Source organism: Trachypithecus francoisi, unplaced genomic scaffold (assembly GCF_009764315.1).
Source record: "Trachypithecus francoisi isolate TF-2019V2 unplaced genomic scaffold, Tfra_2.0 Lachesis_group10, whole genome shotgun sequence".
Classification (NCBI taxonomy): Eukaryota; Metazoa; Chordata; class Mammalia; order Primates; family Cercopithecidae; genus Trachypithecus; species Trachypithecus francoisi.
This window is the reverse complement of record NW_022681455.1, coordinates 41,472,696-41,544,208: the sequence shown is the minus strand read 5'-3', so window position 1 is coordinate 41,544,208 and position 71,513 is coordinate 41,472,696. Positions and strand designations below refer to the sequence as shown.

General features: G+C 46.1%; 1 protein-coding gene and 1 long non-coding RNA gene across 2 annotated transcripts; one reads left to right on the top strand and one right to left on the bottom strand.

The window, feature by feature from the left end:
- The first annotated feature begins 27,710 nt into the window (after positions 1 to 27,710).
- On the top strand, positions 27,711 to 41,280 carry LOC117088691. The gene is made up of 3 exons (XR_004439280.1): positions 27,711 to 27,722; positions 33,364 to 33,365; positions 41,114 to 41,280. It is a non-coding gene; the product is annotated as an uncharacterized LOC117088691 (long non-coding RNA).
- A 9,547-nt stretch (positions 41,281 to 50,827) lies between these two features.
- On the bottom strand, positions 50,828 to 66,452 carry NCR2 (natural cytotoxicity triggering receptor 2). Its single transcript, XM_033219888.1, is given in 7 exon segments — positions 50,828 to 50,853; positions 58,537 to 58,634; positions 59,375 to 59,497; positions 59,605 to 59,729; positions 60,751 to 60,761; positions 65,735 to 66,076; positions 66,227 to 66,452. Coding segments are annotated over 7 exon segments (801 nt in total). The 5' UTR covers positions 66,303 to 66,452.
- Positions 66,453 to 71,513: the final 5,061 nt, after the last annotated feature.

Sequence of the window (71,513 nt, the reverse complement as noted above, 5' to 3'; positions counted from 1 at the left end):
GCCGAGATCGCACCATTGCACTCCAGCCTGGGCGATACAGCAAGACTCCGTCTCAAAAAAAAAAAAAAAAAAATTGGGGGGTGAAATCTGCAGTTCTTATTCTTGTTGAAGTTGGAGATGGAGGTTGTGTATGCCCTAGGTGGATGGTGGTGTCATTCTCTGAGGCATGGAGGCTTTTGGGGGAAAATCTGGGCTGAGAATTGGATGGATTAAGGTTGCAGTGATATTAGACCATCTGAGTTAAGGTGTCCACCAGAAAGACTGAATTAGGTGGATCTGAGTTATGATTTTGAATATATATAGCTCAGCACCTAGTTTCTAACAATGAATTTACTTATTATAATTTCAATGTTGGTTTGTTGCAAATTATAAAGCCAGCAAAGCTTATCTCCAGCCCATGTAACAACTACCTCCTTCCCAGTTTCTCCTAACTTTCGGTGCCCACTTGAGATCTTTTTCTTTCCCTGGGGAATGTGGATTTAAGTCTTATCTGTTATTGTGGAATGGGAATTTTGTTTCTTAATGTATTTATTATCTATTGCTGTGTAACAAATTACTCCCAAATTTAGCAGCTTAAAATAACAAATAGTTATTATATCACAGTTTCAGTGGGTCAGGAATTTGAAAGTGACTTAGCTGGGTCATTCTGGTTGAGAGTTTCTCGCTAGGTTGCCAGCAAGATGTCGGTTAGGGCTATGGGCTTGGTAGAGGCTGGAGGATCCATTTCCAAGATGGCTCCCTCACAGTGAATGTTGGCAGAAGGCCTCAGTTTCTTCCATGTGGGCCTTTCCACAGGGTTACTTTAAGTCCTCACCTCATGGCAGCTGGTTTCTGTGAGCGAGCGAGAGAGTGAGAAAGAGAGAAAGAGAGAGGAGGAAGAGGAGGAGGAGGAGAAGGAGGCGGAGGCAGCCACAATGCCTTTTATGACTTGGTCTTACAAGTCACATACTATCACTTCCAACACAATTCATCTGTTAAAGGCAAGTCACTAAGTCCAACCTACACACAAGGGGAGGGGAATCAGGTCTTACGTTCTGAAGAAAGGAGCACTGAATAATTCCTGGACATATATGAACACCACAACACCTTTTAAAGACATTTCAGATAGCAAATCAGGCATATGTTAGGGGCTGGGCGTGGGGTGGACAAGAGACCTATGTCTTGAATTCACACCATGTCTACTCAAAGTACTTTAAAGATGGGCCCCGTTCACATAAATGATTATATTGTAGAACGCGACAATGGAAAGGGACCTCAGAGGGCTTTCCAGAGGCCACAAACTGGTGATCATGGGTTTAATTTGTCCAGCAGATCTATTTTGTTTGGTGAAAACTTAATTTAAAAAATCTGATTGCTTTCAGTTTGGACACGTACGCTCCAATTTCCCTATCACTCCCCATTGTCTTATACTAGCCAATTTGCTCATTTGAGTGATCCACCTGACCCCTGGGGGTTCCTGAGTCCTCGAACCCCTGGTTCTTACCCTTGCTCTCATTTCAGACATAGGGAAACTGAGGCCCACAGAAGAGAAGTTGACTTGCCCAAGGTCAAAAGTTGAGTGAGTGACAGAGTTAGGTCCCGAACCCAGGTCTCCTGATCCTAGTTCAAAAGCTCCTTTCACCTCATCTGCTTGCCTTCCGACCTCTTGTCAAAAGTGGCATCACAGTCTTCCCCCTTGTCCTGGAGAGCATTCCCTCAGCTCAGCTCACCGTTAATACCGTTAATGACATCCCCCTCTAGCATCAGACACGAGTAAGGAGAGAGATATATTTTATCCATATATAAAGATCTAAAGATGGAAAAAGTTTAAGTACCACAGCCCTAGAGAAAAAGAGTCAGAGAGTGAATGCTGGGAAAACATGGGGGGAAGCAGCGTGGTGTGAGAGGGAGACCCTGGAGGATATTTCAGTAGGTTAATAACCTAAGCTGTTGCCAAGTTGAAATTAGAAAGAGGAAGGCTCTGCCTGCTGAATGTGGAGGAGGGGGCTAATCCTGTCCTTTGATAAATGGATGACATTCTAGCAAAATGAGACGCTCCGCCCCAGTGGCTGCAGGGGGACGTTGGGCTGGGAGGCGGGGTGGGTAGGGGGCCTCTGGAGCCCCAGCAATGAGGTTAAGATGCAGAACTGCGAGGCATCAGTACATTAGCAATGAAATTGCAGTCACTTTGGCAGCTCTTTATTAAATAATCTGCGATAGATACAAATGGCCAGCAGTGTCTTAGTTTGGAGTGCTGTCCTGACCCAGCCTTTCCTGAGACCTGTCCCTCCTCCTGCCTTTGGGGTCTTTGCTAACCGATTCCCCAGCCCTACTATTTATTCCCCTTGTTGCTCCTTCTCCTTGGTTCTAACCCAGACTTCTATGGTCCTTAGCAGCTGCAGCTTTTATCACCCCACATGTGGGTAAAGCTTTCCAGGCTGACCATGGTGGGTGCAGGGACTCTCTCCTCCCCACCTCTCCCATCCTGGTGTCCTTCATCTCTGAGGAAGACCTGGAGTGAAGAAGCCACCAGTTTTTGTATATTTTGTGGGGAGAGCAGTCCTCCCTGAGTCTCCCCAAAGAGGGTTACACAGCTTGGCCTTCCGAGAGCTCCTGGGTGTGCCACGACTCCCAGCCCTCCAGAGATGTCTTTTTTCGATCTCTTAAATTCATAGATTTTTTATGCCTGTAGAGGTTTCAGAGCTAAGGACTTGGCCTGAGCAAGCTTAAAACAAGCTCTGTCCCCTACCCCCCAGTGCAGTCCCTTTCAGCTCTACCCTCAAGTCTTCTAAATGTTGAGCAGGCCAGATATGACTTGATGGAGTGACATTCTGAAAGGGAAGACAGTCTAGGAGGCTGGGCAGAGCTCTTAAAGCATGACTCATAGGATGCAATGCAGGCTTCTCCCAGTTCTCTCCTTCTTTCCACTAGGGAAAAAGTGGAGATTTTTGTTTTCCATGCTGGACAAAGTCCTAGGCACTGTGGGTTTAGAGAGAAAGGGGCTATGACCTTGTTCCTCCAATTGCTCAGTTTGGCAGTGTAGAATAATGATAATAATAAGAGCTTATTAGAGCTACTACAAGCACTTCATATGCATCACAACATATGTGTATATATCACTTAATTCTCACAATAATCTTATGAGACAATGACCATTACGATTTCCCATTAAGCCGGGCGCGGTGGCTCAAGCCTGTAATCCCAGCACTTTGGGAGGCCGAGACGGGCGGATCACGAGGTCAGGAGATCGAGACCATCCTGGCTAACATGGTGAAACCCCGTCTCTACTAAAAAATACAAAAAAAACTAGCCGGGCGAGGTGGCGGGCGCCTGTAGTCCCAGCTACTCCGGAGGCTGAGGCAGGAGAATAGCGTGAACCCGGGAGGCGGAGCTTGCAGTGAGCTGAGATCCGGCCACTGCACTCCAGCCTGGGCGACAGAGCAAGACTCCGTCTCAAAAAAAAAAAAGATTTCCCATTAAATAGGGAGGCTTAGTAACTTGCTCAAGGTCAGGTAGCTAGTAAGTGGTATAGCTGGGATTTGAACCCAGGCAATTTGGCTCTAGCTTCAGAGTCTGTGCTCTTAAAAATTAAATTCCAGCAGGGTGTAGTGGCTCACACCTGTAATCCCAGCACTTTGGGAGGCTGAGGTGAGTGGATCACTTGAGCCCAGGAGTTCAAGACCAGCTTGGGCAATACTGTGAAACCCCGTCTCTACAAAAAAATACAAAAATTAGCTGGGTGTGGTGGTGCATGCCTGTAGTCCCAGCTACTTGGGAGGCTGACATGGGAGGATTGATTGAGCCCAGGAGGTTGGGGCTGCAATGAGCCATGATTGCACCACTGGACTCCAGCCTGGGTGACAGAGTAAGTCCCTGTCACAAACAAACAAACATCCATTGCAATTCAGTGTAATTTTTGCAGGGGTGGGGGTGGTGGGAGGGAGCAGTATTAGACCTGAAAGAGATGTTAAAGATAATTCAGACCAATCCTAACGCATCAGCTGAAAAACTGAGGTTCTGAGAAGCTGAGTAAGTTTCCCAGTGTTAGAATCGCTAAGAGAGTGTTGAACTCACCGTCCATTTTAATGGACCCCTTTCCCTTACCCTGCAGCTTCTGGGAGTCTGGGGAGGCTTCTGGATCTGAGAGAGGCACCCAGCAGGGAGAGGACAGGCATTCCAGGCAGGGACCCCTGCAGGAGCCAAAATGGAGGCCCGAGATTCCTGGTGGCTGGAGCACAGGGAGCCTGGGGCAGGCAGCCAGGTGGGTGGAAAGTGGGTAGGGACAGGTTGTAAAGGGCCTACCTTATTTTGCTAAGGAGACAAAAGAGAGTTATCAAGGACACCATGATGACAGGCACATCACTGAAACTCTCTCTGGCCATTGTGTGTGGAAGAGGGGCAGGAGGAAGACTGGCATAGCAAGATTCCTGGAATGCTGTGATGTTCAAAGGACATTTATAAACCTTGGTAAGAAGAGTGCGTAATAAGGACACAAAGGAGGAAATAGAGTGCCCACAGGTCAGATCCCTAGCATAACTAAAGTTTTCAAAAAAAAAAGTTAAAGAGAAGAAACTGTTAGAAAAAGTTGAAAAGCCTCGGACCGATGGGGTTTTACGAATAGTTAATAGGGAGAATGGAAGTTTTCAACTGGTGTTTTGCATTTGTCTTCACAAGGAGAAGACTCTTTAGATTGAGGCATGTAAAGTAAACATTAGTACAATTCTGAGAGATTTGAGAAGGGTAAGAGGCTGCAAGACAGCGCCTAGTTGCTCTAAGCAAATTCAAGTATCTGGAATCATGAGCAGTGAGAGACCCTGGGAAGGAGCTTGACCAAGCAGCCAAGGGAGGGTGGGAATTCTGCAAACTGCTGACTGGTCATCTAAGGTCGACCTCAATTATGATCCCAGATGGGATTACTGGGGGTATGTTTGTGATAGTCTTCCTACTTCCAGTTTTTATTTTTCAAGTAACTTAAAAAATAAGTTACTTAAAACTTAATAAAAACAACACATGCAGATAGTTTCAAAAGTGAAATAATGCTAAAAAAGCTTACAGCAAAATCCAGTGGTCTCCTGTTCCCTGGCCTGCTTCATTCCCCGTGCTGGTTACTTGCCAGGCTCACCAGAAACATTTTTAACCTTTTTTTTCTTTTAGCTTTTCAACATGTTCTGGTTCTTACTTCCATATTTTAAAAGAATGTGTATATAACACTGTCTCTTGATTTATTCATTTTAGGTGATTTTGTAAACTTCCCTTGGCAAATATTACCAGTCTTTCTCCCCTTCAGAGCACATGGAAGACTGTATCGTCAAGCCCCCGCCTGTTCAACAGGAACATATGACTGTTCTTGGCAAATGAAATTATAAGGGGAGAGATGGTAAAAACTCATGCACCCTTCTCCTTTCTCTGTGCCCTGCCATGGGACCAAGGATGCCATGTGTTCCAGAGGGTATTGCTACAAGCTGGTGGAGCTGCTGACTGAATCCCTGAATGATCACATGGAGCAAAGCCCCTGAGCATCCATGTGAGCAGTGTTGTGTAAAATAGCATATTTTGCTATTTAGATTTTGGGGTTCTTACTATTGAATAACTTAGCCCATCCTGACTAATACATATCTTATTATGATGAGTTTAGTTATTTACACTCCTTATCTAAACCTCTTTTAATTACATCTCAATTTTTGGTTAAGCCCATCATCACTGTTTTCAATTTAATGATTATATAAAGATTGTTCACTGCTGAGCTACATAGTATTTTATGATTAAATCTCTTGTATTATAAAATTGTTTATTTTGCTAGATTTAGTAATTATCTCATTTTATGACTGAGTTTTCTTTGATATTCTAACTAAAATCTCCTCATTCTTTAACAACTTTATACAAAATGTACCTTATTACAATTTTCCACTCTGTCACACTGTCATGTAAGTTACTAGTTCTACTTTTCTTTTTTTCCTGGAGAAAGCTCCAAACTTCTCTCCAAACTTCTGCCCTAATATGGACTGAAGGCTCTCTGGACCTATACAATTGTTGTTCCCTGTTTTCTGTTCTGCATGTTGTCTTCTTTTTTTTTTTTTTGCCTTAATTCCTCTTTTTGGTGTAGCACATCCTCTGATAGCTTTCTGAGAAAAGGTTAATGGAAGATATATTTTTTAGATTTTACATGTCTGAAAATGTCTTTAGATCATCCTTATATGTGATTGATAAATTGGCTGGGCATAAAAGTCTAGGCTGAAAATAACCATGCAGATGGTACCAGCTGTCCACTAAAATCTTGGACACACAGTTAGATTATACTTCCCAGCTTCCCTTGCAATACAACTGAGCCATGTGATCAAGTTTCCTTTAATGTAAATTTTAAAACTCCAGACTTAGCCCATTCAAAACTTCCTGAGTTTTTTCCTCCATGCTTTCCCCCTTCTGGCAATACAAATGGAGACAATAAAAATGAAGTTCTAGGGATTTGTAGAGCCACGAGATGCAAGGAGCATCAGTTCTTGAATGACCACACATAGAACAGCCCACCCAGTAATATATGTGGGCTAAAAATAAACAACTATTGTTTTAAGCCACTGAAATTTTGAGGTCTATTTGTTAGCAGCCTAACTGTATTCTAGCACAGAAATTGATTCTAAAAGTAGGGTGATGCCATTACAAAAATTAAAATAAATGTCATTGGCTGGGAAAAGGTGGTGAGAAAACAGATATAAACAGATATGCCTATTGAGCTAGGAGGAAAGCGTTTAGATACTTGAGAACATTTAATCTCCTACTGGGTCTCTACCTATAGTGAAATAGGTTGGAGAAAGGTGGGTGGGATTTGTTGTCAGTTATTTAATTCACTTAGCAGGTTGTCACCAGGAAAAGATGAGCTCAAGAAAGAACTGGGCTATTTGTAAGCAGAAATCAAGGGGTGAAGAAACAGTTTCTAGACCCCACAGAGGAGGTGATAATACTGAATAAGTATTTGAGCCACAAAGACCGATGAAGTCTTCTCAGTTAAACCAAAGGACTTATTCGTGCAGCAAAGATCAGATTAAGGATATTGTCTCTCTAATAATCCTCTTGCTACAGATGGCCTTACAGTAGCTGATATTTGACAAATGGAGATTGGCATGGAGCTGAAAAAGCAAAAAAGAACTCAAACAGATTTAAGAATCATGTATAGGGAATTTTGGAAGTGGTAAGCGGTGCATGTAACCAATGGGAAGCAAATAGATCAGAAATCTTTTTGCAGGAAGAAATTGAATTTCTCAAGAAGTCACAAAGATGGTCTTTAAAAAGTTCAGACAAACACATGGACCCCCAAGATTCCATGAACCAAAAGTGCTGTGAAAGCAGTGGGAACCCCCAAAAGGAGGATACTATTAACAACCCCTTCAGATCTGGCCACAGGAAATAATGGACAAGGGAGAATTTCCCAGAGGGCAGAGCAGGGGCCACAGAAGACAAGGAGACTCCTCCCACAGAAAGGATACAGGGTCTAATGCAGTAACCCCCTCCATTGCCAGGACAGAGGGTCTTCACAATGCTTGTCTGGCAGGGTTCTATCATTGTTACAGACCAGGCACTGCCCGTGTCTCCCAATCTTAATTGCAATTATCCTATATATTGGATGTGTGCAGGGGTGGGGAGTAGAGCACAGTTCATAAGTCTGTGGACCAAGAGAAATTCTATCAGACTTGTTGGAAAGGACTGTACGTCAAGTCACCTAGAAGTTCCAGATACTGAGCTGAATGCAGAAGCTACATGGGGTTTTGCTTTGACTCCCTTGGAAAGGGATTGGATGTGTTCTAGGTGTGGCAAGAAGGCTACCCACACTACTGACTATGGAAGAGACTGCTGGCTGAGCATCCAAATCTGTTATTTCTTCTTCCTGTGCATGAAAGTAAGGTTATATTTCTCAGCTTTCCTTGTAGGGAGGTGTAGCCACAGGACTAAACTTTCCCCAGTGGAACATGAGTGGAAATGATATGTGTCAATTTCAGAACAGGTCCATAAAGACTTCATCTGTGCAGTTTTCTGTGCTCTTTACTGTTTTACTGGCTGGCTGCAGATATGACAACAAGACTCCAGAGGAAGCATTCTAACCTGTGGTCCACAGACCCAAAATTCAGGGAAATCTATGAACTTGGATGGGAAAAGTATGTCTTTATTTTTCCTAACCTTAAACTAGTTGAGCATTTCTTTCTGTTATAAATGTAGACAATAAACCACAGTGGTGTTAGCAGTATCTGTGACTTTGTCACCAGTAGAAATCACAGATATTTTCATATCACATTACAGTTGTTGCAGATAGCTCAAAATATCGTTACATTCATCACTACTTAGAAACCGCGGCAGTTATTAGACCTGCCACTAGACTGCACATAATTGCAGTCTTCCTGTTGATAGACAGCTGTGCCACACACCTGGCCGACACTGAGCAGGGGAGGCATTCCACCACCAAATGTGGAAGTCACATGTGCTCACAATCTATGTTGCTTTCCAGTAGTCCTTGCCTCCAATTGTTGGTCAATTAATATGTGGAGGTAGATGCATTGTTTGTTAAAGGTTTGCAAAACTGGATGATTCAGATAAGAATTATTTATTTATTTTCTGAAATGGAGTCTTGCTCTGTTGCCCAGGCTGGAGGGCAGTGGTGCGATCTTGGCTCACTGCAACCTCTGCCTCCAGGGTTCAAGCAATTCTCCTGCCTCAGCCTCCCGAGTAGCTGGGATTACAGGCATGCACCACCATGCTCAGCTAATTTTTGTATTTTTAGTAGAGATGGAATTTCGCCATGTTGGCAAGGCTGGTCTCGAACTCTTGACATCATGATCCGCCCACCTCGGCCTCCCACAGTACTGGGATTACAGGCCTGAGCCACCGTACCCAGCCCTCAGATAAGAACTCTTAGCCCTCTTCAATACTGAGAGGTGTGCAGGCCACAAGTGCAGTCAGTCTTCACAAGGATATGTCTTTAAAAAATAAATGTAGCTTAAACGCACCTATGTTTTAAATGTATTGTCTTACTATTTATTTAATTAATGCAGAAACACATTTATTACTATATCATAATAGTCTTTATTTATTTTGATAGTTATATCTCCATATAATTGTTTTGCTTTGTATTACTATGTGTTTTATTTTATTGATTTAAAAATATTATCAGAAGGGGTCTGCCAGATAGTTAATGGGGTCCAGGACCCCAAAAACATTAGGAGGGGGCCTGTGGTATGGCTGAGCCTCAAGGTGGAAGAAGCTTGGGTCTCACAGAGGAGTGCCTGCCTATTACATGAACATCCATCCAGGACTATTATGTGAGCAGAAATAAACTTCTGTTGTGTTAACTTGGGAGCATATCCTCCCTAATGTAAAGATTGCTCCATTGAATCTTTCTTTCCTTCTCCTTCCTTCCTTCCTTCCTTCGTTCCTTCCTTCCTTCCTTCCTTCTTTCCTTCCTTTCTCTCTCTCTCTCTTTCTTTCTTTCTTCTTTCTCTCTCTCTCTTTCCTTCTTTCTTTCTCTCTCTTTCTTTCTTTCTTTCTTTCTTTCTTTCTTTCTTTCTTTCTTTCGTTTGACAGTGTTTCACTATGTTGCCCACACTGATTTTGAACTCCTGGCCGCCAGTGATCCTCCTGCCTCAACTTCCCAAAGCGCTGGGATTGCAGGCATGAGCCACTGTGCCCAGCCCCTGCTGTTACTTTTGAGAAGTCCAGTGCCATACTAATTATTAATCTTCTGTATAATTTCCCTGCTTTCTGTAATTCTCACCCTCTCACCAATTTCCCTTGCCTTCCCTTCCTCCCTTCCTCCCTTTCTCTTTCTCTCTCTCTTTCTTTCTTTCTTTCTTTCTTTCTTTCTTTCTTTCTCCTTCCTTCCTTCCTTCCTTCCTTCCTTTCTTTCTCTCTCTCTCTTTCTTTCTTTCTTTCTCTCTCTCTTTCTTTCTTTCTTTCTCTCTCTCTTCTTTCTTTCTTTCTTTCGTTTGACAGTGTTTCACTATGTTGCCCACACTGATTTTGAACTCCTGGCCGCCAGTGATCCTCCTGCCTCAACTTCCCAAAGCGCTGGGATTGCAGGCATGAGCCACTGTGCCCAGCCCCTGCTGTTACTTTTGAGAAGTCCAGTGCCATACTAATTATTAATCTTCTGTATAATTTCCCTGCTTTCTGTAATTCTCACCCTCTCACCAATTTCCCTTGCCTTCCCTTCCTCCCTTCCTCCCTTTCTCTTTCTCTCTCTCTTTCTTTCTTTCTTTTCTTTCTTTCTTTCTTTCTTTCTCCTTCCTTCCTTCCTTCCTTCCTTCCTTCTTTCTTTCTCTCTTTCTTCCTTCCTTCCTTTTTTTCTTTCCTTCCTTTCTTCCTTCCTTCCTTCCTTCCTTCCTCCTTCCTTCTTTCTTTTTTTTTTTGGATTTTTACTTTCTACCTTTGTTCTGAAATTTCACATGTGCTCTAGAGTAGGTCTTTTCTCCATGAATCATGCCAGGTTCTCTCAGTAGGCCTTTTTAGTCTGGGGAATTATATCTTTCAATCTGGGAAGTTCTATTATCTCTAACACAATATTCTGGTTAGCTGTTGCTAACATTGTAGCAAATCGTCCCCAACTTAAGTGACTTAAAACTATAACCATCACTTTATGACCTCTCATGGATGTTGGAAAATCTTCACTAGGTGGTTCTCTGTCATAAGATCATAGTGAGATGACGTTTGGATCTGGAACTGTGGGGACTGGAGCAGCTGGGGGCTTTTTGGACATCTTTCTCTTCTCAGGGCATCCTATGTGATCTCTCCACAAGGCCTCTTTTGGGCTTCCTCACAGTATGGCGGCCTTCTTCCATTGTGACAGCCAGCTTCCATAGTGGCTCAGGACTCTTAGGGCAATTCTTCCAGCAAGCACAGCAGAAAGAATGTTGCCTTTGATGACCTAGCTCCTATCATACAATCTCCCTTCTACCATACTGGTGAATATACAGTCACGAAAGCCTCTGAGGATTCAAGGGCAAAGGAATTGCAAAACTGGATGATTCAGATAAGAATTCTATATTAAGAGGTGTACAGGCCACAAATGTAGTCCGTCTTTATACTGATATGACTTTAAAAAATAAATGTAGCTTTAACTCACCTATTTTTTTTTTTTGAGATGGAGTTTCGCTCTTGTTGCCCAGGCAGGAGTGCAATGGTGCAATCTCGGCTCACTGCAACCTCTGCCTCCCAGGTTCAAGCGATTCTCCTGCCTCAGCCTCCCGAGTAGCTGGGATTATAGACATGTGCCACCACTTCTGGCTAATTTTGTATTTTTAGTAGAATCTGGGTTTCTCCGTGTTGGTCAGGCTGGTCTCAAACTCCTGACCTCAGGTGATCTGCCCGCCTTGGCCTCCCAAAGTGCTGCGATTACAGGCATGAGCCACTGCGCCCTGCAACTCACCTATGTTTTAAATGTATTGTCCTACTATCCATTATAACCACCTCTTGATGGGGCCATGGCAAGATTCTAGAAAAGTTTGTGGGATAGGGGATATTGTGACAGCCATCTTTGGAAAATACAATTTGCTACATTTTCCTCTTCCTTTCAGTTCTTTCTTTATATTTCTCCTAACAGTCAGTTTTGATCCTCTGGACTAATCCTCTAATTTTCCTATCTAGTCTCTGTTATTATCTCTCACTTTATCCTTTTGTTTTACTTTCTAGGAGATTTCATTGACTTCAGCATCCAATTCTACTACTGACTTTTACATTTGGACTATCATATACAATTTGTTCTTTGTTCCTCTTTATTTTTAAAGTATTGCATTTTTTTTTAATTTCATGGATGTAATATCTTCCATTATCTTTCTGAAGCTATTCGTTGTAATTTCTTTGAATTGTTTTGCTTTCTACAATTGCTACTTTTCTCCACGAGTTTTTTTTCTCTCCCTTTGTTCATTTTTTTCCCTATTATGTTTAAGGCTTTTCTTGAATACTTGCTTTTTCTTGGTGTTTCTCATTGGAAGTGCATGGGTGGGCTTCTGGGCTAGGGTGTCTTGAAAAAGTGGCCAGCCAGCTACTTTTATTGGGATTTCCAAATGCCAGTATTTGTTGGTCTTTTCTCTGAGGGTCGTTTGGTCTCTCCTGAGATGGCTTCTCCCATCTCCTGTGGGGAACCCAGCTGCTGGTGTCTGGGGCTGAGTGGGGAAAGGTTAGGGTGCTCTTCAGCAATTCTGCTTTGATTTTCCTGGGCCATTTGATGGTCCCATTTTGGAGCTTCCCTGGTTTACTTATTTCATAACTCTGTAACTCCAGAACAAACTCTGGGGTCCCTGCAAGATTGGGGAGGTATGATGGCCTTACTGAGGAAGGAGAAGGTGGGTCCCTAGAGTGGTCTCACTACTCCTCACACAGCGATAATCTCAGCACAAGACCCTCTGCCTTACTTCTGCTTTCTGCAGTATCTGGTGTCTCCCATTAATGATTTTTTCCTAGGTTTTCTGTAGCCAATAGGTTTTCCTTTCCTTGATACCTCCTGCAGCCACAGAGATTTGACTTTACTCCTCCTCGCTAGCTCATATGCCATGTGTCATCTGCTTTCTGTTTCTTATTATGCTTCAGGGGTTTAGGCATCTCCTACCTCCATTGAAGATGGAGTCGCATTTTTGTTTTTTTCTTTCTCTGATACGTTGGGTGATATTCAAGAGGGGAAGGGGGCAAAATCTGGAAGAGCTTTCTTCTTGAGCCCCAGTAAAGGTGACACCTCAACCAGATCCCTAGGCTTCCTGTGCAGGGTTAGAGGTATCTTCTGAATATCCTATGGGGCTGATTTAGGTGTCCCCTTATCTGGGGCTCAAGATGAAAGTCCCCTGTGCATAGAGCACACACTGTTTACCTGACCATTTTTCTACTAGATTAGGAATGCCTGCAGAGTAGAGACTACTTTTTATTTAATCTTATTTTCCTAGAGCCCAGGAGGGTGTTTGGCACACAGAAAGTGCTCAGTACATGTGAATTGATAATGAATGAATAAAAGAAAGCATTCCAAAAACATGAACAGTGTCAAGAGAAGAAATCTCTGAGAGAAGTTATTTGGTTATTTAGAATTCTCTTAAGGCTGGGGCTGAATGACATAACTCTTAGCAAGTCCCTAAATGTGTCAGCAGAAGAAGTCCTGGCCTTTGCAATTATAAATTCAGATTCTAAGTTGGCAGAAGACAGTGCAATGAGGAGAATGGTAGAAGATTAGGTCAGAGGCTCTGTAGTTGGTAACAGTGGATGGTGGCTTGGATTAGAAAGGTGGGGATGGACGTGGTTCAAAGTAGCTAGATTTTGAATATAGTTGGAAAGTAGAGCCAGTGTGATGTGCTGATAAATCATATTTGGGATGTAGAAAAATAGAGAAATCAAGGATACCTCCAGAATTTTTGGTCTGAGCAACTGGTTACAAAGTGCTGCCATTTACGGAGAAAGGGAAGGACCAAGGTTTCAGAACAAGAATTCATTCTTAACATGGTAGATCTAGGACATGTGAATGGAGGTGTAGAGAAGGCATGAGACAACAGTCAGGAAGACAGAAGCCATGTCTGGCTTGGAGGTATGCATTTGAAAGTCAATAATATAGGGACAGTTTTTAAAACCAGGAGACTAGATAACATCACTGTATGGGGTTGAATAGTGTCTCCTCCAAAATTTATGTCTTGTTTGGAAATAGGGTTTTGCAGATGTAATCAAGTTGAGGTCATGCTAGATTGGAATGTGCCCCAATCCAGTGACTGTTGTTCTTATAAAAGGAAAGAAATCTAGACTGGACAGGGTGATTCACACCTGTAATCCCAGCATTTTGGGAGGCAGGGCGGAAGGATTGCCTGAGCCCAGGAGTTGAAGACCAGCCTGGGCAACATAGCAATACCCTGCCTCTACAAAAATTTTTTTTAAAAAAATTAGTCAGTCCTGGTGGTATATCCCCATAGTCCCAGGTACTCAAGAGGCTGATGGGGAGGATCATTTGAGCTCAGGATTTTGAAGTTACAGTGAGCTATGACTGTGTCACTGCACTCCAGCCTGGATTACAGAAAATAGGAAGGAGATGGAGAAAAAGAAGGAGGAGAAGGACTAGGAGGAGAAGAAGAAGGAGGAGAAGAATAAGAAAAAGGAGAAATAATTTGGACACAGACACATACAGAAGGAAGATGTAAAAATAGAGGCAAAGGTTGGAGTTATGCTACCACAGACACAAGTGCTAAAGATTACCAGCAACCACCAGCAGCTAGAAGAGCTAAGAGGAAATTCTTCCCTAGGGCCTTTGGAGGGAGTATGGTGACTTGATTTCAGACTTCTGGCTTCTGGAACTGTGAGAGAATATATTTCTGTTATTTTAAGCCACTCAGTGTGGTACTTCATTACAGTAGTCCTAGGAAACTACTATAGTCACCAAGCCCATGCTATAGATGGTGGGCAGACGAGTGCCAAGCATGCAGCCCTGGTAAACCCCATCCTTTTGAGGTCAGGAACAAGAGGCAGGTCCTGCAAAAGAGACAGAAAATGCACAGCCAAGGAGGTAGAAAGAAAACCAAGAGAATCAGATGCTCTGGAGCCAACATGGACAAAGTATTTCGAGAAGAAAGAAAGCTTTAGGCACTTCAGGTAAGTTGGTTACAATGAGGACTGAGAACTGGTCCTTGAACTTGGCCACGTGGAGGTCACTGGTGACTTTAGCCCAGTTTCAGTGGAATGATTGGCATGTATTAGAGAATGGGAGGTGAGGAGGTGTGAAGAGCAAGTAGACAATAACTACTATTGTCCTTGATTTTATAGTTGGCAAAGAGCAAAAATGACTTTTCTTGTATAGCAACTTTGTAAGACAGCCATTATTATTTACAGAAAGATAAACTGAGGCTCACAAGCATTAAAGGATCTGTCCAAGGCCCCTGGCAGACAGGAACTATAGAAACCTAGATCTTCAGAAACAAAAGTCCATGCTTTTTCCATGTTTCCAAATGGCAGTTGGGATCTGATCAATAAACCTTGGAGAGGGTTGGCACAAAACTTGTTTTTGCCTGCACTCAAATAGCATCAGGGCCTTCCTAGGAAACAACTCCATTTAAAGAAGTATCTCCCCAGCCCTTCCCCCAGGCCAGTCACTCACCCCACCTTGCCCAGTGGGTAGAGGTGCCTCCCTCCTCCTCCCAGGTGTTTCTGCTCTATTGGGAGTGAGGGGGTGCACAGGGGTGGGGAACCACATGCTAAGTGGCTAGCAAGTTGCCTTTCTCTTCTCCATTCTATATGCTCAAGTAGGGGTTGAAAACTCAAATGTCTACTGGGGCTGGGAAGATAATATATGTGAATAAAATGGGCCTGGGATGGGTCAATGGGAAATGAGTGAGCCTCTGGGTGAACTGGGCATGAAGGCCCCATCTAGGGTGTGGTGGCTCACACCTGTAATCCCAGCACCTTAAGGAGCTGAGGCAGGAGGATCACTTGAGGCCATGAGTTCAAGACCAGCCTGGTCAACAGAGTGGGATCCTGTCTCTGCAAAAAAATTTGAAAAGAAAAAAAATTAGCCAGGTGTGGTGGTGTGTGCCTGTAGTCCCAGCTACGCAGGAGGCTAAGACAGGAAGATTCCTTGAATCCAGGAGTTGAGAATGTAGTGAGCTATGATGGCATCACTGTACCCTATTCTAGGTGATAGAGCGAGACCCTGTCTAAAAAAAAAAAAAGAAAAATAAAGGAAGTCCCCACCTAAAGGTGTCAAATTCATGTTTTAAAAACTGAATGTGACACCAAATGCTGGCAAAGGTATGGAACTACATGAACCCACATCCACTGCTGGTAGGAATACAAAATGGTATAGTCACTTTGGAAGAGCTTGGTAGTTTCTTACAACACTAAACATGCTCTTACCATACCATCAAGTAATCATGCTTCTTGATATTAATATAAATGAGTTGAAAACTGATGTCCATACAAAAACCTGCACTCACATGTTTATAGTAGCTTTATTCATAATCGCCAAAACTTGGAAGCAACCAAGATGTCTTTCAGTAGGCAAATGGATAAACTGTGATGCATCCAGACAATGGGATATTATGCAGTGCTAAAAATAAATGAACTATTGAGCCATGAAGAACCACAGAAGAACCTTGAATGCATATTGCTAAGTGAAAGAAGCCAGTCTGGAAAAGCTAGATACTATATGATTCCAACTATACGACATTCTGGAAAAGGCAAAAACATGGAGACAATAAAAAGATCAGTGGTTGCCAGGGGTTGGGGTGGAGGGATGAATAGACAGAGTATGGAGGATTTTTAGGGCAGTGAAGCTACTCCGTATGATACTACAATGGTGGGTACATGGCATTATACATTTGTCTAAACCCATAGAATATTCACTCCCAAGAATGAACTCTAATGTAAACTATGGACTCTGGGTGATAATGATGTGTCATGTAGGTTAGCTGATTGCAACAAATGTGCTACTCCAGTGCAGGATGTTGATAGTGGGGAGGCCGTGTGTATGTGGGGAAGGGGGTACATGGGAACTCATTGTACTTTTACTACGAACCTAAAACTGCTCTAAAAAATAAAGTCCATAAAAATAAAATACCCCAAACCCCACAAAGCTGCATATCTGCCAACGAATGTGACCATGATTAAATTTGGTCCTGGCCAAATGTGTGTGAACTCAGATGCCTTGAGCAACCCCCCCAGGCCTCCTTTCCAAGGAGATGGGGCTCATCCTGTTACTTTCAGAATGCCCTGACCTGGCACAGATGGACCCCTGGAGCCTCCACATGACTGAGGTCTAAAAAAGAGCAGGCCCGAGAGCAGAGAAGACACTGTCACCCTACAACCCTGTCCAGATGTCTGCCCTACCCAAGATCTCCACCTGGATCCTCTTGGCACGTCTTGCCGTCAGCCCCTCCTGTCATTGTGTCATTATCATCCACTTGCCTCTCCAGAAGCCTTTTTTGGCTACCTCAGGAGGGTGATCTGTGTGGGCTGCACCAGTGGCCTCTCTGCACTCTGGCTGAAGGCGTAAGAGTGGAGGAGAGTGAGGGAAGGGGGCTTGATGCTCTCATTCCTTCCCCACAGGGTTGATTTGGGCATCACCAAAGATCACAGCTCTCTAAAGGTGGGCTTCTGTACCTCCTTCTGCTTCCTTCTCCACACCCTGAAGATAAAGGGGTGGCTCTGGTTCTCTGCTTTTATAGCCCCAGACACCACAGTATCCCTTGGAGTTTCCCTACACCTGTCCACACCTTTGTAAATAGTCCCTTTGAATATCATTCCCCCCCCAAAATTTCATGTCCATCCAGAACCTTGGAATGACACCTTATTTAGAAAGAGCGTCTTTGCAGATGTAGTTAGTTACGATGAGGTCATATTGACTTAGGGTGGGCCCTAAATCCAATGACTGTGTCATTAGAAGAAGGCTACCTGAAGACACAGGGACATATGACAATGGAGGCAGAGGTTGGAGTGATGCGGCTACAAGCCAAGGAAGGGCAAGTGTTGTTGGCAGCCACGAGGTGCGAGGAGGGAGGCGTGGGATGGTTTCAGAAGGAACCAACCCTGCTGACACCTTGATTGTGGATTGCTGGCCTCCTGAACTCAGAGAGGAATAAATTGCTGTTGTTTTAAGCACATGGTTTATGGTATCTGTTACAGCAGCTCCAGGAAACAAATACTCCCTTTATCAAGCTTTCTTCCAGTTCTCCAAACTCTAGTGTGGACACACCATCTGTTTCCTGTGGGGACCCTGACTACTATAGTTCTCAAGTTTCTCTCAGCTCCCAGGGCTTTCAATTACCCCCTGTAAGCCCTGAATCCCTGGTGCTGATGACCCTCCCTCCTCTGGTCCACACTGCCCTTCCAGCCCTCACACTGCCTGGTTCCCACAAACGTGAACCCATGGCCTTAGCCCTCGTTTCTGGTCCTGCTTTGCATTTTTCCCAGTAACCTTCATCTGGTCCCTCCACCAAAATCTCCCTTCCTAAGCTCACCTCTATCTACCCTTTCTCCTCCATCAGGAAGCTTCTGGAATTTCCAGACTGCAGGGAAGGGCCTTGTTAGCACTTGGTGTCAACACACTCCAGACACCATGTGGGGAGGCGCCCCAGTGGTATTCAATTCACACTGGTGTTGGGTGTATGCTTCTCCCTAGCTAGAATGCAAGCCCTGTGAGGACAGGGAGGGTGCCATATTCTTTATTTCAGTTCTCACCATGCTGGGCACACAGGATTCAGTACAAAGAAACAGACTGACATGTTTCTGGAACTCATGCTCTTAGTAGACCACTGGGGAAGAAAGAAGCAAGACCTTCTAGGCTCCAGGGAGAACCTGGAGTCCTCAACTCTGTGACTCAACACAGGGGCCCATGGGGCTCATTAGCACCCACCCATCTGTGACATCATAGTAGGGACAGGAGCCCTTGACAATATGTACTAAGTAGACTTTCATGAACTCAACGAGATACTATAAGAGGTGGGAAAACTGTCCTCTCTCTCTCCAGTTACATCTGTCCTCTCTTCCCTCCCCTCACATGTCAGTTGCCAGCACAGACTGTGTAGAAGAGTGAGTCTGACTAGCTCGCCTACTTGAGGTGTGTGCTGAAAAAAAAAGGAAGTTGGAGAGTTCTGTTCTCCAACCTGTGGAAATCAGACATCTCTTTACTCTTCAACCTCCCCTGCCTTCCCTGTAGACTCCTCTGGCTCCCTGATATTCCCAGCCATCATCTGCTCTTCTCTAGCTCTCAGTTTCCCCCCTCTCTTCTCTTTTTATTTTATTTATTTATTTTTTGAGACAGACTCTCACTCTGTCCAGCCCAGGCTGGAGTGCAATGGCACGATCTCAGCTCACTGCAACCTCTACCTCCTGGGTTCAAGCAATTCTCCTGCCTCAGCCTCTTGAGTAGCTGGGATTACAGGCATGCTAATTTTTGAATTTTAGTAGAGACAGGGTTTCACCATGTTGACCAGGCTGGTCTTGATCTCTTGACCTCGTGATCCACCCGCCTTGGCCTCCCAAAGTGCTGGGATTACAGGTGTGAGCCACTGCACCTGGCCTCTTCTCTTTTTAGATAAAATAAAGATATGCTGTGTTGTAGGGTCTGTCTCTGACACCACATTGTGGGAGAAGAGACCATTCTTCGGAAAGATGCAGAGTGAGTGTGATATTGGGGTGGAAAGTGCTTCCCCTGCATCTCTTGGTTTCTCTTCTTCTGAATCTCTTGTCATCTGATCTGAATTTTCTCCCTTTTTAGGGAAGCTCTGCACCTCAAGGGATCGAGATGGGAGACTGAGGGAATCCTGGGGTCTCTGCTCTCTCCCTCACTGGGAAACAAGCTCTGTTTCTTCACGTGCCAGAGCACTGCCTCTGTGGGTGCAGCCTGAGGACAAAGACAGTGTTACATTCCCCGATCCCTTGCCCCCTACAACCTCCTGCCCAGCCTATCGGGTGCTCCTCAGCTTATAGTCAGGGAGGAAGCAGCCATCTCCTCTGATGACTGACTTCAAGCCTCAACTCTCCCATAGCTCCTCAAAAGCCAAGGCTGAGGCCAAGTCCCAGCTGCTGCCTTGGGACAGGTGAAGAGCCTCCTGCAATCTCATGCACAAGCTGGTACCCATGAGCATGTGGCCTAAGAGATTTATTGACCCACTCCAAGTCCTTGCCAGAGGAATCCCTGCACACATACATCCACAATGAAGGATCCCTAATGATATCACTTATGAAAGGTGACGAGTCCTTTCTACCACTCTTAAGTGAAAGTATATTTAGTCAATTATGGTCTTTCTCTTGAGTCTACTGAAAGCATGGCAAGAGTCTGTTTTAACTGAGAATATTTTTTATCTCCTCATTCTACTCCCAAATGAGTTTTTCAGGGTCCTGTGGTCTTGATGGTCTTTCAACTATAGCTGCCTATAAACCCTGTACATAGGGGACACTGTGACCCTTGGATCTTTTTCTATAGTGTCCACGTTCCAGTGGGCCATAGAGCCAGATTCACTTGAATTCAATTTCCAAAAACAAACCTGCTGGGATTTTGATTGGAATTGTATTGAATCTATGCATTCTTTTTGAGAACCGACATCATTACAATATGATGTTCCCATTTGTGAACATGGTATAACATTTCTTTAGGTCTTTAAGTTCCCTCAATAATGCTTTGTAGTTCAGTGTGGAGGTCTTGCACATTTTTCATTTGATTTATTCCTAGGCATTTGATGGGCTTTGCTGCTATTGTAAATTGTGTTTTTAGAAGGGATTTTCGTAAGCACTAGTGATTGGTAGTGTAAGAAGGAGAGCCCCAGCAATACCTGCCCTTCATCTTTAAAGAAATCCCAGCTTTGTGGAGATATAATTCATATTCCATACAATTCACCCATTTAAAGTATACAATTGAATGGTTTTCAGAATATTCGTAGGTATGTGTAACCATCATCACCGTCAATTATAAAACATTTTCATCACCTTAAAAAGTAACCTCATGACTTTTATTACCCACCTATTGCATCTGTTGCACTCTGAATGTCTCCTCTCTACCGTCATATGTTGAAATCCCAACCCTCAAGGTGATGGCATTAGGAGGTGGGGCCTTTTAGGAGGTGGTTAGGCCATGATAGCAGAGTTCTTGTGAATGGGATTAGTGCTCTTATAAAAGAGACCCAGAGAGTTGCTTTACCTCTTCTAGCAAGTGAGGACACAGTGAGAAGGCTCCACCTGTGAGAAAGTCAGCCCTCACCAGACACCAAATCTGCTGCTGCCTTGATGCTGGACTTCCCAGCCTCCAGAACTGTGAGAAATAAATTTCTGCTGCCTACAAGCCACCCAGTCTGTGGTATTTTGTTACAGCAGCCCAAATGAACTAAGGCAGCATTTAAAAAGAATAATTTCATTTTCTAATTTTTGTTACTGTTATAGATAAATATAATTTATCTTAATGCATCCATCTTGTATTTTAAAAATCTTGTATTTAGGCTGGGCATGGTGGCTCACGCCTGTAATCCCAGCACTTTGGGAGGCCGAGGTGGGCAGACCACCTGAGGTCAGGAGTTCAAGGCCAGCCTGGCCAACATGGTGAAACCCCATCTCTACAAAAATACAAAAATTAGCCAGGCATGATGGCGGATGCATGTAATCCCAGCTACTCAGGAGACTGAGGTGGGAGAATTGCTTGAACTCAGGAGGCAGAGGTTGAAATGGGCTGAGATCATGCCATTGCACTCCAGCCTGGGCAACAGAGCAAGACTCTGTCTCAAAAACAAAAGCAAACAAACAACAACAACAAAAATCTTGTATTTAGTGACCTGGCTAAATTCGCCATTGATTCTAGTAGTTTGCAGATTATTTTGAATTTTCTATGTATACAATCATATCATCTATGAATAATATTTCTCCTTTCCCTCTACCAATCCTTAAATCTTTTATTTCATTTTCTTGTCTTATTGTCTTGGCTAGGATATCTAATACACTATTAAATAGAAGTGTTGATACTGGATATTGTATCTTGTCCTGATAGAAAGGAGGAAACTTTCACTATTTCATCATTAAGCATAATTATTGCTGTAGGAGTTTGCAGATAGTCTTTATCAGATTAAGGAAGTTCCCTCTAAGTGTACTATGTTTATCATGAATGGCCTACTAAGTTCAAATCCTGAATCTGACACTTATTAGTCATTCTACTTTAAGGAAGTCACCTGCCTTCTCTGAACTTCAGTTTCTCCATCTTAAACTGGGGATTTTTCTATCTTAAAAATTCTTGGCCGGGCGCGGTGGCTCAAGCCTGTAATCCCAGCACTTTGGGAGGCCGAGACGGGCGGATCACGAGGTCAGGAGATCGAGACCATCCTGGCTAACACGGTGAAACCCCGTCTCTACTAAAAAAAAATACAAAAAAATTAGCCGGGCGAGATGGCGGGCGCCTGTAGTCCCAGCTACTCGGGAGGCTGAGGCGAGAGAATGGCGTAAACCCGGGAGGCGGAGCTTGCAGTGAGCTGAGATCCGGCCACTGCACTCCAGCCTGGGCGACAGAGCGAGACTCCGTCTCAAAAAAAAAAAAAAAAAAAAAAAAAAAATTCTTGTGAAATCGAGGACATTTATAAGGGGCACCCAACTCATAGTAGGCACTCAGTTAAATGCCTGGCATTGTCTTATTTATCATCCTTCTCCCCCAGTATATATGCCCCATGAGGGTTTGCTTTGCCTCTGTTGTTCATTACTGTATCCCTAGTATTTAGAACAGTGCCTGACATATAGAAATTGCTTCTGGAAAAAAAAATGTGATTAACCAATGTAAATTTCCTTCTTTCTGGAATGCTATGGCTATTAGGCATGGTTTTAGAACCAAGAATTATACTTACCCCTAGACAATTACATTGTTTTATTGAACACTTCCAAAGTTCGGTGCTGACTTTCCTTTTTGACTATTAACATGTGTCATATTTTCCCCTTCTAGATCATTTAATCCAGATTTTCAACCCCTTCTCCCCTAACTTTCTGTACGCCAAAACAGAGCTCGAGAGTAGAGTCTAGAGTCTCAGCATTCCCAGCTGCACTGCATGACAGTAGACAAGTCCCTTCCCCTTCTGAGCCTCTGGGAGAGGGTCAGATGCCTCCAACTTAGGGGTTTCCTCCAATCGTGGTTCCAAGACACATGTGATGCTGTGGCCTTGTAAAAATTCTGAAATCAGGGAGGTGAATGAGGAGCTTGCAGCCTGAGGGATGAAGACTAGAACAGAGACTCCTCTGGTCACTTCCAATGCTACCTACCCTCAGTTCACATCAGAAATTCCAGAGTACATCTTTCTCCCCTCCTGGGGAATGTTCTCCCTTTGCCACCACATCCCTTCTGTCCTCCATATCAAGGGTTCTTAACCTTGGCATCACTGGCATTTTGGCCTGGAAAATTTCTTTGTTGTAGGAGCTGCTCTGTGTGTTATAGGATACAGACTCACCCCAACTCATACTCACCATCCTCTTATCTGAACTCTGAGCAGCCCAAATCAGACCTATCACCATACCAGGTGAGAATAGTGGCTAATGTTTATGGGCACTACTCCTGTGAGAAAGTTCCATCTGTGAGAAAGTGGGTCCTCACTAGACACCAAATCTGCTGGTGTCTTGAGGCTGGACTTTTCAGGCTCTAGAACTGTGAGAAATAAATTTCTGCTGCCTACAAGCCATCCAGTCTATGGTATTTTGTTACAGCAACCCAAATGAACTAAGACAGCATTTAAAAGGAATAATTTCATTTTCTAGTTTTTGTTGCTGTTATAGAGCAATATATTTATCTGGTGTAATCCTTACAACATTCCCATGAGTAAATACTAGCGTTTTCCTCTCCGTACTCCAGATAAGGATACTGAGGTTCAGAGATGTGAAGTCACTTGTCCGAGATTACATAGTAAGTGGTGGAGCTGAGATTTGGCCCCGGCTGTCAGGCTCACATGACACAGGCATAAACCACTCATTCTATCCCATTAGATATCTCCTCCATGATTCCCTGGGTGTCTATCTGCCTCCCAAACTTGACTGCAAACCTTCAAAGGCAGGAACTAAAATATATTCATGGACACTTTACAGTGTTGAACATAGGACAAGAGGGCCAAACATGATTTCATTGATTGATTTCCTGCCACTGTGGAGTTCGGGGCATTAGAATATGTGAGCGTATGATTGAGATTGAGGACTAGGGAGAAAAAATTTCCAATTTCAGGCTTTAATAAATATAAATTCACAAAACGCACTTAATATAGGTACCCATCTCAATGAATTTACATAATCTGAACACACTTGTGTAACTGCATCAAGAACCAGAAGACCACCATTGGCCCAGAAATCTCCTTCATAATCCCTTCTAGCCATGCCTTCTCTAAGTAACCATGATGCTGCTTTCTAATAGCATACATAGATTTATTTTGCCTGTTTTTGTACTTTAAATAAATGGAACCATGGAGAATGTACTTTTGGGTCTGATTTCTTTTTCTTTCATTTCTTCTTTTTCATTTTCTTTTCTTTCTTTCTTTTTTTTTTTTTTTTTTTGAGACGGAGTCTCACTCTGTCGCCCAGGCTGGAGTGAAGTGGCACGATCTCAGCTCACTGCAATCTCCGCCTCCTGGGTTCACGCCATTCTCCTGCCTCAGCCTCCCAAGGAGCTGGAACTATAGGCGCCAGCCACCACGCCCGGCTAATCTTTTCTATTTTTAGTAGAGACAGGGTTTCACCGTGTTAACCAGGATGGTCTCCATCTCCTGACCTCGTGATCCGCCCTCCTTGGCCTCCCAAAGAGCTGGGATTACAGGCGTGAGCCACCGCGCCCGGCCTCTTTCTTTCTTTTTCTTAAAGACAAGGTCTTACTCTGGTGCTCAGGCTGGAATGCAGTGGTGCCATGACAGTTCACTGTACCCTCCACCTCCTGGGCTCAAGTGATCCTCCCATCTCAGCCTCCCCAGTAGCTGGGACTACAGGTGCGCTAATTGTTGTACTTTTTGTAGAGACAGGGTTTCACCATGTTGTCTAGGCTGGTCTCAAATTCCTGGACTCAAGCGATCTGCCCACCTCTGCCTCCCAAAGTGCTAGGATTATAGTTGTGAGCCACAGAGCCAGGCCAGGTCTAGTTTCTTTAGCTCAGCGTGAGAGTCATCTATATTGTTACATGTAGTATAGCTCATTCTTTTTCTTTTCTATATAGTATTCCAGTGTGTAACTATATCACATCTAATTTCATAGCTAATGGACATTTGGTAGTTTGCAGTTTGGGGCTATTGTGAAGAGTATGGTGTGAACATGTTTTTGCACATGTCTTTTGGTGAACATAGGTAAGCATTTGTGTTGGGGCAATGCCCGCCAGTGGAACTGCTGGGTCATAGAGTATGCATGCTTCAGTTTTAGTAGACACCATCAAAGTTTCTCAGTTTTTATATTTGGAGGCTTTTAAAGCCAACATTGATTACTACCCCTCCTCAGGCTGCTTTTCTGAAGAACAGTGGTATGGCCTCTCTGGAATCTTCCAGATGACCACATCTGGCAAGAACCTTCTTGACAGAAAAAATGATGTGCGATTAAAGGGAATGCATATATCTCAAGTCCAATGCTTTCAATATGCACAAGGAGAAACAGAGGCTCAGAGACAAGAGCTGACTGGTCCAAGGTGGTGTGGTTCTACCTGGCCTAAAAGCCAAGCTTCTGGACTCCGGATCTTCATAGTGCTTTTTTGAGTACCTGAAGAGAGATACTCATCACGAAGACGATGAGTCTTTGCAAAAGTTGACCAGTCTAGAGGCTGGTCGGACCCACCAGGATTGTAAGTGAAATATGAGGGCCTGGGGTGGGGGAAGTGGGGCTGGTGGCTGTCTTGTTCCCTATATTTTCCTTGAGTCTGGGCTAAAGCCAAGAAAAACACAAGCCTGGCTCCTCCTCCCACTAGGGGAAGTCAAAGTGAGGGGCTTTAAAATTAGAGTCTGGAAAATCTTCCACCTCACATCCTTCCCCCAATCCAGGGAGAGGAGGGGGTGGTCTGTTGGCAGTAGGGACAAGGGTTCCAGGGTCTGGAAACAAGATGGGCTCCCACTCAAGGGGCTCACAATCTTTGGTAAAACCAGACAAGGCCTTGGACGTAGAGAAAAACCCCATTTATTGCGTACTGAAATTCCATCCGCCAGGAACCTGGCGCGAGCCTTAAGCCAACCTCCAGCGGAAGAAGCTAATCCCGCGCCACTCCCTGCTCCCGCCTCGGTCCTTACCTAGTACCCTAGACCCAACCCTATTATGTAGCCCTCTGATTTATCCAGCCTGGCCTCCGCCTCAGCGTCCACGTTCGCCTTGCCTGAAAATCGCATTCCATTGTCAAAGAAGCGGTTTAAGCCGCGGGTTCCCGAGGGGTTAAAAGAGATCTCACCACTCCATCCCAACTTCTCTCATCTCACACCCCCTTCCCCAGGCCTGGAGGCCCTCGCCAGGTAAATGAGACCTAGGAGCGAGATAAAAGAGGGGTTGCTTTTCTTTGCAAACTCTTCTAGCTTCCCCCCCAGCCCCCACCTCGTCCCTCCCAACCAGCTGCCTTCCCGCCCCAGCTCCCGCTCCCGGCTGGGGCGCCAACTAAATCTGATCAAAATGCAATTGCCAAGTCGTTAAGGTATTTGAATTAAAAAAAAAAAAAAAAAAACTCCCGAGAAAGAAAGTATTTGATGGCTAATAATCTCATTTCAATATAATGGGACCTTCTTCTGCAGAGAGCAAGACAGGTTAAGAGATATAATTATGACTTTGCAAACTCTCTCCCAAGCGCGTGAGACGCGCTGACAGGTCTGCGCGCGGCTGCGCCTGGCTCCGCTCGCTCCAAGGGGAGACGCTTTGTCTGCAGGGCCCGTTAAAGAGACACGGTCCCTTTTCCCCCCCTCGGCCTACACTGCAATTTAACTGTCAGCCACATTCTCGCCCCGGGATCGGTGTCTGAGTCCCACGCGAGGGTGGGGGTTGGGGTGGAAGAGGGGGACCGGACTTGGAGGAGGGGGATAGGAGGACAGCGAGGGGCTGACTTGCCAAACACTGTCCAGGGAACCTGGAACTGGGCTTTCAAATCTGTTCCCTTGGGAACTCTTCGAGGTCCTGTCTACATAGCAGGGTCCAGGAGGAGCAGTGATGGGGAGCGAGGGGTTGGGAGTGGTGGGGAACGACTCAGGCAGCGCAAATTTATCACTCGTCTCCAAAGTGGCGCTTTTTGAAGGACTCAAGAGGAAAGGATTCCTTCCTGCCATAATTGCTGGGTTTCAGCTGGCAAAAAGGGACGGATTTAGGAAGCTGGGAGGAGATGGTGGCGGTGGTGTTCATGTTTACTTTTTTTCTACTTTTAAAGAAGACTTCTTTTTAAAAGAACTACAATGGGGAAAAAAATCCCCCATATGATGCCCGGGTAGTGAATCTTTGAGGAATGTGCTTACATCTTGCCCCTTCACGAAAGTGCGATAAAGGAATCTCTAATACGGTGTATACGTATGTGCAGCGTATGTGCAGCGGGAGGAGTGGAGGTCAGCGAGCAGCCCGGCACACTGAACTGGTATTGATTGCAGCTCGGGTCGACAGACTGCGGGAAAGTCAGGACCTGGAGCTCCAGAGGTGTTGGAGCCCTGGCAGCAGAAGAGCTGCGCAGCGCCGCGGCGCAGAGGGACCCGGAAAGCGGACTGGGAAGTCTAGGCGAGTACGCACGTGTGTGAGCATCGCTCCAGGGAGAGCGCTTGGCTCCCAATCCTGCGAAATAATTGGGAGCTGGAAAGCTCAAGTAGGGACGCAGGGAGACTGCACTTAAGCCGTCAGACACGCTTATCTGGCGAAAAGGAGCTGGGGATAAAGAGGGCAGGAAGCCCGCGGGGTCTGCGTCTTCGCCTGTCCCCGACTCTCTCGAAACCAACCGGAGCTTTCCGCCTGGCACATTCTACCACCTTCGGTGCGGCCCAGTGTTGCGATGCAGGAATTCGGAGGAAGCGAGTGCACCGCCGCTCCTCCCAACACTCTGGGCACCGAGGCTCTAGCACCCTCATCCCCAGTGGTGGCCTGGAGGACGCTGGCCACGTGGCCTAGAAGAGGGGTGAGGCCATGGAAAATCCCGAGGCCTCTGCAACTGGCTAGGCGCCCCCTACCACCCCTCCCCCTGCCACACGGTGTAGCTACCCCTTCTCCAGTGGTGAGGTCCCAGGATTTCTTCGCCCTGCACCCGGGACTGTTCCTGACTCCTTCCCGCTTTGCGCACCCACGTGCAGCCACCGCAACTCTCTCGAGTCATTCGCGCAGCCGTACAAACGAGGGTGGCGCTGTCGCGTCCTGCGTGGACCGCGCGCCGGGCTGCGTTTCCTCAAAGTGAAGTTTGGACGCGAATGGGGTCAACTGTACTCTCCGATCGGCTCCCTCTGCTGGTCCGGGACGCAGGCTTCTCTGCTGCGGAAGATCCAGGGAAAACTAACTCCCGCAAGGGGAGCGGGGCTCGCCTGGTCTGCCAGGTGGACACCCCCACTCAACATAAGCTACCCCTTCACGCTCTGTGGACCCACAGTGGCCACACCGTGCCAGGTCAGGTCAGGCCTTCCGCAGTGGCTCCCGTTGTTGCCCCGGCCGCTTCCTGCAGGGTGAGCAGGGGTCGTATCTAGAAGCAGCCCCCTACACCCGATCCACTAGGGAATAGTTCACTAAGGCAGATTTCTGTCGTTCCCAAAGCATTTTTTTTCTTCGTGTTGAGAGATCCCAGCGCGTGGTCGCCGCAGGGAAGCGTTGCTCGCAGGAGCCCGGCAACTGCGAGGGCGCAGGAGGGCTGGGGATCCCAGGGTGGCGGTTCGGGATGGGGCCGAGAGCGCTGTGGGGAGGGAGCAGAGAAGGGCGCCGAGGACCGCTGGCCAGGGTCCCGGCCCGGTGGGGGGCGCTGGGGGATGGCGGGCGCAGGCAGGCGAGCCGCCGGCGGGGTCAGGGGCGAAGGGGCAGGCGGAGGGCAGCGCGCAGGGAGTCGGCGCGGCGGCTCGGGTTACCGCGGCCCGACCCTGCCACCCGCAGCTCCCGCGCGGGGGCTGGGGCGGTCTCTGGCCGTACCCCGCTGTTTGCATTTCTCTGGCAGGCGGCGGAGCTTGGGTTGAAAGGAATTGCCTTCATTTAGAACGTTGTTTATTTTTCTTAAATAGCCAGCGCCGACGGACGACCCCGCGAGCACGGCGGCCGGACCTGGCCGAGCCAGCGCTAGGAAGGGGTCAGGACTGCGGGCGGCCGGGCGAGGTGGTGCCGCGAGTGCCTGCACTAGGAATGTGCCCAGGTCCCCCCGCGGCCGGGATGGGGGAAGGGTCGTGGGGGCCCGAGGACTTTCTACCACGTAGGAAAATAGACTTTCTCCTGCCAGAATTATCATACCTTAGCTTTGACCTTGCCTGAGCCGGGGCAGCGAAGTGGTTAAGCTCTTTGGGTTTGGTGTTTAGTCGCCTTTGGGTTTCAGTTTCTCCTCCTCGGTTTTTAGCTCCACTACCTTGGTCAAGTCACCTTTGTGACTCAGTTTCCTCGACTCTCAAATAGGTATAGTATGGTGCTTTGCTCCTTGGGTTGCTGTCAGGATTAGATGAGACAATGCACCCTAGCGCAAGAGATGGAACTTGCAAGAGCTTAGGAGACGTCAACTCATTTTGTGGGGGCTGTGGCGCAGGGTAGGTGGGGTGGGGGGTAGCCAGCAAGCGTGGGGACCACAGAGAAGGGGCTTGAGCTGGAAACCTATGACTCCCAAGCTCTGGGGAAGGTGCGGGCTGGGAGAGTTCTGAGCGTTTTGACATGAAATGAATAAAATGCAAATGATATTCAAAGCAAGATGCTAATGAGGATCTATTCTTTGAGCGTCCACAACCCTGGCAGTGCCCATAATAGTGGCGGGGCTGGTGTGAACTCGAGGATGGCCAGGGACCTGCAGTGTCTCGAGAGAGAGTGTGTGTGTGTGTGTGTGTGTGTGCGTGTCAGCGCGCGCCTCCTCCGGAATGTGCGTAGCCGGCTCCGGGTGTGCTCGCGCCAAAATGAAAATGAGGTCAGAGAAGGTCGTTCCACTCTGCAGCATAAATCAAGGAGGAAAGGAGAATGGATGTGAGAGACAGTCCCCGGAGACCGCCCCGAGAGAGGCAGAGCGAGGGAAGAAGGAGGAGAGAAAAGTTCTGCGTAGAATAGGCGAGAAGCGGGCCCAGGCGCTCTCCCTCCCAAGCGCTTCCCGCCCCATGGCTGAGCCGCGGCAACACCGCGTCCTTAAGCCCTATGCTCCTTCCCCATCTCTTAAACCTTTAACACTATTTTCTTTCTTTGCCCCCAAACTTAAATATTCCTCCTCTAAGCGCTCTTTGTGTGGACAGTGAAGCTCCTGCCCCCAGCCTCCCCGGGAACGTGTAAGTGCCCACGCGCACACGCCAGTCGCACGCGTAATCGCACACTTGTTACACGCGTGCTCGAGCCGGGGCTCGCGGGGGCGTCCTGTGGGGATCAAAATAAAATGTTCCAGAGAGGGCTGCTTTCCGCTGTCCACCTGCCCGGTTACTGCGGCCCCGCCGCGTGCTTTCTCCACGCAGTCCGCATCTGTGGCCTCCCCAACACTCTGCTACCGTCGTCCCCGGGGCCCTTCCTGCTCTTCACCCTCCGCCGGCCGCCCAGGGAACGCGCAGCTCCAAGACAGTACTTCCCTGTGCGCTGTCCTGAGACTCGGCTGGGGATATCCGGAGGCTCAGGCTGCACTAGGCCGGAACACAGGCACAAGTCCGGGGCGATCGCGCTCTGGGGAAGCAGGGCCAGCGTCCCAGAGCCCAGGGTGAGAGAGGGAGAGGGATGTCGCTCTACCTCCCCAGCATCTTCAAGACTCCAGGATACTAGGACCAGAGGGAAGGATGCGGGGAACAGGGCTGGGGAAGAGGGAGCAGTGCACAGAGGAGGCTGTCCCATCTGTGTGGGGGGGGTGGGGAGGAGAGGGTCCTGCTGCCACTCCAACAATTGGGGGAAAGCAATGAAGAGATGAGCTACGCCTACAGTCCGTGCTCTGGGCCCAGATCAGGCTTACCTGCTGCCTTATTCTCTTCACCACAATGAATAACAGCAACAAGATGATGCCGAATGCCACACAGTAGGCACAAAATAAGCGCACAAGACATATTGAATTAAATTTACCAACAGCTGTCACTATCACGATCCTTCCAGAGCCTTCACAGTTTGTAGATTAATATAGTCATTCACTCATTCCACAAATATTTAGCAAGTGCCTATTAAATGACTGAGCAACAGGAAGACAAGATCCCATCCCTAAGGGCGCTTATACATTCCTGGGTCAGAAACACAGGAAACAGATAAACAAAGTCAGGCAACATGGTGTCAGGCAGGGCAGCCCTTTGTGCTGTGAAGGAAAGATGAAGTGGGTCAGAGAGGAACTTGGGGAGAGACAGAGACCCAGAAGAGAATGAGTCATGCAGACTTCTGAAAGGGCAGGGTCCCCGTGGAGGGAACTGCAAATGCAGTGGCCCAAGATAGAGAAAGTGCCTGGAATGGAGCTCAAAAAGGAGGAGAGAGGGTGGAGGTGAAAGGGAGGGTCAGTGGAAAGTCAGGAAGGTGAGAGTTTGTAGTGTTTTGTAGGCCATGATGGGGGAGAGAGTGTCTTGGATTATATACTAGGTGTGATGGGAAGTCAATGTATTTTTTTTTTTTTTTTTTTTTTTTTTGATGGAGTCTCACTCTGTCGCCCAGGCTGGAGTGCAGTGGTGCAATCTCGGCTCACTACAGCCTCCACCTCCTGAGTTCAAGCGATTATCCTGCCTCAGCTTTCTGAGTAGTTGGGATTACAGGCACCTGCCACCACACCTGGTTTTTTTTTTTTTTTTTTTTTTTTTTTTAATTTTAGTAAAGATGGGTTTCACCATCTTGGCCAAGCTGGTCTCAAACCCCTGACCTCAAGTGATTCTCCCGTCTCAGCCTACCAAAGTGCTGGTATTACAGGCATAAGCCATCGTGCCAGGCTGGAATATATACATATATATATATTTTTAAAGAGAATGATTTGGGGCAGGTGTGGTGGTTCATGCCTGTGAACCCAGCACTTTGGGAGGCTGAGGTGGGAGGATCAGCAGCCTGGGCAATCTAAGGAAATGTCATCTTTACAAAAGCTAAAAAGTTAGCAGGCATTGTGGTGTGCACCTGTAGTCCTAGCTATACTGAGGAGGCTCAGGTGGGAGGATCGCTTGAGCTCAGGAGGTCAAGGCTGCAGTGAGTTGTGATCGTACCACTGCATTCAGCCTGGGCAACGGTGAAACTCTGTCAAAAAAAAAAATGCAATTTATGTTTTAAAAATGATAAAGACTAGAGAATTTAATTTATCCATGGGTTTCAGGTTTGAGTATATATATATTTTTTATTTTTGAGACGGAGTCTTGCTCTGTCGTCCAGGCTGGAGTGCAGTGGCACAATCTCGGCTTCCTGCAACTTCCACCTCCTAGCTTCAAGCGCATCTCCTGCCTCAGCCTCTCGAGTAGCTGGGACTACAGGCACCCACCATCACGCTCGACTAATTTTTGCATTTTTAGTAGACAGTGTTTCACCATGTTGTCCAGGCTGGTCTTTAACTCCTGACCTCAGGTGATCCGCCCGCCTCGGCCTCCCAAAGTGTTGGCATTACAGGCGTGAGCCACCGCGCCCGGCTCAGGTCTGAGTGTTTCTTAATCAATGATCTCCAAATGTTTCCCAGTCCAATGCGTTAAATATGAACGCTTAGGCAAGATTGCTCCGGAAGGCCTGGGAAATACTTGACCGGTTTATGCCCCTCCCACCCCTACTTTTGAGGAAGGTGCCCGGAATGGGATATGGATAGGGTCCCGGAATTGGCCACCTCCGAATTCGGAATCTGAGCAAGGATTCCGGGACCCCCAGCCTGAGGACCTCCGGCGTTTCCACTCCCTGGCTTCCGGCCCCACCTGTTGCCTTTGCTATGCCTACCCTGGTTCTTTTTCGGGTTGCAGAGACAGCATGGACAACTCCAGAGCAAGAAGGTAAGATCCGTTGTCTCTCCGACGCTCCAATTCTGCTGTTCTCAGGATGAGGAATTCTCTTCTTTCACGCAGTGTGAGTCTTGCTGTGGGCAAAGCAGGCGCCGTGGTCCCACACCGCCCCCTGGTGGCTATGAAGGATACTGCATCCGGGGTTGATACAAGATGTAGAACTGTTTCAGAACCGAAAGGGGGCGCAGGAAAAGGCTTACGGATCGCCTGGCAGGTGCCAGGTGTTTTGCACGGCGTCTCGCTTACTTTATCAGTAGAGTAACTCCAGAAGAGAGAACTGTCATTTCCCATACTATCCAGATAAGGAAACTGGGGCCAAGAGAGGCAATGCACTTCGAGGAAGAACATACAGCTAGTAAAATTGCAGAGTCATTCTCTCACATTCACACCATTTCTTAGTGCACAGAGTGTGAGAAGAGTAAAATATTGGCCTCCATCCTAGGCCAGGAGCTCTTTCTCTCCTTGGCCCTGAAGAATCATCTAGAAAATACTTTTAGCTGATGCACTGAGCTCCCAAATTAGTCTCTGGGAATGTTCCAAGGTTCTTTTACATTCTCCCTTTGAGCTCATTTCAGATGGATTCATGGGCCTGCAGGTTGAGACCGGTTCAGGGACAGCTGGGCAACTCTATCATGCATGTTGCATGGACAGGGAGTTAGGGGTCTCTGTCCTTTCTCTGCGATTCAGGCTCCATGAGCAATCTCATCTGTGAAGGTGAAGAACAAGGTACTTTGTTCTGATGGGGCACTCCTGCGACCTCAGATACTCAGACAGCAGGAAAGTAAAACAGAGTGGGTGGCCACACTGAGTCGACCTCAGTTCTTACCTATCTTTAATCCCAAGGTCCGGAGACCTCTGCTTGGCATAGGGCTGTTTCTTTTGTATTTCATTTTAATTAATTAATTTAGAGGAGTGCAGTGACACAATCATGGCTCATTGAAGTCTCGAACTCCTGGGCTCAAGTGATGGTCCCACCTCATCCTTCTAAGCAGGGCTACAGGTGTGCACCACCATACCCAGCTAATATTCAAAATCTTTGTAGAGATAGAATCTCACTGTGTTGCTTGGGCTGGTCTCGAATCCTAATTCCTGACCTCAAGTAATTCTCCAGTCTCAGCCTCCCGAAGTGCTAGGATTAGAGGCATGAGCCACTGAGCCCAGCCGGGCTCCCTCTTTATCAGTCATTGGAAATGCTCAAGCTGATTTTGCACCTGCAGTGGTCAGACTGGGGAAAGGCCTCTGGGCAGAGCCCCTCCCCTTCTCCTGCCTGAGATTTCACCCGCGCCAGTGCAGAGGTAAGAACTATTCTCCATCCTCTGCTGCTCCCTAGTGGACTGGGATGCAGCTGTCGCTGGGCTCCTTCCCGCTAGGCTTCAGTCACTTTCTGCCTTTGCTCCTTCCTTCTGCAGAGGGAGGCTCCTTCTAGAGACAAACAGGTGTCCTGGAAGAGAGATGTGAAACTTCTGAAAAGATTTGGTTGCAGAACATCCTGGAGTTGTGTCCACATAACCCCAGGGTCATTGCCTCCACCAAACCCTGAGTGCCTGTGAGGAGGTAGAGGAGCCCCCATTTAGCACGATGGGCTCACATTGTAAAAGTGAAAAAGAGGGACGCAAAATGACTTCAACGATCATTTTTTAAAGCTGTTAACTTTTAAATAATTATAGATTCATAGTGTCCCAATCCATTTTGTGTTGCTGTAAAGGAATACCTGAGACTGGATACTTTATAAAGAAAAAAGATTTATTTGGCTCACAATTCTGCTGGCTGGAAGATTGGGCATCTGGTGAAAGCCTTAGGCTGCTTCCATTCACGGCAGAAGGCAAAGGGGAGCCAGTGTTTCCAGAGATCACATGGTGAGAGGGGAAGCAAGACAAGGGGGAGGTTCTGGACTCTTTTTAACAATCGGTGCTCTCAGGGACTAATAGAGTAAATACTCACTCCTCCAAGGGCATTCATGTATTCATGAAGACTCCGTGAACCAATGGACCCCCGTGACCCAGATGCCTTCCAATAGGTTCCAACTCCCAACATGATCACACTGGGGATTAAATTTCAACATGAGCTTTGAAGGAAACAAACATTGAAGCTATAGCACATAGGAAGTTCAAAGGTAGTACAGAGAGGTCCCAGGTACCTTTCACCCACGTGTGGAATCTTGTAGCGCCCACAGTAATCAAGACACAGAACCATTCCATCACCCCAAAGATCTCTTCCTTGCCATCCCTTGGTGGTCATGCCCAGTCCTCCCTCTGTCAACATTCTTAGCCCCAGGACACCATTAATGTGTTTGCCATCTCTGTGATTTTGTCATTTTGAGGATGTGATATAGATGAAATCACACCGTATGTGATTTTTTTTTTTTTTTTTTGAGATGGAGTTTTGCTCTTGTCACCCAGGCTGGAGTGCAATGGCTTGATCTCGGCTCACTGCCACCTCTGCCTCCTGGGTTCAAGCGATTCTCCTGTCTCAGCCTCCCGAGTAACTGGGATTACAGGCACATGCCACCAAGCCCAGCTAATTTTTGTATGTTTAGTAGAAATGGGGTTCACCATGTTGGCCATGCTGGTCTCAATCTCTTGACCTCATGATCCGCTCCCTTCGGTCTCCCAAAGTGCTGGGATTACAGGCGTGAGCCACCGCGCCCGGCCTCGTATGTCATCTTTTGAGACTTTTTCATGCAGCACGAATTCCTTAAGATCCATTCAGGTTATTGCCTATATCAATAGTTCATTCCTTTTTATTGCCATGTAGTGGTCTATGGATGTACTGCAGTTTAACTGTTCATCTGTTGAGAGACATCTGGGTTGTTTCCAGATTTTGGCTGTTATAAATAAAGCTGCTATGAACACTCATTTACAGGTTTTTACGTGTACGTAAGTTTTTATTTCTCTGGGATAAATGCCCAGGAGAGCAATAGCTGTTTCTTATGGTAAACGTAAGTTTAGTTTGTTTTTTTAAAGTAACTGCCAAACTCACGGATGTAAAGAAAAGGAAACTCTTATACACTGTTGGTGGGAATGTAAATTGGTATAGCCATTAAGGAAAGCAGTATGGAGGTGCCTCAAAGAGTTAAAGATAGAATTACCGTGTGATCCAGCAATATCTCTTTGTAGTATATACCCACAGGAAATGAAATCAGTGTGTTGAGGAGGTATCTACATCTCGATGTTCATTACAACACTGTCATAGCCAAGATATGGAATCAACCTAGGTATCCACCGACAGATGACTGGATAAAGAAAATGTACATATACACAATGGAATCATAGTTACCCTTTAAAAAGAAGGAAATCCTGTTATTTGCAACAACATGAATAAACCTGGAGGACGTTATTTTAAATGAAGTAAGCCAGGCACAGAAAGACAAATACTGCATGATCTCACTTATATGTCAAATGTAAAAAAGCCAAATTCATAGAAGCAGAAGAGAATGGTGGTTATCAGGGGTGGGGAGTGGGGAGAAATGGGAAGATGTTGGTCAAAGGATACAAAGTTTGTTAGGTAGGATGAATAAATTCCAGAAATCTAATGTACAGAAGGGGAACTATAGTTAAAAATACTCTATTTTATACTTGAAATTTGCCAAGAGAGTAGCTTTTAAGCATTCTCATCACACACATATGAAAATGGTAACTATGTAAGGTAATGAAAATGTTCATTAACTAGATCATAGTAATCAGTTTTACTACGTATATCAAACTAACATGTTATACACCTTTTTTATTTAAAAAATTTTATTAATAAAAATAATTTTTATTAAAAATAAATTCTTTTTTTTTTTTTTGAGACAGAGTCTCTCTCTGTCTCCCAGGCTGGAGTGCAGTGGCTGGATCTCAGCTCACTGCAAGCTCCGCCTCCCGGGTTTAAGCCATTCTTCTGCCTCAGCCTCCCGAGCAGCTGGGACTACAGGCGCCCGCCACCTCACCTGGCTAGTTTTTTGTATTTTTAGTAGAGGCGCGGTTTCACCGTGTTAGCCAGGATGGTCTCAATCTCCTGACCTCGTGATCCGCCCGTCTCGGCCTCCCAAAGTGTTGGGATTACAGGCTTGAGCCACTGCGCCCAGCCTAAAAATAAATTCTTAAGCTATTTTCCAGAGTGGCTTACTATGTACTCTCACATAGTGTGTGAGTGATCCAGTTGCTCTTCATCCACCAGCATTTGGTCTCATCACTATTTTTTATTTTAGCCATTCTGACAGATATGTACTGACATCTCATCATGGTCCTACTTTGCATTTCCCTAATGGCTAGTAGTATGGAATATCTTTCCATGTACTTATTTGCCATTGGTGAAATGTCTTTTCATGTCTTTTGTCTATTTTCTAACTGGATTATTTTTTTTTTTCACTGTTGGGTTTTGAGAGTCCTTTATATGTAGGGAAGATGGGTCCTTTGTAAGATGTGCATTGTGCAAATATTTTCTCCCAGTCTATAGCTCCTCCTTTCATCCTCTTAATGGGACTTTTGCAGAGTAAAAGTTTTAAATTTTGATTAAGTCCAATTTATTGATTTTTTTCCTTTGATGGATCTGCCTTTGGTGTTGTGTCTAAGAGCTTGTCACTAAGCACTAGGACCCAAAGATTTTCTCCTATGTCACCTTCTAACCTTTAATAGTTTTATGTTTTACATTTAAATCTATATTCCATTTCGAGTTAATTTTATATAAGGTGTGAGGTTTAAATCATATTTTTTTTTTCTTATGGATATCCAATTGCTCCAACATTGTTGAAAAGGTTATCCTTCCTCCATTGAATTGCTTTTGCATGTTTGCCAAAAATGAGTTGGCCACACTTGTGTGGGTCTATTTCTGGGTTCTCTACTCTGTTCCATTTCCCTCCATCAATACCACCCAGCTTTGATTCCTGCTGCTATGTGTTATAGGTCTTGAAACTGGGTAGATTGATACCTCTCACTCTAATTCTCCTTCTTCAGAATTGTTTTATCTTTTATTTGATCTTTTTCCTTTGCCTTTCCATGTAAGTTAAAGAATAATCTTGTCTACGTCTGCAAACAAATCTTGCAGGGATTTGATAGGAATTTCATCAAACCTGGCCAGGCACAGTGGCTCACGCCTGTAATCCCAGCACTTTGGGAGCTGAGGCGGGTGGATCACTCGAGGTCAGGAGTTCAAGACCAGCCTGACCAATGAGATGAAACCCTGTCTCTACTAAAAATACAAAAAAATTACTCGGGCATGGTGGTGCATGCCTGTAGTCCCAGCTACTCAGAAGGCTGAGGCAGGAGAATCACTTGAATCCGGGAGGTGGAGGTTGCAATGAGTCACGATCATGCCACTGTACCCCAGCCTGGGCCACAGAGTGAGACTCCATCTCAAAAAAAAAAAAAAAAAAAAAAAAAAAGGAAATTGCATCAAACCTGTGTATCAATTTGGGGAGAACTGACATCTTTACTATGTTGTCTTCCAATCCATGAGCGCTCCATTTATTTAAATCTTCTTTCTTTCATTAGCATTCTGTAATTTTCACATGCTATATATGTTTTGTCAGATTTATACCTAAGTAGTTCATCTTTTGTGAGTGATTGTAAATAGGATTGTATTTTAAATTTTGGTTTCAAGTGCTTATTGCTAGTATGTAGAAATATAATTGATTTTTGTATGCTCATCTTACAGTCTACGGCCTTGCTGAATGCACTTATTAGTTTTAGAAGGTCTTGTTTTGTAGGTTCCTTGAGATTTTTTACATCAAACATCATGTCGCCTGCAAATAGGGACATTTAATTTCTTCTTTTCTGATGTGTATGCCTTTTATTTCCTTTTCTTGCTTAATTGCACTGGCTAGAACTTCCAGTGTTATGGTTGAATAATAGTGATAAGAATGACCAACGTTGGCCAGGTGTGGTGGGTCATGCCTGTAATCCCAGCACTGTGGGAGGCTGAGGCGGGCAGATCACTTGAGGCCAAGAGTTCAAGACCAGCCTGGCCAACATGGTGAAACCCCGCCTGTACTAAAAATACAAAAATTAGCTGGATGTGGTGGCAGGTGCCCATAATCCCAGCTACTTGGGAGGCTGAGGCAGGAGAATTGCTTGAACCCAGGACGCAGAGGTTGCAGTGAGCTGAGATGGCACCACTGCACTCCAGTCTGGGCAACAGAGTGAGACTCCATCTAAAAAGAAAGAATGGTCAGCCTTGCCTTGTTCCTGATCTTAGTGAGAAACATTCAGTTTTTCACTAAGTATGTTAGTTATAGGTTTTTTTTTTATGGATGTTCTATGTCAAGTTGAGGAAATTCCCCTTTATTTCTAGTTTTCTGAGGGTATCATAAATGGGTATTGAATTTGTCAAATGCTTTTTTCTGTACCAATTGATATGATCATGTGATTTTTCTTCTTTAGTCTGTTAATATGGTGGATTACACTGGTAGCTTTTCAAATATTGAATCAGCTTTGAATCCAGAATTAACTGTACTTGGTCATAGTATATAACTATTTATATGTATTGTCGAATTATTTTTGTTAATATTCAATTAAGAGTGCTTGCATCCATATTTAGGAATATCAGTCTGTAGTTTTCTTTTGTTATACTGTCTTTGGTCTTGGTATCAAGGCACTGCTGACTTTATTCTTCTATTTTCTGGAAAAGACTGTGTAGAATTGGTGTTTTATTTATTTATTTATTTATTTATTTATTTATTTATTGCTTTGAGACAGGGTCTCGCTCTGTCACCCAGGCTGGAGTGCAATTGAGCAATCATGGCTAACTGCAGACTTGACTTCCCAGGCTCAAGCCATCTTCCTACATCAGCTTTCTGAGTACTGGGACTACAGGCACGTGCCACCATGCTTGGCTAATTTTTGTAATTTTTGTAGAAACAGGATTTCGCCATGTTGCCCAGGCTGGTCTCAAACTCGTGATCTCAAGGGATCCTCCTGCCTTGGCCTCCCAAGGTGTATTACAGGCACGAGCCACTGCACCTGGCCTGTTTTTAATTCTTTTTGAAAAGTTTGGTACAATTTTCAAGTAAAACCACCAGGGCCTGGAGATTTCTTTTTAATAACATATTTAATTTTTCAAGTAGTTGTAGGAGTATTCAAAGTATCTATTTCATATTGGGTGAGTTGTAGTTGATTATGCTCTTTGAGGGATTAGTGTATTTTCTCTAAATTTTCAAATTTAGGGTTAGGTTGTTCATAGTATTCCCTTATTATCCTTTTGATGTCTGTAGGGACTGTCATGATATCCCTGCCTTTGTTCCTGATATTAAGAAGTTGTATATTTTCTCTTTTTTACTGTGAGAGGCTTGTCAATTTTATCATCTTTTTAAAGAACCAGCTTCTCATTTCATTTATTTTCTGTATTGTTTTTCCTATTTTCAATTTCATTGATTTCTGTTTTTATCTTTATTATTTTCTTCTTTCTGCTTACTCTGGGTTTATTTTGCTTTTCTTTTTCTATGTTTGACTTAGACTGGGATACAAGCCTATATTATTGACTTGAAAGTTTTATTTTTGGAAAATGAAAGCGGTGGCTTATGCTTGTAATCCCAGCACTTTGGGAGGCCGAGGTGGGCGGATCACGAGGTCAGGAGATAGAGACCATCCTGGCTAACATGGTGAAACCCCATCTCTACTAAAAAGGCAAAAAAATTAGCCAGGCGAGGTGGCAGGCGCCTGTAGTCCCAGCTACTAGGGAGGCTGAGGCAGGAGAATGGCGTGAACCCAGGAGGCGGAGCTTGCAGTGAGCCAAGAACGCACCACTGCACTCCAGCCTGGGCGACTGAGTGAGACGCGTCTCAAAAAAAAAAAAAAAAGAAAAGAAAATTAAAGTATCTTGGTGCTATAAATTTCCCACACATTTTGACATGTTATGTTTTAACTTTCATTTGCTTCAGAGTATTTTTAAATTTCCCTTGGAACTTTCTCTTTCACCCATGGCTTATTTAAAGTGTGTAGTTTAGTTTCCAAATATTTGAAGATTTTATGGTCACATTTATGTTATTGCTTTTTAATTTAATTCCACTGTGGTCAGAAAACATACATTATATGATTGCAATTTTTAAAAATTTGTTAGAGTTTTACTTTATGGCCCAGGGTATGGTCAATCTTGGTATATGTTCTGCAAATGCTTGAAAAGTTGTGTATTCTGCTCTTATTGGGTGGAGTGTTCTATAAAGATTAATTGATGTTGTTCTTGAATTCTTCTATAGCCTCGATCGTTTTCTGTCTAGTTGTTCTATCAATTTTTGACAGAGAGTATTGAGGTTTCCAGCTGTAATTACTGATTTATTGTTTTCTGTTGTCAGTTCTATCAATTTTTGCTTCATGTATTTTTCAGTTCTGTGTTTTTGGTGCATACACATTATGAATTGCTATGTCTTCTTGGTAGACTGACCCTTTTATTATTATGTAAATGTATTAGTCCATTCTTGCACTGCTATAAAGAAATACCTGAGACCAGGCAATTTATAAAGAAAAAAGATTTAATTGGCTCACAGTTCTGCAGGCTGTACAGGAAGCATGGCAGCATCTGCTTCTGGGGAGGCTTTGGGGAGCTTTGACTCATTACAGAAGGCAAAGCAGGAGCAGGCCTCTTACGTGGCAGGAGCAGGACCAAAGGAGAGCAAAGTGGGAGGTGCTGCCCACTTTTAAACAACCAGGTCTTGTGAGAACTCTATCATGAGAGCACCACCAAGATAGTGGTGCTAAACCACTCATGAGAACTCCTCCCCCATGATCCAGTCACCTCCCACCAGGCCCCATCTTCAACACTAGGGATTGCAATTTGATTTAAGATTAGGTGGGGACATAGATTCAAACTATATCATTCCACCCCTGGCCCTTCCAAATTTCATGTCCTTCTCACATTGCAAAATACAATCATCCCTCTCAACAGTCCCCCAAAGTCTTAACTCATTCCTGCATTAACTCAAAAGTACAAAGTACAAAGTCTCATCTGAGACAAGGCAAGTCCCTTTCATTTGTAAGCCTGTAAAATAAAAAACATGTTAGTTACTCCCAAGATATAATGGAATATAGGCATTGGGTAATCATTGCCATCCCTCCCCCCAAAAAAGAAAGAAATTGGCCAAAAGAAAGGGGCTACAGGTTCCATATAAGTCTGAAACCCAGCAGGGTAGTCATTAAATCTTAAAGCTCCAAAATAATCTCATTTGACTCCATGTCTCACATCCAGGCCACAATGATGAAAAGGGTGGGATCCAAAGGCCTTGGGCAACTCTACCTCTGTGGTTCTGCAGGGTTTAGCCCCCTTGGCTGCTCCCAAGGGCCGACACTGAGTGCCTGTGGCTTTTCCAGGTGCAAGGTGTAAGCTGTCGGTGAATCTACCATTCTGGGGTCTGGAGAACGGTGGCCCTCTTCTCACAGCTCCATAAGGCAGTGTCTTAGTGGGGACTCTGTGTAGGGGTTCCAACCCCATATTTGCCCTCCACACTGACCTGGAAGAGTTCTCCATGAGGGCTCCACTCCTGCATCAGGCTTTATGCCTGCACATCCAGGCTTTTCCACACATCCTTTGAAATCTAGGCAGAGGCTCCCAAGCCTAAACTCTTGCACCATGTGCACCCACAGGATTAACACCAAGTGGAAGCCATCAAGACTTATGGCTTGCACCCTCTGAAGCAGCAGCCCAAGCTTTCCAAGGGCCCCTTTGAGCCAAGGCTGGAACTGGAGTGGCCAGGTTGCAGGGAGTAGTGTCTTGAGGCTGTGCAGGGCAGCAGGGTCCTGGGTCTGGCCCATGAAACCATTCTGTCTTTTTAGGCCTCTGGGCCTGTGATGGGAGGGACTGTGGTGAAGATCTCTGAAATGCCTTCAAGGTCTTTTCCCCACTGTCTTGGCTATTAGCAATTGGCTCTTATTTACTTATGCAAATTTCTGCATCCTGTTTGAATTTCTTCCCTGAAAATGAGCTTTTCTTTTCTACCACATGGCTGGGCTGCAGATTTTTCAAACTTTTACACTCCACTTTCCCTTTAAATGTAAGTTCCAGTTTTATGTCATTTCTTTGCTCACGTATATGAGCATAGGTTGTTAGAAGCAGCCAGGCCACATGTTGAACACTTTGCTGCTTAGAAATTTCTCTTGCCTGATACCCTAAATTGTCACTCTCAAGTTCAAAGTTCCACAGATTCCTATGGCAGGGGCATAGTACCTCCAACCTCTTTGGTGATGCATAAGAAATGTGACCTTTGCTCCAATGCCCAGTAAGTTTTTTTAAAAAGTGGGTCTGCTGATAACAAATTAGTTTTTCTCTTCCTCTGAAGATGTCTTTATTTTCCCCTCATTCCTGGAGGAATTTTTAAAACTAAATTTTGGGTTGATAGTTCTTTTCTTTTAGCACTTGAAAAGTGTTGTGTTTTTGATATAGCTTAAGATGGATTTTTGTTTGTTTGTTTTATCCTGTTTGGGATTCATACACCTTCTAGAATCTGAAGGTTTGTGTCTTTCACCCAATGTTTCTCTGAATACTTTTTCGGCTCCACCCTCTTCTCCCTCTCCTGTGTCTTTAGTGACATAAATATTGGATTTTTTGTTATAGTCCCATATGGTTCTGTTCATGATTTTTTTTCCATTTATTTTCTCTCTGTGGTTCAGGTTAGGTAACTTCTATTGCACCACATTCAAGTTTACTGATTATTTTATCTGTTTTCTCCATTCTGCTGATAAACCCATCCATTGAATTCATCTCAACTATTGTACACTTTAGAGTTTCCATTTTGTTCTGTTTTGTATCTTTTATTTCTTTTCTGAGAACTTCTCTTTTTTTTTTGGTTGAGACTTTCTATTTTTTAAATTTGTTTCTAATGTGTTTCTAATTATTTGTTGAAGTGTTATAATATGTATGCATCCCAGCATTGGTGTCTGTTGAGCACCTTTCCTCATTCATTTTGAGATCTTTCTGGGTTTTGGTATGATAAGTAATTTTCGTATTGAAGCCTGGACATTTCAGTATTGTGTTATAACTGTGAATCTTATATAAATCATGTGTGGTAGCAAGCCTTCTCTGGCACAGATCTTGTGGGTAAAAGTGGGATGCCACCTTGTTATTGCCAGGCAGGGGTCCAGGTTGTCCTCCTGGTCTCTGTTGAGGCCTATGGGGGTGGGCGAGGGTGGGGATTGCTGAGAAGGTGCTCCTTGTAACTGCTGAATGGAAGTGGCGGTCAGGCCTTCACTGATTCCACCCTGGCTGGAAGGGGAGGGGGTGCTTCTACTGCAACTGCTGGGTGGGGTGGCCTTGTTAAAACTGAACAGTGATGAAAGTTCTGATGCTCTACCAGTCCTCCTTTGACACCACCCCAGTGGGGATGGCGAGGGGGCACCCTATGACTGCTGGTGGGGGTAGAGTCCAGGCTCCGTGTGGTCTCTGTTGACCCTGGGTGGATAAAAGTCCTGGCCTCTCACTTAGCTTTCTCCGGCTCCACCCCAGGGTGGGAGTGGAAATGCCTTATTACAGCCTGGTAGGTAGAAATCTGGGCTCTCTACTCAGCCTTTGCTGGTGTAGGTGAGGTGAGGCTGCAGCTGTTTCTGTTGTGTTGGCTAGAGTAGAGCAATTGTGTCTAAAAGTTTTCTGTCTTGCCCTGCCTGCTTCTTTCCTGGTCTTTTGGCTAGAGAAAGCAGGCATTTCGTAGGGCTTTTTTTTTTTTTTGGTGTCAGTTGGTGTTTCTGGGTTGCAGTTTTTCCAGTGTCCAGTCTGGGATATACAAGGTAAAAAGAAAACCCAGGGAACTCACTGCAGTGCTGTTCCTTGTTGGTCGTCTTTCTTCTCTCCACCTTTTAGAGTTGCCTCATGTTTAATATATATATAGTACATAGTAAGAAGAATAGGAAAAAGGACATCTACTCCATCTTCCCAGAAGTGGAAGCCCTCCTACAATTATTTCTTTCTAATTTAATTTTGAATAACTTTACTATTTTCAAAATAAAAAGATATCCAAAAAGTGAAAATGTCTATCCCATTTTTCCCCATCTACATTCTGCTTATCCCAGCAACCATTGTTATTAGTTTACTGTTTTCTCCAGAATTTAAAAAAAATGCATATCAGTGTTAATCCACAATTTTCATATTTCTTAAAGCACAAAAATTAGCATATTATAGACAGAAATTTGTATCTTACAAAATACAAGATGTCTTGCTGATCGGCCCATATCGGTACATAGGGAGCTTCTTCATCCTGTGAAAATGCAGAGTATCCCCTTGAATGGATGTTCAACAGCTTGGACATTTAGGTTGTTTTCATTCTTACGAAATTACAAACAATGCTGTAACAAACAGCGATCTACAGATGTCATTGCACATGTGTGTTTGTATCTGTAAGATAAATTCCTAGAAGTGGAATTCCCGAACACTGAAGACACATTCGTGCTCTGAGACAGTTGCACAAGAGGCTGAAAAGTGAACCTTATTAAGGCTGTGTCTATAGCATGGCAAAGCTGACAGTTATTCTGGAAAAACTTGTCCCCTCTACTGGACACATGGCCTCATGAACCTCTTCTGGACAAGAAGGTATAAAAAAGGACACAGGGGCAGGTGTTGGAAAGGAAAGGACATATTATCCCCCAAATCTGTTTCTATGTTGTTACCCCATGGCCAGACCACAGAGTTAGATGACTCTAGGAGTGGTCAGAATAAGCTGTTCACCATGACGGCCTCTCTTAGCCTCACCTGGAATGGTCTCTGAAAGCAGCAGGGAGGATGATTAGGAGCACAGAACATGGATGTGAACAGGGAGCCCCTTTCCTCTCAGGCCTCAATTTCTTCATCTGTTGAATGAAAGCATGGAGACAAACTTCTGTTGAAAGAGGAACCTTACCCTTCTTCATCAAGAACAGCATCACTTCAACAGGCACATCTACAAGGCATGTATAAGATTCCCTTTGGAGGAGCTTTCCACTGCTGAAGAGCAAAGAGGAAGCGGAAGAGGAAAGAAGAAATAAAGACAGGAAGAACAGAAGTAAGGAAAGCACTGGCTTGAACAACCTCTGGATCCAGATCAGATCCCACAAGTGGAGTGGACAGAGATGGTTACAGTTGTATAACGATCAACACAATCCAGACACAGAACCATCTTATCACCACCCCAGATCCCCCCAGTCCCTGAAAACCACTGATCAGTGGTTTCTGTGCTGACAGTTTTACCTATTCCAGAATGTCATATATATGGAATCATGCAGTGTGCAGCCTTCTGAATCTGGCTTCTTTCCTAATGCATTTGAGATTTATCAGGTTTGTCATGTGTGTGGGTACTTTGTTCTTTTGCATTGCTGAGTCACGTTCTGTTGCATGGATGTACCGCAGTCTGTTGATCCTTCCACCAGTTGAAGGTCCTACGGGTTGTTTCCAGTTGGTGATGATTATGAGTAAGGGCACTGTAAATATTTGTGTATGGGCTTTTGTGGGGGACATAAAGATATTTGCTGGGCTGGTATGGTAAGTGGGAAGCCAGAGGCAGGACATGGAGTAGGGCTTCATTGGTAGTGTTAGGCTTGCTGGACTATTGAGAAGACAGAACAAGGGAGTAAAGTGTAAGGAAGCCAGACAGGACACACCACACAGAAGCTGAGTCTCCAGTGAGGACACTGAAAGTAGCCTGTCCCCAGGAGACTCGGTCAGGATGACACGTACACACCCTTCCACTGCTGTCCCAGAGGCAGGGCTGCTGTGACCTCAGACTTCCACGTTCTTCACTCACTTCAACAGTCATTAAAACATGTTTACTTTTTAAAACACCCAAGTACATTTTGTTGTAAAAACGTTCAAACAATATGGTAGAATACAGGGTAAAATGCGAAAGCCCCCCTTCACACTCCCTGTTACATCCCAGTCACCCGCCCCTACCCAGACATTACCCATGGTAGCATCTTGAGGCAATTCTTGTACACATTCTTTCCTGTTATTACACACACACATTCACACACATACATGCACACACACACACATGCATGCATACATGCACACATACATTGTGTCTAGGTGTATTGGTCCATTCTTGCATTGCTATAAATACCAGAGACTGGGTAATTTAAAAAGAGATTTAATTGGCTCATGGTTCTGCAGGCTGTTCAGGAAGCGTAGCAACTTCTACTTCTGTGGAGGCCTCAGGAAATTTCCAATCATGGCAGAAGACAAAGGTGACTCAAATGTGTGTGTTTTTTTTTTTTTTTAATACTTTAAGTTCTAGGGTACATGTGCACAACGTGCAGGTTTGTTACTTATGTACACATGTGTCATGTTGGTGTGCTGCACCCATTAACTCATCATTTATATTAGGTATATCTCCTAATGCTACCCCTCCTCCCTCCTCTCACCCCATGACAGGCCCCGGTGTGTGATGTTCCCCACCCTGTGTCCAAGTTCAATTGTTCAATTCCCACCTATGAGCGAGAACAAATGGTTTTAAACAACCAGATCTCATGAGAACTCACTCACTATCTCGCGGACAGTACCAAGGGGACGGTGCTAAACTGTTCATGAGAAATCCACTCCCATGATCCACTCATCTACCACCAAGCCCCACCTCCAACATTGGGGACTAAGTTAGACATGAGATTTGGTGAGGACATAGATCCAAACCATATCACTGGGGATATAGCGTTATCTTCAATTTTGCTGATAGAAATGGGGTACTGTGATGTGTGTCACTCAGCAACTTGATTTTTTGAGCTAAATTGTTTAGTTGATCTGCTCTGTGCATTTAGAACACACATATCTGCCTCTTTTCTAACCTGCTGTTTAGTGCCCTAGGCTAGAGATGTAGCCTCATTTATTTCCTTTCTTTCCTATTTGTAGTCATTTGATTTGTTTCTAAGTTTCACTATTATATAAAATGTTGCAACAAATAACCTTTTACATATGCCTCTTTGTGCACACATGATTTATTCCCTCATGCGGACACTAAAAATGGAATTGTCTGTGGAAAGTGGATACACATCTAATATTTTGATAAATCTGGACAAATTGATTTCCTAAAAGGATGCACTAATTTATATTCCCACCGACATCCTTTGAGATGCCAATTTTCTCACAACCTCGTCACTGCTGGGAATAACCAATCTTTTAAATTTGTATTAATTTAATAGGTGAAAAATGATCCCTCCATTGTTGTTTTAATTTGCATTTCCCCACTTACTGGTAAAATTGATCTTGTCTTCCACGTAGTAATTTTCCATGGTGCGTTTCTTTGGATTGCAATTTCTATCCTTTTCTGTTTCTTCTATTGAGTTGTTGCCCTTTGCTTATTGATTTCACAAGTTCCTTTTATAGTCTGTATATTAATCTTTGTATAACATATATATTATTTTTAAAATCTCCCTTAACTTTTTTTTTTTTTTTTTTGAGATGGAGTCTCACTCTGTCACCAGGCTGGAGTGCAGTGGCACGATCTTGGCTCATTGCAACCTCTGCTCCCGGGTTCAAGTGATTCTCTTACCCCAGCCTCCCGAGTAGCTGGGATTACAGGCATGCACCACCACGCCCAGCTAATTTTTGTATTTTTAGTAGTGACAGGGTTTCACTATGTTGGCCAGGCCAGTCTTGAACTCCTGACCTTGTGATCCACCCCCCTCAGCCTCCCAAAGTGCTGGATTACAGGCGTGAGCCACCCCCGGCCCCCTTTACATTTTAAAAACATTGTTTATAGTATCTTTCATTATACATAACAGTTGTTTTTTAAGCAGAAAAATCAGTCAGTCTTCCTTCCTGGCTCTGTATGGAGGAGCTGTTTATATGGAGGGCCCGTCCTTCTCTGGGGGACAGGTGATGGCATTTCTCCTAGAAGCTGGCGGAGGCCATTTCCTCAGGGGAGGAGTTCACCTGGGGACACATGGGGACAACTCTGGAAATACCGACAGCTGCAGGGAACACTGTTTCCCACCACTGTGCCTGAGCTCCTTTCTTAGAGCCCAGTTTGGGGAGGGCAGCAAAGCCAGATGCAAGGGTGTTGTCCCTGGTCAAATATGAGAAGGACATAGTAAGCTTTGTGTCTGGTCAGGTAACTGGCAGGTCACGGTGATTGGCTAAGACCTCTCCCTTCCCCACAGAGGCCCTTCCCATTTCCTTTCCTCAGTTCCTCAGGCTCAGGTTTCTCTCCCCAGGAGCCTCAGATCAAGCAGCCCTGCAGAGCTGGGGGAGGGGGAGCAGCCACATTTGTACCCACCCCTAGGATCAGTCTTCAGCTGGTCCTCTGGCTGCAAGGCCACCTCTCCCTGTCCCCCTTCCCTCTCCAGCCTTCTTTCTTCTCCTCCTCCCCAGTGCCCCATCTGAAGCCGAGGACACCTGCAAACCAGGTGCAGGTACCATTAGCAGCAAAAGGCAGAGGAGAGGGTCCTCCCAACCAAGCCACCTCTCCTTGAGCTCTTGGGGTGGGGACTGAAGAATCCTCAGAGGGGGTGCTGGGAAGGAACAGGATTTGTTCAGGAGGAGGGGAGTCAGGAGGAGGAGAGAGGAAGCCTCAACCCTGGAAGCATGGCTGGACCACTCGCTCCTGCTGTCTTAGCTACTAATGCTTGAGAAAGGCTGGTTGGAAAAAACAAAGCAGATACAAGAGTCTAACATATTTCCCTTTATTGAATGTCAGGATTCTTAGAATTGGAAAAATGATGTTTGTATATAATGTACAAAGAAAAGAGAAAAACACCAGGAAAGCTGGTGTGGTGTGTGCAATTCTAGGTGCAGCTGTTGTGGAGATCTGCTGACCAATGTCAAGTTCAGGGCTGCACCAAGATGTGGATACCTCGCTGAGACTGTGGGCTCTGCTTTGATGGTGGCTGCGTTGGCTGTTATCTGACAACCATAGGAACTCCATCGGCATTTGGGCCATCAGGGTTGGAATTCTACCAGGTATTGGCTAGGGTGCATTTTTGTAATCAGTAGGCCTGGGACTGGGAGTGGGGGTGTGTGTGCCTTTTTGTGATCTCTCCACAAGATGGGTAATTTGTCTAATTTCCATGGAGGAACAGCATGGGCCTACAGCAGGCCCTGTCGTCATCAGATCTCAGGGGCCAGGTGCTCCACTCCACTTCTGTATTTTTAACTCACAGTATTTTTTTTTTTTCATCTGGAAGTATTTTTAAATAAATTGCAGATATCCTGACATTCTACCCTTAAATAATTTATCATACATTTCTAAAACAAGAGCTCTTGCGGCATAGCAAATTAATGTGATCACAGCCAATGCAATTAAAAATAGTTTCTTAATAGACTCTACTGCTCAGTCCATATTCACATTTAGACCCAACAAGTTCAGCACTTTAACCATGAACAGAAACTCTGGTCCGCCTGACACTTTGGCTGTCCCCAGGCTTTCTAGCCCTTGGCCAGGTATGGAGCCTGATCCCCAGAGGAGCCCAGGAAGGAAGGCAAAAACTGGAAAGAGGAAGCAGGAGACTGGAGTTTACAAGAAAAAGACCACAGACCTTGGGAGCCTAAATTGTCCCTGGATACCAGGACACTCCCAGAACCTCAGGGGTGAGTGGAGATGGGGCAGGGCTTCGCCTCCTTCTAGGGACTGTGTGCCCTCTTTCGGGCTCATGGAAGGTCATGGCATCCTGACTAACATGACTTCACAGCAAAGTTCCTTATCCTTGTTGGGCTCCTTCCCCCACTGTCTGGTACCCACTAGTGTCCTGCTTTTCTATCCCTCTCCAGCCACCTCTTTTCAGCTTTGCTCCCCCTCCTTTGCTATCCCTTCCCTTAGCCTGTGCTGCAGTCTTGCACAGGGGCCCCTCCACCTATGGACTCACAACTGTGTTCCCAGGCTGGCTCCTTTTGTTTGTGTCCTGTGGTGCTTGGCCCTGGGCTGGGCACAGGGAGGTGTTGAGTTCATGCTTATTGACTTACTCTCTATGGGGAAGGGGTTTCAGAATTCATCTCCATCCCCTTCATTTTCTGGAGAAAGAAACAAGATATTCAGAGAGGGGCAGTGACCTATGTGTCCAAGTTCTTGTAGAGCTGAGCTGAGAAAACAAACCCAGGTCTTGTTTCCAAGCCTTGCTCGCCCATGGCCCTTCTACTCACTGGGCTTGTGTGCAGTGCCTTTCCCTGCTTATAACAGCATCTAAGGCAGCTCCCAGACATACAGGGGACATCAGGTGAACTGAAGATAAGAAAGGGTTATGATGGAGAAAAGAGGGCAAACTAGAGAAGCTGGGCCCCTAGAAATCAAATGTGGGGATGCAGACAGAGTTTGAAGGAAACTTAGGAAACAACAGGAATAAAACATTCAGATAATTTTATTATTCGCAAAGTGTGTTCATCATCATCATTGCTTATCTTAGTCCTTGCAACAGTGTGGTATAATATTTCTCTCTCTACAGGTGAGGAAACTGAGGTCCAGGGAAGATCTGTGACCTGTTGAAGGTGGCTGGTGGCTTTTTTGGTATCCAGGCTCCTGAGCTCCATCAGGGTTTTCCCCCATATGTTCCCCCTGCAATCAGAGCAGGAAACCAGGAAGGTGGTCAGAGACTGCCACACAATTGCAAAAGGTGCAGAGGCAACCCCTTCCCCATCCCATTACTCACAGGGTTGGTTGCCATACCCCCCTCACAAGGAGGAAATCTGCCCCTGGCCACTGCTGCCAGAAAGGTGTCAGTGGGTATGCAAGGATTTTGAGCCCAGCTTGGTCAGTTTCCTCACCCTGATTTTTTCCTTTATTTTCCTCTGCTGTCCACCAAGAAGAGGGGCCTGTTCCCTGCAGGTCTCCAAGTTCACCCTCTGCCCACACACTATTATCTCTCTTTCCAGCTGCAGTAAGCTCCGGAAAGGCAGATGGACTCTGCTGTGTCACAGTTGAGTCTGCTTTCTTCCATACCTCACTCCCTCTAAAACTCAGCCTTTGTTTGGTGTTCCCCTTGTGTCTGGTGCTTTTTGAATATATCACTCTACTTAGAAATCCAAATAGCTTGGTAATGTGGGTGTTATTAGTTCTGTTTTTACCAATAAGGAGACTGGAGGTAGAGACCTTAAGAAACTTTTCCAGGGTCACTTAGTTGGCAAAAATGAAGGGGGTTCTTTGTTACACATTGGCAGAAAGTTTAGCAACACTGTCACCTGCAGTAATGTGGAAAGTAGAAAATGTCCCTCATGAGCTGGGTTGTGCAGCTAGGATTTCCAGGCAAAGTCTTGAAAGTGCTACCTGGTTTTGTCTTGTGGCTCATCATAAAATGAGAGAGGAGAGGTAAACTCTAGGCAGGATTATTCAACATGAGGGAGCTGGGACTTGATGACTTAAAAAACTCTCAGCCTCCAAACAGTAAATGATGCTAAAATCAAATCCAGGCACATTCAGGAATATTGGTCTAAAGATGAAACCAAGGCTATGACTGTAAAATCCTTTGTTAAGGCCTCAGAAAGGTAGTGCATTTAGTAGGAAAAACCAAATTGTTTTCAGGTCTGGAAGGTCTTGAGGGCAGGAGCTTCTGTTCTCCGTGGAGCTGGGGTGCACCACTCTCCCAGAACATGAATGTGTTCACCAACTCAGAAGCTCCTGAACCTTACTTTTGTGATTTTTACAGAGACTTCATCGTGTCAGCATGATTGATGATTAATGCAATCTTCAGCCCCCTCTCCTCCCTGGGTTATGGGAGGTGGGGTGAAAGTTGCAAGCTTTCAATCATGGATTGATACTTTTGGTGATCAGCCCCCGTCCAAGAGCACACTAAGAGTCACCTTAGAGGGAAAGATGCCAGGAAATTCCAAGGGAGGTAGGACCTCTGTGTTAGACACTCCTATCACTCAGGAGATTAGAAAGGTCTTAGGAGCTCTGTGTCAGGAACAGAGGTCAAAGACCAAATGTGAGAACAAAAGAGTCTCTTAGCACTCCTGTTTATAAGGGTCTTAGGAGCTCTGTGTCAGGAACTAGGGTCAAAGACATATATATATATGAAAATTATATATATGAAAATTATATATAAGAATATATACATAATTTACTAAAATTTATTGATTTATTAATAAAAATTAATATAAAATATATAAAACATAAAAGGTATAAAGTATATATTAAAATAAAAATATAATAAAAATTATTATTATAATTTATATAAAATCATAATGATTTTAATAGTATATAATTATTATTATTTCACAGTGTCTCAAGCAAAAGGCCCTTTCATGAATTTAAGGGTGTGTGCTTCATAGATTTTTCAGTCAAACATTAGAGCTTCTAAGAAGTGTAAAGACATTATCCTCACTGTCTTGGCAGAAGCACATGATGTGGAACAGATCTTCTCTTAGAGAAATTTGTGGGTATGGTCTTTGTCTAATGCAGTGAGTCACAATAAGTTTTACAGGAGATCCACATATTTTGCAAGAGAATGACATTCACAAAACACTGCCAGATTGGACTGAAAGGAACAGAAATAGAATGAAATCTGGGATCTTACTTTGTATCCCCCAAATTAAACTGGCAGGAAGCAGCCTGAGGAAATTACAAAGCTGTAAATATGGGCTGCCTTTCATGGAAAGAGAAGGGTGGCTCAGAAGACATACTCAAGCACAGAGGAAGGAGCCACGACCACTGAGAATTATTTCTAGGTAGGAGTTGAGCAGTGTTTGAATCAAGGAATTTCCAACATTTGCCCAGCTAAAGTTCTGATTTTCTAAGCACCAGTGACGTTTGTTTTGCCTCCCCCTTCCACTTCTTTTGAACAAGAATATCTGTAGTGGTTTCCTATGACTGTACTACATTGGACATTGGGGTTGTGTGTGTGTGTGTGTGTGCGCGCGTGTGTGTGGCAGATAACTTGTCTCTAGCTCACAGGTCTTCATACTGAGAATTGTACTTGAGGAACTACACCTGAGGAATTTCCTCCACACCTGGACCTGGTTTAAATGACGAGTTCCTGGACCTCATCCTGATGCCATAACGGGATGAGACTTTGGGAGACCTTTGGTGGGACTGAGTGTATTTTTGTGTGTGGGAGGAATGTAAATAATTTGTGGCCAGAGCGAGTACTGTGGTGGTTTTAAAATACATGCATGAATTCTTTAATATACCTTCCTTCAAGGGATGGAGGTGAATCCCACTGGGCTGGACCCAATGACTGGCTTCTAATGAGTAGAATGTGGCAGAAGCAACAGTTTGTGATTTCAGAGACTAGGTTATTAATGGCACTATGACTTCCTCCTTCCGCATCCTCTCTTGGATCAGTCACACTGGGGAGTTATTTCCCTTGCCATGAAGAAAGGCTCATATGGCAAAGAACTCAGGTCTGTGCGAGCAGCCATGTGAGGGTGCACCGTCTTGGGAACGGCCCTCCATCAAACCTCCCCACCACTGCATTTCTTGCTGACATCCTGACTGCAATACCAGAGAGGTTCTGAGCCAGGAACACCCAGCTAAGTTGTTCCCAAATTTCTGGCCACACCCCCAACCCCCCCAAAAAAACCTGTGACCTAATGAATATGTATCATTTGTTGTTTTAAGCTACTATGTTTTGGGGCTAATTTATTACACAGCATCAAATGAGTCAGGAGAAAGTCACAAGAGTTCTTTTTTCCTGGAAGCCCGGGAAGAAAGCATCTCAAGAAGGCAGAAGTGGGAGGCCATGCCTAGGGTGCTCCTCTTCCCAGGGTGAGGAGGTTTCAGCATTGGCTGCTGGATTTCACAGTCCAGAAGTCACTGGAGGTGTTTCAAGGAGTGGCACAGTCAAAGGCCTGACTGGAGTGGCTTCAAGAGAGAACAGAAGAGAAACTTGGAGGCTGATGGTGCAGCCAGTCCTTTCACGGGCCCTTGCTACAGAGGACATTAAGATGATGGAGCAGTAGCTGGAGGGCTGTAAGTGGGGAGGGTTTAATATATTAGAGCCCATTTAGATTCTGATGGTCATGACATACAACTAGGGAAGAAGATGATGAAGAAGAGAGGGGCGGCTCCTGGACGAATATTCCTTTTTTAATTTTAGACAGGATCTTGCTCTGTCACCTAGGCTGGAGTGCAGTGGTGTGATCATAGTTCACTGTAGCCTCGACCTCTCGGGCTCAAGCAATCCTCCTGCCTCAGCCTCCCGAGTAGCTGGGACCACACAAGTCCGCACCTCCATGCTCAGCTGGAATATTCTTGTGTAGACAAGAGAAGATGGGATTTGGAGCTGAAGGAAAGTGGTTGGCTTGAGATGAGAGTAGGGAGAGTGAGAGGAAGAAGAGAGGCAGATGATTGGTAGGTGTGGTGGGATCAAGTGGACGTTCTTTTTCCTCCTTCCTTCTCTCCCTCCCTCTTCCTTCTTTCCTTCCTTCCCTCCTCGTTTTCTCTCCCTCTCACTCCGTCCCTCCCTCCCTCCCTCCCTCTCTTTCTCTCTTTCTCTCTTTCCCCCACTCTCTCTCTCTTTTCAGTGAGTTAGGATGTGGGCACACCAGCTGAGCATGTGGAGAGGGAGGACAGGGGAAGACGTAGGTCTAGAGTGGAGCAGAGTCACTCCACTCTCAAGGTCACATGCTGACAGTGAGACACTTCTGGATGATAGATTGTATTTTGTCAGCCACAGCCACATTCATCTTGGCTGGACACAGGCACAGAGTAAGCAGGAAGCTAGGTCCAACCAGGGTTACAGTTTTCCCGGAGGAGTTCACTAAAAGGGGAGAGGAGCCCAGAAGTGGAGGCTGTGTGCCAAAGAGTGATTTGAGGTTGGATCATGGAAACTAAGGGAAAGGAAAGCATGAGTGCGATGGCGGAAAGAGGCAGATGGCAGGAATCATGGATCGTGGGTCCCTGTGGTGTTGAAGCAATACTGGGATCAGGTTAGCAGGATTGAGGTAGGGGGTGGTAGGAATGAGATTAAGATTGGAGCTGTTGGCGCTTGCTGACCATCTGCAAGGGTGGCTGAGATAGGGAAGAGGACCAGACCATTGGGGAGAGCAGGCCAAGGAACTGAGATGCCAGGGGTTTGGAAGAATCATTCATGTAGCTCTTGAGTCTACATGGGCCCAAGATCACCAAGAATTATGGCGGGAACAGTCAGAGTGATGTTGAGCGTGGGGTTAAGACCCCCAAGGAATAAAGAGCAGTGCCCCAGATTGTACAGAATCTGCAGCAATGATGGGTAGTCACCCACAGTGATATAGCCTAATGGCAGAAAGCTACTTGTGGAGTACTTTAGGGAGGATAGGAAGATAGGAAGGGGCCGTGAGGAGCACAGAGGACACTGACTCCACCCTCGGACTCAGGAGCATGAGGTCAAGGAGAAAAAACCACCCCCTCCCCCTACAAGAGAACTGTGGAGAAAGTAGTATCCTCGGAGAACAGGCAGATGTCAGGGAGAGTACCGCGGCGACGTTCAGAGAAGCTGAGTGCACAGGGGCTTGTGCTGATGACTGCGTACTTCAGGTACACAGGTGGAAAGGTTATGGGATTTGGGATGAATGGGAAATGGGGCTAATGTAATGGATTTATAAGGTCTTATTGAGTTGGGATTCTGGGTGATGAGGGAGGACCAGGGCATCCTGGGCGTCTTATAGCAACTGGAGTGAACAGGGATATAATAAGCCACCAAGAGGCTATACTGGAGTCTGAGTGCTTACCTTCAGGGAAGGGGAGGGGGCTAGGAGTCTTTACATGAGCAAGTGGAGACCTGGGATCTCACTGGCTCCTGCCCTTGGTGGCGGATGCTGGGGAGGGGTGTTTTGATGGAAAATCTGAGGTCCCTCCTCACTCTTGCCAAGAAGGTGAAAGTAGCAATAACTGGATAAAAATTGCATAAACCCATCCTCAAGGATAAACAGAGAGCTCCATACACGTTTTGAAGGTGGGTAAAATCAGATGAGTTCACAGATCAGAGAGAGCTTGTGGGAGTGGGGGAATATGAGGGAAGTCGTTTTTACCTTAGAACCCCAGAAAGGTGGAGAAATGGGAGGTGCAGGTATCTCTTAAGGCAGGGTTGAAGTGGGTGCCGGAAACCAGAGAACAGGTTGGAGCTCTGCTTTAACAATCACTTAGACTTCTAGATTCTCTGGGTTCCGTGAGACAGAGAGTAGGTTAGCTGCCCACATCCTCTGTCTTTCCTCTCTCTCAACAGCTGCAGAGAGCTTGAGGTAAGTCTTTGATGAGGGTGACACAGAGATGCTCCGCTCGGAGCACAGAGCACCACAGAGAGAGAGAGTGTGCAGTGGGGGCTTGGGTGGGAACAGACATTGGGCAGCAAGATCCCTTTGCTCTGCTCCAGTTGGTGCCTAGAACCCTGGGTCTAGACTTACACCCCCAGGGAGGACAGCTAAGAGTCCTTTCTGGAGAAACAGAGCTGTGAAAGAGAAAAAATGGAGCCATGCTCCTACCCAGTCAGCCTGGAGCCCACGGCACCCCGCAGCACACACAGGGTTTCTGAGCTCTTCCATGCGAGTGGGTGGCTGAGAAGTGGCAAAGGTTTCCAGAAAGCTCTGAAGAAAGACAGAGGTCAATGAAAGGAGAAAATAAAAAATATGACGGGCACCTTGGAGGACACAGAAAATATGGAAAGCTTTGGAAAAGTTCAAAAGTTAAAACTTTAATATTTCCAGAGAAAATATGGCTTGCCAAAATAAAACATGCTGTGCTATAAAAAGGAACAGAGAACAAAGGGACCATTTAGAAATGAAAAATGTGATCGTGTACATTGAAAACACTTGAATAGAATGTAACCTTGAGGAACTTTCTCAGAAAGTAGGAATAAAGAAACATAGATGACAAACGAGAGAAAAGATAATCATGTCAGGCTCAGACCAGTAGGTCCAACATCGGGATTGTAAGTGTCAGAAAGAGAGAACAGCCCTGTGGGGGTGACAGGCCTGGGGCAAGGCGCAGAGTGATCTTGAATGTGGCGAGTTGGGGAGCCTCTTGACCAGCTTGTGCAGAAAAAAAGAAAGGTTCACTCCCTTGTAGAGGCTGCAGCCATGTTGGTGGCAGTAAGGACAGCACAGGGGGGCGCTGTGCTGCAGGGGTGGCTGATCTAGGCAAAGCATTGTGGGGGGCCCCAGTAATGACACTGGACTTCAATTCCCGGGTGGCGGAAATGCACAGAGGTGTTGTTGGAAAGGGGCTTCTCAGGGGAACAATCTAGGAGGCGGGGACTGAAGACAGGATCCCCCATTAGGTGGCTGACACAGTGGTCCGAGTGCCAGTGTGAGGTGAAGGGGCTAGGAAATGGGGAGGAGATACAATAGGGGAGGTCTTGGCAGAGTGTGGCTGAGCAAGGGGAGAGGGAGAGGGAAATTTTGGGGTGACCCAGGCATCTGGATTTGGGGTGTTAAATAAGAGTAATAAGAGGCCATTGGTTTAGACTGAGCTCCTGCACTAGGCCCAACAGCCCAAACCAAAATGGGGTCACTGGTGCTAAGGTTCCACGCCACCAAGCCAAAACCAAGTTGTTTATCTCACCTTCCGAGAAATTAGGAGAGAGAGGTAACAGCCAAATCCCTGCACAGGCCAGTTTTAGCCGGTATGGTAGGGAAGTCCCCTCTGCTTTAACCTTTTACAAAGAAGGTAACTTTGAAATGACCAATTTCTTTTTGTTCCTTGTTTCCGCTTTCTTCAGTCTTTTTCTGTCCCTCCAACTGCCCAGGTTGCAGAGCTGAGTTCTCTAAACCTCTTCTGGTTCTGAGGGCTGCCCAATTTGCAAATCGTTCTTTGCTCAAATAAACTGTGTTAAATTTATTTTGTCTAAAGTGTTTCTTTTCTTCTTTTCTGTTTTAGAGACAAGGTCTCACTCTGTCGCTCAGGCTGGAGTGCAGTGGCATGATCCTGGTTCACGGCAACCGGGAACTCTTGGCTTCAAGCAATCCTCCAGCCTTGGCCTCCCAAAGTCATGGTATTACAGGTGTCAGGCCCCAGCGTTCCAGGCCTCAAGTTTTTCTTTTATCAGGGGCTATAGATAGGAGGAGGAGGCAGGGAAGAAGGATTCTTATCATTGACTCAGGTTTGGTAGAAAGGTGCTGCAGGTGCTGGGCTTTGCACCCACAATGAGGTGCTGGTCCCAGTGCAAACTGAGGGTGAGCAAGTAGAGGGCCTGGGCTCTGCAGCTCTGCAGGGAGGGCGTGGCCAAAGGCCTTGGATCAAGTTCTGGCCTTTTCTTTGCAGAGAATGCAGAGGTCAGAGGTCCTGGAGCTCCTGGGAGCCCAGCCTTGTCAGAGACTGGCCGCCCACCTGAGGTCCTGTGGCTCAGTGGGAAGTGTCTATGGGCCTGGGGCCTGGGCTGAGCTGGGCGCAGCAGAGACCTCCCTTGATGCTGCACATGCCGATTCCTTGAGACCCCTGAGATGTGGGGAGAAATACATGAAGTGACTTGAATCCGTTCTCCCACCCCATCCCTCTCCTCAAGCCTGCCCCTCCTCCAGCAAGCCGGCTCCTGGCCTGACTCAGTCGTCCCTGTACCTTTCACTCAGCCCCACCTATGGTTTTTCCCATGTATGCCCTTCTCCCTGGGCGCTGTTCCCCTCCTGTGTCTACCCTCTCTCCCTCAGGACTAGAATGAGGCGGAGTCCCTGGACTTGGGCTTGCCTGGAAGGGCAGGTGGTGGGAGGGACTTTCCAGCTGTGCAGGTCTGTGTTTCTGATGGAGGGACGGGGGAGAGGAAGGGGAGGGGAGACGGAAGGAGAGAAGGAGAAAGGTAGAGGGAAGGAGAGGAGGGAGGGGTAGAGACAGAGGGAGAGAGGAAGGGGGTGGAATGGGAAAGAGGGAGGGGGAGGAATGGAGAGGGAAAGGGAGGACAAGGGAGTGGGGGGAAGAAAGAGAGATAGAAAGGGAGAGAGAGAGGAGAAAACACAGAGAAAGAGAAACATGGATGAGATTCCTGCAAGTTTGCAGCTGAAGGACAAAGGTGAGCCTGTGTGACATGTCAGATGGATGGACTCCATGAGGGCTTTAGTTTGGAGAGTTCTGCCAATTATAATTTCCACCTCTGTTCTCTGGCTGATTCCCCTCTGACCCTCTATCCTGGGCAGAAGCTGTTCCCTGTTCCATTTGCCCCAAGTCCAACCCTCACCACACTCACCACCAGACGAGGAGGGCCGACAGCACCAGGCTCTTGGCTACGAGGAATCCACAGAGCACAGGGACCAGGGCACTGGGGGCTGCAGGGCCAGGGTGGAGCGTGGAGTTCTGTGACCTGGAAGGCAGAGGGACAGGAAGGGGAGAGGACAAGTTATGGAGACAAGTCTTCATCTGCCAGCCCTCGCCCAGGCCTGTGTGGCTACGGGCGCTCCCCGAACTCACTGTGAAGGGACAGTGATGGTAGCTGAAGACTCAGGGTCTTCTCTGGCTCCTCCAGTGGGAGGCACACAGCTCTGGGTCTGGGTCTGTGAAAAGACCAGGTTGCGGGGAGCCCAGGAGGTCTGGGTCTGGGTCTGTGAAGAGACCAGGTTGTGGGAAGCCCAGGAGGTCTGTGTGGAGGCAGAGGCTGCCAGGGAGGAGAAAGGGCTGTGGTTAGTGAGTGGAAGACCCCACCTGTGCCTGCCGGCAGGAAAGCTGGTTGGGGGAGTTGGACCAGACTGGGAACAGAGCCCATGAGCCCAGAGAAGAAAACTGATTTGAGGGGTGGGGACTGAACTGTGAAGTCCTCTGGCTCAGAATTAGAAACACCTGTGGTCTGGGCTCTATTGGGCCCCTGCAGTTGTATCCTTGAGTCCAGGAGGAGCACTGGAAGAGGACTCAGGAGGCCTGGTCCCCTCCCAGCACTCGAGTCTTTGGACGGGCACCCACCTGAACCTCCTGAGGGTGGACATGGCCATGATGCTTCGGGCCCCTCCGGCTCTCGGCCCTCCATTTTCTTTCTCATGCCTCTGGGGCTTGGGAAGGGAGCCTCTTGTGGGGAATTTGAAAGGTAGTTTTCAGATTCCTGCCCCTCCCAGTTCTGCTGCACAGCCCTGGACCCCAAGCCTCAGCAGCCTAGGGAATGCCTTTCACAGCCCCTCTTGACTCTGGGACTCTGTGAACTGGCTGCGTACCACTCCTACCATTCACCTTCCCGGGAAGACCCAGACCCACCTGTGCTCAGAGCCCTTGGTGGAGGTGGGGAATGGCTGTCTCTGGAAAAGTGATGGGGATTGTTGAGGTCAAAAAGGCAATGCTGGTTGCGGGAGCGGTGGCAGGGTGTGAAGGAAAAGAAAGTGGGGTTGGAACCAAGGCTGGGAGAGGAAGTGGGGATTCTCAGTGTCTCGACCTAGCAGACTAGGTCTACATACCTAACTGGAGTCCAGGAGGTGGGGAGAGGGGGAAAGAAGGGGAAAGGGGTAGGAGGGGCCTGAAGGAAAGGGTACCTGAAGCTGGGTCATTCCTCGTCCCAGGGACTGCCCTGAAAGGTCCTCCCTGGACTGAGTCATAGGCCTATTGACCTGTGGACACGATCCTGTCCCACAAGACACTCTCTGAGGCTGTCTAGGATACTGGCCAGGATAACCCTGTGCTCAGCCTGGGAGAAGGCTGTGTTTGGGACACTCTGGTAAAATTCTAGGCCTGTGCTATTGAATGTGTCATCTATGGCCTGGTGCTGGTCTACAAATTGTCTGTAACCCATTCACAACAAGGTAAGAATAAAAATTGGGAATAGGGGTTTCAAAACATTTATATTAATTTGTTATTGCCTCAAGATCCAAGCATGTGATTAGTTAACTCGTCTAATCTCCTTGAACAGGATATAGACCAGCTTGGGTGTTGTCAAATAAGCACAGAGAGTCGAACATGGAGCGAGCTGTGTGCTAGTAACCTATGCCAGGGCCATGCTACAGTGGGTGATACTTTAAAATTAGTTGTTAGCGGCCAGGCATGGTGACTCACGCCTGTTATCCCGACACTTTGGGCAGCCAAGGCAGGTGGATCACTAGAGGTCAGGAGTTTGAGACCAGCCTGGCCAACATGGTGAGACCCCATCTCTACTAAAAATACAAAAAAATTATCCAGGCGTGGTAGCAGGCACCTGTAATCCCAGCTACTCGGGAGGCTGAGGCATGAGGCATGAGAATAGGTTGAACTCAGAGGCGGAGGTTGCAGCGAGCTAAGATGGCGTCACTGCACTCCAGCCTGGGTGACAGACTCTGTCTCAAAAAAAAAAAAAAGTAAATAAATAAAATAAAATAAGTTTTTAGCTGTAACCCAAAAGTGTATAAACATCTGGAAAGATGTATAATTTTATAATTTATTATTTTTACAATCATTTTCATTTTTAATCAAACTTTTTAAAACAAAATTTAAAGTGTAACATGATTAACTAATTTAGAGTGGAATAGTGATTACCTAATTAGCGTTCTAATGAACAGATAGCAAAACAAGTCACTGAAAAAACACATCTTTCCTGAATGTGGCAGTGACAGCCAAATGAAGATGGTAGAATTGATTCCAAAGAAATTTTTTCCTTCTGCAATTATTCCAAAGAGTTTGTGCTGATCTTGTTTGAAAATAGAATCCCTCATTGTGGTAGGCAGAATAAGGGTACCCCAAAATGTCTACTCCCTAATCCCAGGAACCTGTGAGGACATTGCCTTCCACGGTAAAGGGAAATTTGCAGATGTGATTAAGGTTGAAGACCCTGAGTTGGAGAGAGTTGCCTGGATTATCCAGGTGGGCCTAATCTAATTATGAGTCTGTAAGAGCAGAGAACGTTTCCTAGCTGTGGTCAGAGACAGGTGCAATGTGAGAGGGACCCCCATCGGGTGTTGACGGCTTTGATGAGGGAGAAAGGGGGCCATGGGCCAAGGAATGTGGCGGCCTCATGAAGCTGGGGACAACCTTCGGTTTACAGCAAGCAAGAAAACAAGACCTCCATCTCTGATAGCTGCAGGAAACTGAACTCTGCCCACAACCTGGATGAGGAGAAACAGATGATCTCCTAGATTCCCCAGGAGGGAACACAGCCTGCTGACCCTTGGTTTCAGTCCAGTAAGACCCATACTGGACGCCGTAAGATAATAAATTGTTTTAAGCCACTAAATTTGTGGTAATTTGTTATGGCAGCAACAGGGAACTATTACACTCATATATGCGAGTTTTGTAGTTATAATTAGTAGGGAAATATTAAAACCTAGTGAGTTATTTGTTGAGATGTATTGGCTTATGAGGCAACTGCACCATAAAAACAAGTCACATAGTCTGGGTACGGTGGCTCACGCCTGTAATCCCAGCACTTTGGGAGGCCGAGGCGGGTGGATCACCTGAGGTCAGGAGTTTGAGACAAGGCTGACCAATATGGTGAAACCCTGTCTCTACTAAACATACACAAATTAGCCCGGCATGGTGGCAGGCGCCTGTAGTCCCAGCTACACCAGAGGCTGAGGCAGGAGAATCGCTTGAACTCTGGAGGCGGAGGTTGCAGTGAGCCGAGATTGTGCCACCGCACTCCAGGCAGAGTGAGACTCCGTCTCAAAACGAAACAAAACAAAACCAAAGAAAACAAAAAACAAGTGGCATATACATATGAAACGGAAAAACACAAGTTTACAACAAACTGTTTTTAGGAAAAAAAAGAGTAGTGGGTTGAAAAGCTCTTGAAAGGAATCTGTATTTCACATATAAGCTCTAGACTTTGTGGCTTCTTGTAAAGTAACATTTTGTATTGCAAAGACCAACAATCCCTCTACAGTTGCCGAAACATTACTGAACAACGTTTGCTTTATGACACTGGGTAATGTATAGCAAAGAAGGGAGCTTGATATCATTTTCCCTTGACGCCTTAGGTCAACATATTCAGGAATTGGATAATGAGATGGATGACCACCTCCTAGAACAAATAAAACTAGCAAAGTATTCTTCATGGCAATTTGAAAAAAATGCACAAATATTGCTAGCATAACTATTCTTTTAGTATATGCAATTTGAACACAATGATATGAAGGAATTCTGTATCTTTTAGCTTAATTGTCACAAACACAACTAGCTCTGAACTGTATAAAACTATGAAGGTTATATTATCAAAATATGGTTTGGGGGTTAAGTTTTATGTAAGAGTATGTTCTGATGACTGCAGTTGCAATGACAGGAAAATGTCATCCAGGTTAAGAAGGTTTGGGCTAGATTGTAAATTAATGCACTGCTTCCTTCATTGAGAGTTTTGCTATGAAATAAAATCAGCTTAACTGAACGTTGTGCTGACCAATGTGGACAAAATTGTGAATTTTGTAAGGTGAATATATGAAATTTGAAATCATTCTCTTTATTATGTGATAATATGAAAACAGATCATAAACAGCTACTGTTGCATGACAAATTCAAAGTTTTGTTGAGAACGTTTCATCTATAGAAAGAATTCCTCATGTTTCTTTAAGACAAGAAGCCAGTTTAGTACAAATGTGAACTGTACCTTCAAGCTTGTTTATACTGTAGTTCTGATGTTAACATGTCCATGCAAGGAAGTAAAGCAACATGTTTTTCAGTGGCAAATAAAGTCTAAGTGCAAACTTAAAAGTTAGAAGAACCATTTCTGTGAATTGTTATGACATATTCTTAATTTAATAACATTATCAACAAAATAGGTGATGATATTGCATATCTTCACAAGTGCTCATGGGAAAACACTGATAATTTGCTAGCATGTTTTGAATTTTGTTTTTTGTCAAAAGAAGATATATGCAGAGGAAATTCATAGATCTAGAATCCATATTTTCCCATCAAAAGATAATTTAAACTATAACTTTTAGGATAAAGTTTTGGAACTGGCTACTGATAAAGGATTGAAGATGCATTTTGAAATTACAGCATCGCTTGCTTCCTTTTGTAAAAGTTAAACATAAAACTGTTGAGCTTGTCGGAATTGCTTTAAAATTTCTTCTGTTTCTGGGCTGGGTGCGGTGGCTCAAGCCTGTAATCCCAGCACTTTGGGAGGCCGAGACGGGCGGATCACGAGGTCAGGAGATCGAGACCATCCTGGCTAACACGGTGAAACCCCGTCTCTACTAAAAAAAATACAAAAAACGAGCTGGGCGAGGTGGCGGGCGCTTGTAGTCCCAGCTACTCAGGAGGCTGAGGCTGGAGAATGGCGTAAACCCGGGGGGCGGAGCTTGAAGTGAGCTGAGATCTGGCCACTGCAATCTAGCCCGGGCGACAGAGCTAGACTCCATCTCAAAAAAAAGAAAAAAAAAAAAATTTCTTCTGTTTCTGACATTATACCTCTGTGAGACCAATTTTCTGGTCTTCTACTATGAGTATTATTTTTTAAAAAATCAGCACAATTTCTTTATACATTATCTCCTAAGCGATGTGGTGTCATAAATAGTTCTCAGATTAGGTAAGTTAACAAGTAAGAAAAGTGCTCATTTGTCACATTATAATCCTTAAACACGGACAGACAGGGTGTTTGTTTGAAGGGTGCATACTGGCATTTAATATGGAGAACTGCAATTTCCCCTCTAACTTTCTATTTAGTTTTAACTGAGGAACAACAAAACGTTATGAGTATACCGTTAAGCCACCGCATCAATCACCTTTAGGCACACTTTCAAAATGAACAATGTATACAGTTTTTATAAATGTTTCCCTATGTGATATTTGTTTTGATTATATTTATTAAAATATAATTTTACGTTTGTCAAATTTAATAAATTTTGGGCTTGTACTTTGTATGTCTTTTTCTAATTTTTCTAGTAATTTGTTTTTACCATATTTTACCAAAAAAATTAGTCATGTGAATTGCAGATTTTTTTTTTTAAAGGTCCTCTTCCATAGGAACTTAGAGTAGCTCTGCTTTGGGCAGGAGGTTGGCACACTTTCTGTAAAGGGTCAGGGATGAGCCATGTGGTCTCTCACAGCTGCTCGATTTTGCTGTCACAGCATGAAAAGGACCACAGACAATAGGTAAACGAGTAGGCATGGCTGTGTTCCAAAAAATAACTCTACTTATAGGCACTGAAATTTGAATTTCCTGTATGTCACAAAATATTGTTTTTCTTTTGATTTTTTTTCACTCATTCTTAGTTATCAGGTCATCCTTTGCTGACCCTGATCTGGACTATGAGGGATACCCATAGTATCTTGGTATCTGGACTACCGAGATACTACTGGCTGTATGTGGTGGGGGCAGTCAGTGGATGCACATTTCCTGGGCACCTACTATGTACCAAAGATGCTGGGTGGTCCTGCCCTCCTGTAGCAGGGTCATATGGGCTGACTGCTCAGCATGCTCACTGGGTCTGTTTCAGCGTCTCTCAGGAGGCCCAGGCTGCAGGCTTGGGAGCCAGGGAGACTGTGAGATGGCTGCTCTTGTGCACATATGAGTTCCCCCCATACCTGTTCCCAACAGCCTTCCCAGGAGACTGGGGTGTGGGCATGGGTGGCTTCCATGATTAGGAAACCAGGGGTGATGGAGGCACCAAAAGGGGGTAAGGGGCACCCCCCCGAGGACCCTAGGGAAAGAGCTCACCTGGAGATACCACCAGATGGAACCTGACGGACTTAGAGACAGAGTTGTCAGAAGGGCGGTAGATTCTACACCAGTAGTGTCCTGAGTCTTCCTCTCTCAGATCAGTCATGGTGACAGTGAAGAAGCCAGCAGCAGGGTCATCCCAGATTGCGAATCGAGAGGTCCCAGCCACTGTCCTGGGCTTGGAGCTGGTGACTAACCTGATGCACAGGAGTGCTGATGCCTCCTTACACCAACCTTTCTTCTCGTACAACCTGCCTGTGGGCGGGTACTGGCATCTCACGGTCAGCGTCTGCCCTGCCACACTTTGAAGTACCTGAGCTTTGGATCGTGCCTGAGAGCCTGTAGAATGATGAAGTAACGCCTAGGTCAAGGCCACACGCACAACCTGCCTCATAGCAGGCCTCTGCCCACAGAGCCACCTGCTACCTGACTCTGCTGTCCCAACAGTCCCCACCACACCCAGTTCCCTGGGCTCCTCCTCCCTCTCACCTGGGAACAGCAGCAGCAGCAGTAGCAGTGAGTGTGGGGCTCGCCAGGCCATGTGGCCCTTTTCCTGTGTGCTCATGGGAGGGGATACCTGGAGAAGACTGGGGAGAGGGAATTGGGAGCTGGGCCTGATTCTGCTGCTCTTCCAGCACCTCTGATAGAAAAATGAGACAGACTAAGGCCTGGGTTGGGGAGATGGGAGACTGCAAAGGGCAGGTTCTGCGGGCACAGGGAAGCGGGGATCTCCAGCTGTAGGTGAGTCTGGGCCTGGTGGGCTGGGTGCTGTCCGGCACACAGCTTCCCAGGCCTCTGTAGAAGATATCTGCTCTCCCCTGCACCCAGCTGCCCCTCCCCACCATGACCTACCCCTGAGGGAGGAGCTGAAAAGGCCAGGAGGAAACTGTGGGCGAGTAATGGACTGCTTTCCCCTTGCTCCCTCTCTGCGCTGCCTCTTCTTTGCAGGGCACGGGATTTGCCGCCCTTTCCAGGGAAAGTCAGGCTGAAGGTGGAAGACAAGCTCAGGGGCACTTGGAACCCCGGTCATGAGTCCCCAAGCCCCACTGGTCACAGGGTGGCCAGGGACGTCATGCCCAGGCCTCCGTGATGGGTCAGTGATGTGCTTGCACTCTGGGAGGTTTCGTGGGTGCGGGAGAGGAGAGGGCAGAGGAGGTGGAGATTCAAAACCAGCAAGGGAGGCTAGGGAGGGTCCTTGGCAAAGGTAGGGGAGGGGAGGGTTGGGAGAGCACACGGAGCAGGGGATGCATCAGTGGGGTAGGGTAGAGGGAGCCCAGGAACCCGGACCTGGCCTCATCTCTGCATCCTCGACCTCCACCACTTAAGGACCCTGGAGGAATATTGTTTAATTAAAACATAAACAGATGAAAGAGTCTAGCATTTTTTTTGTTAGTTAATATTAGCACTTTGAAGATTTAATTTTAAAATAAGATGCAATTTACAAAGAGAACGAGCTAATATATCTTAGGACCGGTAGAGATACTGTGTGTAATTGCAGTTGCACCACTGGGGGCTCTGCTGGTCTGGCGTCTGCTGCCAGGAGCTCTGTGAACAGAGGTAATAACTGAGATGGGAATTGGAACTTGTCAAGTGGACTCAATTCCAATTCCACTGCTTTGCCTGCCCCTGGACTCCTGCTCCCCACTCCGTCTCAGTACAGTGCCCTGCTCCTTACAGTAGGAGTGTGCAGAGACTGAGAACGGGAAGGGCAGAGGGGTAGGCAAAAGGAGGACACAGTAGGGCTATCAGATGTTGGTGCCCAAGGGCCCAAGGTGGGAAAGCAGGCTGGAGCTCCGGAGCCAGAAGACAGCTCAAGGAGTGATGCCCGCCACTCACTCACACAAGCATTGTTTACAAAGTGTGCTCATGCACACTTTCTCAAGACCCTCAGCAAGTTCCCGGGGGAGGTATTACTTCTCTTTTTCACAGATGTGGGAACTGAGGCCCAGATATGGTCAGCCACCTGCTCAGAGTCACACAGGACCAGAACAGGCCTCCTGACTTCTGTCTGGAGCCTTCTGGCTGGTCTGGTTGAAGTGTGACCCGCAGACAGGACAGGAAACCAGGGGCAAGAGAGAGGCTCCCGTGGCATGGCACACACAGGCAGAGGTGAGCTTGTAGGGGGTTTTCTTGCCAACGGTGGGGCCCAGCTTCTCCCTGAACATAATTATGTGCCAAATCAGGGTGGGGCACCCTCCCGAGGGGGAGGAAAGCACCCTGTCTCCAGATGGCACCGAGGCACATCACTGTGTGTGTGTGTGGGGGGGAGGGGGGTCAGCAACTGTGTTCGCATGCTGACTTGCCCCGTCTCTGACCACTGCTGACTCTGAGAAGTGACAGCTCCTCCTTGTAGCTTACAAGAGCACCCCTTGCTATGTGCCACTAGCTGTGTGTCTCTTTAGCCTGCGGCCAGCTCTGCATCATTCTCTGCTGTGTCAGAGTGTGTCGTCTGTCCCCACGGGACAGGAGTTCTCAAAGGGGGTAATCCACCCCTCTCTCTGTGCTGCGGCTTCCCCACTCATGTGAGTGGGGTGGGCACTGTCCACATAGATTTGGGGCCTCGAGCACCCTAGGGGAGGACCCTGTTGGAACCATCTGCACCCTCAGCTTCCTCTGGCATCTGGGACCTGGAGGCAGGGAAGCCTGTGCTTAGGCAGCCACTCATCCAGGCTGGGGCTAGTCCTGTCCCCTGGGGACTCACAACAGCCCTTGTCACAAGTTGAATTTCTGCAGAAGGGACTGGGGCAGGTAGCTGTGGTGGGATCTGGGGCCCCTTCAGAAATCTCTTGAAGAGTTAGGGATAGTGCCTTCCCCTTGGCATGATCAGAGCAGGGCACGACAAAGTCCTGTCAAAGGGCCTAGGGTTCTGGGGGGTTCTGGGTTCTCTGCCCACCCTCTGAGAAGGTCCCTCAGGGAACTTCGGAGCCTCAGCAACCTCCTCTCCCAAACTCATTGTCACACACACTCACAGGAACCCAGAGAAGGAGCTGGGAGAGCTGGAGACTTCATGTACTTGCTCTTCTAGCGAGGCCCACTCTAGCCTGCACCAGTGGCTCTGAGCCTGGATAGGTCTCACGGGAAGGGAGGGCTGGCCTCTGATGCAGAAACAGGGAAACCAGGGAGCCATAGAAGTCTGGAGGTGATCCCCAAGACTCAGCTCAGGGCTAAGCTAGGCTGGGCAGGGGTGAAGGGGTAGCTGTAAATCCCCCCCCTGATAGAACCAGAAGAAGCAGGGACAAAAGGGAATTTCTCTCAGTGCTGAATTCACAACTGAGGGAGATGAGGTCCAGAGAAGGCAACTGGCCTGTCCAAAGTCACTCAGCTATTTCAGGGCCAAACCAGGACTAGCATCCAGGCCACCTCTCTCCTGGCCTGGTGCTCCTCCTGGGCTCAGAGATTCTCCATGAGCACCTCCTTAGCCTTCATGCAGGCTCGCCTATTGCAGATCCAAGCGGGCTTCTCCCTGAACCCCAACAAGTCTGCTTATACCTCTGGCCCCAGTGGCTCTCTGCCCCCAGTGGCTCTCTGCCCCCAATGGCTCTCTGCTCCCAGTGGCTCTCTGCTCCCAGTGGCTCTCTGCCCCAGCTCCAGCAGGATCCTTCAGTCACCAATTGCCCTGACAGGGTTATTCCTGCTCCCATGACAATGGTCCCATAACAATGGCCTTTCCTGTTCCCAGGATGCCAGGTTCAAAGCATCTGGTCTTAAAGCAGCTTTTTCCCTGCCAGAGTGGTCAGAGGGACCTGAGCTACTGCCCACACAAGTCTGCAGTCTGGGTGCACAGCTCCTTCACAGGAAGTTCAGGGTTGGTCAGGCACAGAACCAGGCTTCCACCCTAAGCACCCTGTGGGGAGGCCTGGGCTCAGGGAGTGCAGGAAGCAGCCATCACCCCAGCTGGATTCTCCTGCTTCTTTTCCTTCCTTACTTCATGGAACCAATCCCATTCTCCAACCCCTTCACCCCATTCAGCTGCCCCCACGGCCCTAGTCTCTGTGCTACCTGGTGCTGTCAGCCCTGCATGTGCTCCTGAGCTGCAGGCTGGAGCAGGGGGAGTATGGCTGGGTTTGGCCTGGGGCCAGAGGGTGGGAGCGAAATGGAGCATAATGGGGACAGCTGTGCTGGGAAAGGTGGTCGGATCAGAAGATGAGACAAAAATCAGGGGTGGGGTTTGAAAATGATGCTTAACATCAATTTGAATATCCTTTGGTCATCATCTCTGCTTGCTCATTTGCTTGTTACAGGCCAATCAAGATCCTTGCCTTTAAACTCTCAGGCCCTCACCCAAGTGCACCCACACTCACACAGACACTTACTGCACTCCCTTCTTCAGCAGACCACTCTGCTCCATAGAAGCCAGCCCCAAGTCAGGGGGTGACAGAGCTGGAGGAGGGCAGTCCCGGGAAGAACAGGGCCAGGTGGTGCACACACTTCACAAACAACATGGGGGCAGCAGCTATGGAGGTCTCTGAAGGCTTCAGCTCAGCACAAGATGAGGAGCGATGCTCAGCTCTTGCCATTCTGGGACAGCTGAGATAATGAGTAAGGAAGTTGCCATCCAGTGACTGCAGAAGACACCCACCAGCACCTAAATCCCTGTTGTGGCAGGACCCTCCCACATTGCTGTCCCCAGCCCCTCTGGAACACTCCGTGTGCATCTGACCCAATGCCCCAAACAGGGGAGATCAAACCCAGTTCAGCCTCTTTGCCCAACCTTAGAATCTTCTTCCTCCATGATCTCCCCTCTTCCTTTAATTTCCCTAAATCATCAGTCACCACCACTGCCAGCTCTGGCTCCCCTCTGTCCCCACTCTGTTCTCCCAAGTTCAGGCTGCCCAGCTCACACACATATCTGCACATCTGCCCTTAACTGTCTCCTCCCTTCAGCCTCCACCTTCTCAGGGGCTCCTGTGAACAGCTCTGGGTGAATTCTCCCTGTGCAGAGTCTTGATAGGGCCCCAGCCCTTATTCTCTCCAAAGCCTACTGGAGATCACTTTGCAGGGAATGCATTGCAGGTTTCTCAAGACCTGGCCTGGTGTGGCATCCCATCTCTGATACCACCATTTCAAATGCACCTCTGCAAGCCAAGAGAAGGCCCTACTGTCTGGAAAAGGTAGGTCGCATGTACTTCCTTCTGTGCTTAGATTCTAATGGGGAACATGGAGGGGAGAAAGGGTCAGCAGTGTGGCCCACTGGACCCCCTGGCATTCTCTCTTCCAGTCCCCTATCTTTGTAAATGGAAGAAAATAAAGAAATAAAAAAAAGATAAATCCAAGTTAAACAAGAAAAGTGGCCACTGATACATTTGATTTCTAAGGGTTAAAAACAAAATAAGAAAAACTAGAAAGTCAGGAGTAGAAGCCCCGACAGCTCAAACTACCAACATGAGAATATTCCCTCAATTCATCCCTCAATTCATCCATGCATTAATACTATTTGACAATCACGTATCTCATACATTTGAGAAAAATTAATAGCATGAAGGTAAAGCATCAGTACAGGCACACAAAACACCTGAATTTAGAATTAATGTCAATAATTCATGAAATGGATGAGCAACTTTCAATAATTGAAATAAACATTCTCAGAGATATTTGCAAGAACATCTTATGTCCTTATTCATTAGTTATTTACAGATTAAAACAAATTGCAATATTATTTTTATTTATTAATTTGACAAGTATTTTAAAGCTTGTCATATTCTCTTGGCGAAGGTGTGGAGAAGTGGGTATTATGTTCAAAGTGGGAATAGAAACCGTTCAGCATTTCTGAATGTAA